Genomic DNA, 71,692 nt, shown 5'->3' with positions numbered 1-71,692 from the left:
AAAACGAGGAGAACACAAGGGGCGAAAATCAGAGGAGGATCAACAGTATGCCACTACGAGGAGCAAGAGAAGTGTGAAAAACACGAGGTGAAGAAACAGAGGAGAAGAATACGAGGAGCAAGAAAAAAAAGCAAAATACAAAAACGAGGAGAACACAAGGGGCGAAAATCAGAGGAGGATCAACCGTATGCCACTACGTGGAGTAAGAGAAGTGTGAAAAACCCGAGGCGAAGAAACAGGGGAGAAGAATACGAGGAGCAAGAAAAAAAAAGCAAAATACAAAAACGAGGAGAACACAAGGGGCGAAAATCAGAGGAGGATCAACAGTATGCCACTACGAGGAGTAACAGAAGTGTGAAAAAGCTGATGTGAAGAAATAGGGGAGAAGAATACGAGGAGCAAGAAAAAAAAAGCAAAACACAAAAACGAGGAGAACACAAGGGGAGAAAATCAGAGGAGGATCAAAAGTGTGGCACTACGTGGAGTAAGAGAAGTGTGAAAAACCCGAGGCGAAGAAACAGGGGAGAAGAATACGAGGAGCAAGAAAAAAAAAGCAAAATACAAAAACGAGGAGAACACAAGGGGCGAAAATCAGAGGAGGATCCAAAGTGTGGCACTACGTGGAGTAAGAGAAGTGTGAAAAACCCGAGGCGAAGAAACAGGGGAGAAGAATACGAGGAGCAAGAAAAAAAAGCAAAATACAAAAACGAGGAGAACACAAGGGGCGAAAATCAGAGGAGGATCAACAGTATGCCACTACGAGGAGTAAGAGAAGTGTGAAAAACCCGAGGCGAAGAAACAGGGGAGAAGAATACGAGGAGCAAGAAGAAAAAGCAAAATACAAAAACGAGGAGAACACAAGGGGCGAAAATCAGAGGAGGATCAACCGTATGCCACTACGTGGAGTAAGAGAAGTGTGAAAAACCCGAGGCGAAGAAACAGGGGAGAAGAATAAGAGGAGCAAGAAAAAAAAAGCAAAATACAAAAACGAGGAGAACACAAGGGGCGAAAATCAGAGGAGGATCAGCAGTATGCCACTACGAGGAGCAAGAGAAGTGTGAAAAACCCGAGGCGAAGAAACAGGGGAGAAGAATACGAGGAGCAAGAAAAAAAAGCAAAATACAAAAATGAGGAGAACACAAGGGGCGAAAATCAGAGGAGGATCAACAGTATGCCACTACGAGGAGTAACAGAAGTGTGAAAAACCCGAGGCGAAGAAACACGGGAGAAGAATACGAGGAGCAATAAAAAAAAAGCAAAATACAAAAACGAGGAGAACACAAGTGGCGAAAATCAGAGGAGGATCAAAAGTGTGGCACTAGGTGGAGTAAGAGAAGTGTGAAAAACCCGAGCCGAAGAAACAGGGGAGAAGAATACGAGGAGCAAGAAAAAAAAAGCAAAATACAAAAACGAGGAGAACACAAGTGGCGAAAATCAGAGGAGGATCAACAGTATGCCACTACGAGGAGCAAGAGAAGTGGGAAACACACGAGGCGAAGAAACAGGGGAGAAGAATACGAGGAGCAAGAAAAAAAAGCAAAATACAAAAACGAGGAAAACACAAGGGGCGAAAATCAGAGGAGGATCAACAGTATGCCACTAGGTGGAGTAAGAGAAGTGTGAAAAACCCGAGGCGAAGAAACAGGGGAGAAGAATACGAGGAGCAAGAAAAAAAAAGCAAAATACAAAAACGAGGAGAACACAAGTGGCGAAAATCAGAGGAGGATCAACGGTATGCCACTACGAGGAGCAAGAGAAGTGTGAAAAAACCGAGGCGAAGAAACAGGGGAGAAGAATACGAGGAGCAAGAAAAAAAAGCAAAATACAAAAACGAGGAGAACACAAGGGGCGAAAATCAGAGGAGGATCAAAAGTGTGGCACTACGTGGAGTAAGAGACGTGTGAAAAACCGAGCCAAAGAAACAGGGGAGAAGAATACGAGGAGCAAGAAAAAAAAAGCAAAATACAAAAACGAGGAGAACACAAGGGGCGAAAATCAGAGGAGGATCAAAAGTGTGGCACTCCGTGGAGTAAGAGAAGTGTGAAAAACCCGAGGCGAAGAAACAGGGGAGAAGAATACGAAGAGCAAGAAAAAAAAAGCAAAATACAAAAACGAGGAGAACACAAGGGGTGAAAATCAGAGGAGGATCCAAAGTGTGGCACTACGTGGAGTAAGAGATGAGAAAAACCCGAGGCGAAGAAACAGGGGAGAAGAATACGAGGAGCAAGAAAAAAAAAGCAAAATACAAAAACGAGGAGAACACAAGGGGCGAAAATCAGAGGAGGATCAACATTATGCCACTACGAGGAGTAAGAGAAGTGTGAAAAAGCTGATGTGAAGAAACAGGGGAGAAGAATACGAGGAGCAAGAAAAAAAAAGCAAAATACAAAATCGAGGAGAACACAAGGGGCGAAAATCAGAGGAGGATCAACAGTATGCCACTACGAGGAGCAAGAAAAGTGTGAAAAACACGAGGTGAAGAAACAGAGGAGAAGAATACGAGGAGCAAGAAAAAAAAGCAAAATACAAAAACGAGGAGAACACAAGGGGCGAAAATCAGAGGAGGATCAACAGTATGCCACTACGAGGAGTAACAGAAGTGTGAAAAAGCTCATGTGAAGAAACAGGGGAGAAGAATACGAGGAGCAAGAAAAAAAAAGCAAAATACAAAAACGAGGAAAACACAAGGGGAGAAAATCAGAGGAGGATCAAAAGTGTGGCACTACGTGGAGTAAGAGAAGTGTGAAAAACCCGAGGTGAAGAAACAGGGGAGAAGAATACGAGGAGCAAGAAAAAAAAAGCAAAATACGAAAACGAGGAGAACACAAGGGGCGAAAATCAGAGGAGGATCCAAAGTGTGGCACTACGTGGAGTAAGAGAAGTGTGAAAAACCCGAGGCGAAGAAACAGGGGAGAAGAATACGAGGAGCAAGAAAAAAAAGCAAAATACAAAAACGAGGAGAACACAAGGGGCGAAAATCAGAGGAGGATCAACAGTATGCCACTACGAGGAGTAAGAGAAGTGTGAAAAACCCGAGGCGAAGAAACAGGGGAGAAGAATACGAGGAGCAAGAAGAAAAAGCAAAATACAAAAACGAGGAGAACACAAGGGGCGAAAATCAGAGGAGGATCAACCGTATGCCACTACGTGGAGTAAGAGAAGTGTGAAAAACCCGAGGCGAAGAAACAGGGGAGAAGAATAAGAGGAGCAAGAAAAAAAAAGCAAAATACAAAAACGAGGAGAACACAAGGGGCGAAAATCAGAGGAGGATCAACAGTATGCCACTACGAGGAGCAAGAGAAGTGTGAAAAACCCGAGGCGAAGAAACAGGGGAGAAGAATACGAGGAGCATGAAAAAAAAGCAAAATACAAAAACGAGGAGAACACAAGGGGCGAAAATCAGAGGAGGATCAACTGTATGCCACTACGTGGAGTAAGAGAAGTGTGAAAAACCCGAGGCGAAGAAACAGGGGAGAAGAATACGAGGAGCAATAAAAAAAAAGCAAAATACAAAAACAAGGAGAACACAAGTGGCGAAAATCAGAGGAGGATCAAAAGTGTGGCACTAGGTGGAGTAAGAGAAGTGTGAAAAACCCGAGGCGAAGAAACAGGGGAGAAGAATACGAGGAGCAAGAAAAAAAAAGCAAAATACAAAAACGAGGAGAACACAAGGGGCGAAAATCAGAGGAGGATCAACAGTATGCCACTACGAGGAGCAAGAGAAGTGGGAAACACACGAGGCGAAGAAACAGGGGAGAAGAATACGAGGAGCAAGAAAAAAAAAAAGCAAAATACAAAAACGAGGAGAACACAAGGGGCGAAAATCAGAGGAGGATCAACAGTATGCCACTAGGTGGAGTAAGAGAAGTGTGAAAAACCCGAGGCGAAGAAACAGGGGAGAAGAATACGAGGAGCAAGAAAAAAAAAGCAAAATACAAAAACGAGGAGAACACAAGGGGCGAAAATCAGAGGAGGATCAAAAGTGTGGCACTAGGTGGAGTAAGAAAAGTGTGAAAAACCCGAGGCGAAGTAACAGGGGAGAAGAATACGAGGAGCAAGAAAAAAAAAGCAAAATACAAAAACGAGGAGAACACAAGGGGCGAAAATCAGAGGAGGATCAAAAGGGTGGGACTACGTGGAGTAAGAGAAGTGTGAAAAACCCGAGGCGAAGAAACAGGGGAGAAGAAAACGAGGAGCAAGAAAAAAAAAGCAAAATACAAAAACGAGGAGAACACAAAGGGCGAAAATCAGAGGAGGATCAACAGTATGCCACTACGAGGAGTAAGAGAAGTGTGAAAAAGCTGATGTGAAGAAACAGGGGAGAAGAATACGAGGAGCAAGAAAAAAAAAGCAAAATACAAAATCGAGGAGAACACAAGGGGCGAAAATCAGAGGAGGATCAACAGTATGCCACTACGAGGAGCAAGAGAAGTGTGAAAAACACGAGGTGAAGAAACAGAGGAGAAGAATACGAGGAGCAAGAAAAAAAAGCAAAATACAAAAACGAGGAGAACACAAGGGGCGAAAATCAGAGGAGGATCAACCGTATGCCACTACGTGGAGTAAGAGAAGTGTGAAAAATCCGAGGCGAAGAAACAGGGGAGAAGAATACGAGGAGCAAGAAAAAAAAAGCAAAATACAAAAACGAGGAGAACACAAGGGGCGAAAATCAGAGGAGGATCAAAAGTGTGGCACTACGTGGAGTAAGAGAAGTGTGAAAAACCCGAGGCGAAGAAACAGGGGAGAAGAATACGAGGAGCAAGAAAAAAAGCAAAATACAAAAACGAGGAGAACACAAGGGGCGAAAATCAGAGGAGGATCAACAGTATGCCACTACGAGGAGTAACAGAAGTGTGAAAAAGCTGATGTGAAGAAACAGGGGAGAAGAATACGAGGAGCAAGAAAAAAAAAGCAAAATACAAAAACGAGGAGAACACAAGGGGAGAAAATCAGAGGAGGATCAAAAGTGTGGCACTACGTGGAGTAAGAGAAGTGTGAAAAACCCGAGGCGAAGAAACAGGGGAGAAGAATACGAGGAGCAAGAAAAAAAAAGCAAAATACAAAAACGAGGAGAACACAAGGGGCGAAAATCAGAGGAGGATCCAAAGTGTGGCACTACGTGGAGTAAGAGAAGTGTGAAAAACCCGAGGCGAAGAAACAGGGGAGAAGAATACGAGGAGCAAGAAAACAAAAGCAAAATACAAAAACGAGGAGAACACAAGGGGCGAAAATCAGAGGAGGATCAACAGTATGCCACTACGAGGAGCAAGAGAAGTGGGAAACACACGAGGCGAAGAAACAGGGGAGAAGAATACGAGGAGCAAGAAAAAAAAAGCAAAATACAAAAACGAGGAGAACACAAGGGGCGAAAATCAGAGGAGGATCAACAGTATGCCACTACGAGGAGTAAGAGAAGTGTGAAAAAGCTGAAGTGAAGAAACAGGGGAGAAGAATACGAGGAGCAAGAAAAAAAAAGCAAAATACAAAATCGAGGAGAACACAAGGGGCGAAAATCAGAGGAGGACCAACAGTATGCCACTACGAGGAGCAAGAGAAGTGTGAAAAACACGAGGTGAAGAAACAGAGGAGAAGAATACGAGGAGCAAGAAAAAAAAGCAAAATACAAAAACGAGGAGAACACAAGGGGCGAAAATCAGAGGAGGATCAACCGTATGCCACTACGTGGAGTAAGAGAAGTGTGAAAAACCCGAGGCGAAGAAACAGGGGAGAAGAATACGAGGAGCAAGAAAAAAAAAGCAAAATACAAAAACGAGGAGAACACAAGGGGCGAAAATCAGAGGAGGATCAAAAGTGTGGCACTACGTGGAGTAAGAGAAGTGTGAAAAACCCGAGGCGAAGAAACAGGGGAGAAGAATACGAGGAGCAAGAAAAAAAGCAAAATACATAAACGAGGAGAACACAAGGGGCGAAAATCAGTGGAGGATCAAAAGGGTGGCACTACGTGGAGTAAGAGAAGGGTGAAAAACCCGAGGCGAAGAAACAGGGGAGAAAAATACGAGGAGCAAGAAAAAAAAAGCAAAATACAAAAACGAGAAGAACACAAGGGGCGAAAATCAGAGGAGAATCACCAGTATGCCACTACGAGGAGTAAGAGAAGTGTGAAAAAGCTGATGTGAAGAAACAGGGGAGAAGAATACGAGGAGCAAGAAAAAAAAAGCAAAATACAAAAACGAGGAGAACACAAGGGGCGAAAATCAGAGGAGGATCAACAGTATGCCACTACGAGGAGCAAGAGAAGTGTGAAAAACACGAGGTGAAGAAACAGAGGAGAAGAATACGAGGAGCAAGAAAAAAAAGCAAAATACAAAAACGAGGAGAACACAAGGGGCGAAAATCAGAGGAGGATCAACCGTATGCCACTACGTGGAGTAAGAGAAGTGTGAAAAACCCGAGGCGAAGAAACAGGGGAGAAGAATACGAGGAGCAAGAAAAAAAAAGCAAAATACAAAAACGAGGAGAACACAAGGGGCGAAAATCAGAGGAGGATCTGAAGTGTGGCACTAGGTGGAGTAAGAGAAGTGTGAAAAACCCGAGGCGAAGAAACAGGGGAGAAGAATACGAGGAGCAAGAAAAAAAAAGCAAAATACAAAAACGAGGAGAACACAAGGGGCGAAAATCAGAGGAGGATCAACAGTATGCCACTACGAGGAGTAACAGAAGTGTGAAAAAGCTGATGTGAAGAAACAGGGGAGAAGAATACGAGGAGCAAGAAAAAAAAAAGCAAAATACAAAAACGAGGAGAACACAAGGGGAGAAAATCAGAGGAGGATCAAAAGTGTGGCACTACGTGGAGTAAGAGAAGTGTGAAAAACCCGAGGCGAAGAAACAGGGGAGAAGAATACGAGGAGCAAGAAAAAAAAAGCAAAATACAAAAACGAGGAGAACACAAGGGGCGAAAATCAGAGGAGGATCCAAAGTGTGGCCCTACGTGGAGTAAGAGAAGTGTGAAAAACCCGAGGCGAAGAAACAGGGGAGAAGAATACGAGGAGCAAGAAAAAAAAGCAAAATACAAAAACGAGGAGAACACAAGGGGCGAAAATCAGAGGAGGATCAAAAGTGTGGCACTACGTGGAGTAAGAGAAGTGTGAAAAATCCGAGGCGAAGAAACAGGGGAGAAGAATACGAGGAGCAAGAAAAAAAAAGCAAAATACAAAAACGAGGAGAACACAAGGGGCGAAAATCAGAGGAGGATCAAAAGTGTGGCACTACGTGGAGTAAGAGAAGTGTGAAAAACCCGAGGCGAAGAAACAGGGGAGAAGAATACGAGGAGCAAGAAAAAAAAGCAAAATACAAAAACGAGGAGAACACAAGGGGCGAAAATCAGAGGAGGATCAAAAGTGTGGCACTACGTGGAGTAAGAGAAGTGTGAAAAACCCGAGGCGAAGAAACAGGGGAGAAGAATACGAGGAGCAAGAAAAAAAAAACAAAATACAAAAACGAGGAGAACACAAGGGGCGAAAATCAGAGGAGGATCAAAAGTGTGGAACTACGTGGAGTAAGAGAAGTGTGAAAAACCCGAGGCGAAGAAACAGGGGAGAAAAATACGAGGAGCAAGAAAAAAAAAGCAAAATACAAAAACGAGGAGAACACAAGGGGCGAAAATCAGAGGAGGATCAACCATATGCCACTACGTGGAGTAAGAGAAGTGTGAAAAACCCGAGGCGAAGAAACAGGGGAGAAGAATACGAGGAGCAAGAAAAAAAAAGCAAAATACAAAAACGAGGAGAACACAAGGGGCGAAAATCAGAGGAGGATCAACAGTATGCCACTACGAGGAGCAAGAGAAGTGTGAAAACCCGAGGCGAAGAAACAGGGGAGAAGAATACAAGGAGCAAGAAAAAAAAAGCAAAATACAAAAACGAGGAGAACAAAAGGGGCGAAAATCAGAGGAGGATCAACAGTATGCCACTACGAGGAGCAAGAGAAGTGTGAAAACCCGAGGCGAAGAAACAGGGGAGAAGAATACGAGGAGCAAGAAAAAAAAGCAAAATACAAAAACGAGGAGAACACAAGGGGCGAAAATCAGAGGAGGATCAACAGTATGCCACTACGTGGAGTAAGAGAAGTGTGAAAAACCCGAGGCAAAGAAACAGGGGAGAAGAATACGAGGAGCAAGAAAAAAAAAGCAAAATACAAAAACGAGGAGAACACAAGGGGCGAAAATCAGAGGAGGATCAAAAGTGTGGCACTACGTGGAGTAAGAGAAGTGTGAAAAACCCGAGGCGAAGAAACAGGGGAGAAGAATACGAGGAGCAAGAAAAAAAAAGCAAAATACAAAAACGAGGAGAACACAAGGGGCTAAAATCAGAGGAGGATGAAAAGTGTGGCACTACGTGGAGTAAGAGAAGTGTGAAAAACCCGAGGTGAAGAAACAGGGGAGAAGAATACGAGGAGCAAGAAAAAAAAAGCAAAATACAAAAACGAGGAGAACACAAGGGGCGAAAATCAGAGGAGGATCAAAAGTGTGGCACTAGGTGGAGTAAGAGAAGTGTGAAAAACCCGAGGTGAAGAAACAGTGGAGAAGAATACGAGGAGCAAGAAAAAAAAGCAAAATACAAAAACGAGGAGAACACAAGGGGCGAAAATCAGAGAAGGATCAAAATTGTGGCACTAGGTGGAGTAAGAGAAGTGTGAAAAAGCTGATGTGAAGAAAAAGGGGAGAAGAATACGAGGAGCAAGAAAAAAAAAGCAAAATACAAAAACGAGGAGAACACAAGTGGCGAAAATCAGAGGAGGATCAACGGTATGCCACTACGAGGAGCAAGAGAAGTGTGAAAAACCCGAGGCGAAGAAACAGGGGAGAAGAATACGAGGAGCAAGAAAAAAAAGCAAAATACAAAAACGAGGAGAACACAAGGGGCGAAAATCAGAGGAGGATCAAAAGTGTGGCACTACGTGGAGTAAGAGACGTGTGAAAAACCGAGCCAAAGAAACAGGGGAGAAGAATACGAGGAGCAAGAAAAAAAAAGCAAAATACAAAAACGAGGAGAACACAAGGGGCGAAAATCAGAGGAGGATCAAAAGTGCGGCACTCCGTGGAGTAAGAGAAGTGTGAAAAAACGGAGGCGAAGAAACAGGGGAGAAGAATACGAAGAGCAAGAAAAAAAAAGCAAAATACAAAAACGAGGAGAACACAAGGGGTGAAAATCAGAGGAGGATCCAAAGTGTGGCACTACGTGGAGTAAGAGATGTGAAAAACCCGAGGCGAAGAAACAGGGGAGAAGAATACGAGGAGCAAGAAAAAAAAAGCAAAATACAAAAACGAGGAGAACACAAGGGGCGAAAATCAGAGGAGGATCAACAGTATGCCACTACGAGGAGTAAGAGAAGTGTGAAAAAGCTGATGTGAAGAAACAGGGGAGAAGAATACGAGGAGCAAGAAAAAAAAAGCAAAATACAAAAACGAGGAGAACACAAGGGGCGAAAATCAGAGGAGGATCAACAGTATGCCACTACGAGGAGCAAGAGAAGTGTGAAAAACACGAGGTGAAGAAACAGAGGAGAAGAATACGAGGAGCAAGAAAAAAAAGCAAAATACAAAAACGAGGAGAACACAAGGGGCGAAAATCAGAGGAGGATCAACCGTATGCCACTACGTGGAGTAAGAGAAGTGTGAAAAACCCGAGGCGAAGAAACAGGGGAGAAGAATACGAGGAGCAAGAAAAAAAAAGCAAAATACAAAAACGAGGAGAACACAAGGGGCGAAAATCAGAGGAGGATCAACAGTATGCCACTACGAGGAGTAACAGAAGTGTGAAAAAGCTGATGTGAAGAAATAGGGGAGAAGAATACGAGGAGCAAGAAAAAAAAAGCAAAACACAAAAACGAGGAGAACACAAGGGGAGAAAATCAGAGGAGGATCAAAAGTGTGGCACTACGTGGAGTAAGAGAAGTGTGAAAAACCCGAGGCGAAGAAACAGGGGAGAAGAATACGAGGAGCAAGAAAAAAAAAGCAAAATACAAAAACGAGGAGAACACAAGGGGCGAAAATCAGAGGAGGATCCAAAGTGTGGCACTACGTGGAGTAAGAGAAGTGTGAAAAACCCGAGGCGAAGAAACAGGGGAGAAGAATACGAGGAGCAAGAAAAAAAAGCAAAATACAAAAACGAGGAGAACACAAGGGGCGAAAATCAGAGGAGGATCAACAGTATGCCACTACGAGGAGTAAGAGAAGTGTGAAAAACCCGAGGCGAAGAAACAGGGGAGAAGAATACGAGGAGCAAGAAGAAAAAGCAAAATACAAAAACGAGGAGAACACAAGGGGCGAAAATCAGAGGAGGATCAACCGTATGCCACTACGTGGAGTAAGAGAAGTGTGAAAAACCCGAGGCGAAGAAACAGGGGAGAAGAATAAGAGGAGCAAGAAAAAAAAAGCAAAATACAAAAACGAGGAGAACACAAGGGGCGAAAATCAGAGGAGGATCAGCAGTATGCCACTACGAGGAGCAAGAGAAGTGTGAAAAACCCGAGGCGAAGAAACAGGGGAGAAGAATACGAGGAGCATGAAAAAAAAGCAAAATACAAAAATGAGGAGAACACAAGGGGCGAAAATCAGAGGAGGATCAACAGTATGCCACTACGTGGAGTAAGAGAAGTGTGAAAAACCCGAGGCGAAGAAACACGGGAGAAGAATACGAGGAGCAATAAAAAAAAAGCAAAATACAAAAACGAGGAGAACACAAGTGGCGAAAATCAGAGGAGGATCAAAAGTGTGGCACTAGGTGGAGTAAGAGAAGTGTGAAAAACCCGAGGCGAAGAAACAGGGGAGAAGAATACGAGGAGCAAGAAAAAAAAAGCAAAATACAAAAACGAGGAAAACACAAGTGGCGAAAATCAGAGGAGGATCAACAGTATGCCACTACGAGGAGCAAGAGAAGTGGGAAACACACGAGGCGAAGAAACAGGGGAGAAGAATACGAGGAGCAAGAAAAAAAGGCAAAATACAAAAACGAGGAAAACACAAGGGGCGAAAATCAGAGGAGGATCAACAGTATGCCACTAGGTGGAGTAAGAGAAGTGTGAAAAACCCGAGGCGAAGAAACAGGGGAGAAGAATACGAGGAGCAAGAAAAAAAAAGCAAAATACAAAAACGAGGAGAACACAAGTGGCGAAAATCAGAGGAGGATCAACGGTATGCCACTACGAGGAGCAAGAGAAGTGTGAAAAAACCGAGGCGAAGAAACAGGGGAGAAGAATACGAGGAGCAAGAAAAAAAAGCAAAATACAAAAACGAGGAGAACACAAGGGGCGAAAATCAGAGGAGGATCAAAAGTGTGGCACTACGTGGAGTAAGAGACGTGTGAAAAACCGAGCCAAAGAAACAGGGGAGAAGAATACGAGGAGCAAGAAAAAAAAAGCAAAATACAAAAACGAGGAGAACACAAGGGGCGAAAATCAGAGGAGGATCAAAAGTGTGGCACTCCGTGGAGTAAGAGAAGTGTGAAAAACCCGAGGCGAAGAAACAGGGGAGAAGAATACGAAGAGCAAGAAAAAAAAAGCAAAATACAAAAACGAGGAGAACACAAGGGGTGAAAATCAGAGGAGGATCCAAAGTGTGGCACTACGTGGAGTAAGAGATGAGAAAAACCCGAGGCGAAGAAACAGGGGAGAAGAATACGAGGAGCAAGAAAAAAAAAGCAAAATACAAAAACGAGGAGAACACAAGGGGCGAAAATCAGAGGAGGATCAACATTATGCCACTACGAGGAGTAAGAGAAGTGTGAAAAAGCTGATGTGAAGAAACAGGGGAGAAGAATACGAGGAGCAAGAAAAAAAAAGCAAAATACAAAATCGAGGAGAACACAAGGGGCGAAAATCAGAGGAGGATCAACAGTATGCCACTACGAGGAGCAAGAGAAGTGTGAAAAACACGAGGTGAAGAAACAGAGGAGAAGAATACGAGGAGCAAGAAAAAAAAGCAAAATACAAAAACGAGGAGAACACAAGGGGCGAAAATCAGAGGAGGATCAACAGTATGCCACTACGAGGAGTAACAGAAGTGTGAAAAAGCTCATGTGAAGAAACAGGGGAGAAGAATACGAGGAGCAAGAAAAAAAAAGCAAAATACAAAAACGAGGAAAACACAAGGGGAGAAAATCAGAGGAGGATCAAAAGTGTGGCACTACGTGGAGTAAGAGAAGTGTGAAAAACCCGAGGTGAAGAAACAGGTGAGAAGAATACGAGGAGCAAGAAAAAAAAAGCAAAATACGAAAACGAGGAGAACACAAGGGGCGAAAATCAGAGGAGGATCCAAAGGGTGGCACTACGTGGAGTAAGAGAAGTGTGAAAAACCCGAGGCGAAGAAACAGGGGAGAAGAATACGAGGAGCAAGAAAAAAAAGCAAAATACAAAAACGAGGAGAACACAAGGGGCGAAAATCAGAGGAGGATCAACAGTATGCCACTACGAGGAGTAAGAGAAGTGTGAAAAACCCGAGGCGAAGAAACAGGGGAGAAGAATACGAGGAGCAAGAAGAAAAAGCAAAATACAAAAACGAGGAGAACACAAGGGGCGAAAATCAGAGGAGGATCAACCGTATGCCACTACGTGGAGTAAGAGAAGTGTGAAAAACCCGAGGCGAAGAAACAGGGGAGAAGAATAAGAGGAGCAAGAAAAAAAAAGCAAAATACAAAAACGAGGAGAACACAAGGGGCGAAAATCAGAGGAGGATCAACAGTATGCCACTACGAGGAGCAAGAGAAGTGTGAAAAACCCGAGGCGAAGAAACAGGGGAGAAGAATACGAGGAGCATGAAAAAAAAGCAAAATACAAAAACGAGGAGAACACAAGGGGCGAAAATCAGAGGAGGATCAACAGTATGCCACTACGTGGAGTAAGAGAAGTGTGAAAAACCCGAGGCGAAGAAACAGGGGAGAAGAATACGAGGAGCAATAAAAAAAAAGCAAAATACAAAAACGAGGAGAACACAAGTGGCGAAAATCAGAGGAGGATCAAAAGTGTGGCACTAGGTGGAGTAAGAGAAGTGTGAAAAACCCGAGGCGAAGAAACAGGGGAGAAGAATACGAGGAGCAAGAAAAAAAAAGCAAAATACAAAAACGAGGAGAACACAAGGGGCGAAAATCAGAGGAGGATCAACAGTATGCCACTACGAGGAGCAAGAGAAGTGGGAAACACACGAGGCGAAGAAACAGGGGAGAAGAATACGAGGAGCAAGAAAAAAAAAAAGCAAAATACAAAAACGAGGAGAACACAAGGGGCGAAAATCAGAGGAGGATCAACAGTATGCCACTAGGTGGAGTAAGAGAAGTGTGAAAAACCCGAGGCGAAGAAACAGGGGAGAAGAATACGAGGAGCAAGAAAAAAAAAGCAAAATACAAAAACGAGGAGAACACAAGGGGCGAAAATCAGAGGAGGATCAAAAGTGTGGCACTAGGTGGAGTAAGAAAAGTGTGAAAAACCCGAGGCGAAGTAACAGGGGAGAAGAATACGAGGAGCAAGAAAAAAAAAGCAAAATACAAAAACGAGGAGAACACAAGGGGCGAAAATCAGAGGAGGATCAAAAGGGTGGGACTACGTGGAGTAAGAGAAGTGTGAAAAACCCGAGGCGAAGAAACAGGGGAGAAGAATACGAGGAGCAAGAAAAAAAAAGCAAAATACAAAAACGAGGAGAACACAAAGGGCGAAAATCAGAGGAGGATCAACAGTATGCCACTACGAGGAGTAAGAGAAGTGTGAAAAAGCTGATGTGAAGAAACAGGGGAGAAGAATACGAGGAGCAAGAAAAAAAAAGCAAAATACAAAATCGAGGAGAACACAAGGGGCGAAAATCAGAGGAGGATCAACAGTATGCCACTACGAGGAGCAAGAGAAGTGTGAAAAACACGAGGTGAAGAAACAGAGGAGAAGAATACGAGGAGCAAGAAAAAAAAGCAAAATACAAAAACGAGGAGAACACAAGGGGCGAAAATCAGAGGAGGATCAACCGTATGCCACTACGTGGAGTAAGAGAAGTGTGAAAAATCCGAGGCGAAGAAACAGGGGAGAAGAATACGAGGAGCAAGAAAAAAAAAGCAAAATACAAAAACGAGGAGAACACAAGGGGCGAAAATCAGAGGAGGATCAAAAGTGTGGCACTACGTGGAGTAAGAGAAGTGTGAAAAACCCGAGGCGAAGAAACAGGGGAGAAGAATACGAGGAGCAAGAAAAAAAGCAAAATACAAAAACGAGGAGAACACAAGGGGCGAAAATCAGAGGAGGATCAACAGTATGCCACTACGAGGAGTAACAGAAGTGTGAAAAAGCTGATGTGAAGAAACAGGGGAGAAGAATACGAGGAGCAAGAAAAAAAAAGCAAAATACAAAAACGAGGAGAACACAAGGGGAGAAAATCAGAGGAGGATCAAAAGTGTGGCACTACGTGGAGTAAGAGAAGTGTGAAAAACCCGAGGCGAAGAAACAGGGGAGAAGAATACGAGGAGCAAGAAAAAAAAAGCAAAATACAAAAACGAGGAGAACACAAGGGGCGAAAATCAGAGGAGGATCCAAAGTGTGGCACTACGTGGAGTAAGAGAAGTGTGAAAAACCCGAGGCGAAGAAACAGGGGAGAAGAATACGAGGAGCAAGAAAACAAAAGCAAAATACAAAAACGAGGAGAACACAAGGGGCGAAAATCAGAGGAGGATCAACAGTATGCCACTACGAGGAGCAAGAGAAGTGGGAAACACACGAGGCGAAGAAACAGGGGAGAAGAATACGAGGAGCAAGAAAAAAAAAGCAAAATACAAAAACGAGGAGAACACAAGGGGCGAAAATCAGAGGAGGATCAACAGTATGCCACTACGAGGAGTAAGAGAAGTGTGAAAAAGCTGAAGTGAAGAAACAGGGGAGAAGAATACGAGGAGCAAGAAAAAAAAAGCAAAATACAAAAACGAGGAGAACACAAGGGGCGAAAATCAGAGGAGGACCAACAGTATGCCACTACGAGGAGCAAGAGAAGTGTGAAAAACACGAGGTGAAGAAACAGAGGAGAAGAATACGAGGAGCAAGAAAAAAAAGCAAAATACAAAAACGAGGAGAACACAAGGGGCGAAAATCAGAGGAGGATCAACCGTATGCCACTACGTGGAGTAAGAGAAGTGTGAAAAACCCGAGGCGAAGAAACAGGGGAGAAGAATACGAGGAGCAAGAAAAAAAAAGCAAAATACAAAAACGAGGAGAACACAAGGGGCGAAAATCAGAGGAGGATCAAAAGTGTGGCACTACGTGGAGTAAGAGAAGTGTGAAAAACCCGAGGCGAAGAAACAGGGGAGAAGAATACGAGGAGCAAGAAAAAAAGCAAAATACATAAACGAGGAGAACACAAGGGGCGAAAATCAGAGGAGGATCAAAAGGGTGGGACTACGTGGAGTAAGAGAAGTGTGAAAAACCCGAGGCGAAGAAACAGGGGAGAAGAATACGAGGAGCAAGAAAAAAAAAGCAAAATACAAAAACGAGGAGAACACAAGGGGCGAAAATCAGTGGAGGATCAAAAGTGTGGCACTACGTGGAGTAAGAGAAGTGTGAAAAACCCGAGGCGAAGAAACAGGGGAGAAAAATACGAGGAGCAAGAAAAAAAAAGCAAAATACAAAAACGAGGAGAACACAAGGGGCGAAAATCAGAGGAGGATCAACAGTATGCCACTACGAGGAGCAAGAGAAGTGGGAAACACACGAGGCGAAGAAACAGGGGAGAAGAATACGAGGAGCAAGAAAAAAAAAGCAAAATACAAAAACGAGGAGAACACAAGGGGCGAAAATCAGAGGAGGATCAACAGTATGCCACTAGGTGGAGTAAGAGAAGTGTGAAAAACCCGAGGCGAAGAAACAGGGGAGAAGAATACGAGGAGCAAGAAAAAAAAAGCAAAATACAAAAACGAGGAGAACACAAGGGGCGAAAATCAGAGGAGGATCAAACGTGTGGCACTAGGTGGAGTAAGAAAAGTGTGAAAAACCCGAGGCGAAGTAACAGGGGAGAAGAATACGAGGAGCAAGAAAAAAAAAGCAAAATACAAAAACGAGGAGAACACAAGGGGCGAAAATCAGAGAAGGATCAACAGTATGCCACTACGAGGAGTAAGAGAAGTGTGAAAAAGCTGATGTGAAGAAACAGGGGAGAAGAATAGGAGGACCAAGAAAAAAAAAGCAAAATACAAAAACGAGGAGAACACAAGGGGCGAAAATCAGAGGAGGATCAACAGTATGCCACTACGAGGAGCAAGAGAAGAAGGAAAAACCCGAGGTGAAGAAACAGAGGAGAAGAATACGAGGAGCAAGAAAAAAAAGCAAAATACAAAAACGAGGAGAACACAAGGGGCGAAAATCAGAGGAGGATCAACCGTATGCCACTACGTGGAGTAAGAGAAGTGTGAAAAACCCGAGGCGAAGAAACAGGGGAGAAGAATACGAGGAGCAAGAAAAAAAAAGCAAAATACAAAAACGAGGAGAACACAAGGGGCGAAAATCAGAGGAGGATCAAAAGTGTGGCACTACGTGGAGTAAGAGAAGTGTGAAAAACCCGAGGCGAAGAAACAGGGGAGAAGAATACGAGGAGCAAGAAAAAAAGCAAAATACATAAACGAGGAGAACACAAGGGGCGAAAATCAGAGGAGGATCAAAAGGGTGGGACTACGTGGAGTAAGAGAAGTGTGAAAAACCCGAGGCGAAGAAACAGGGGAGAAGAATACGAGGAGCAAGGAAAAAAAAGCAAAATACAAAAACGAGGAGAACACAAGGGGCGAAAATCAGTGGAGGATCAAAAGTGTGGCACTACGTGGAGTAAGAGAAGGGTGAAAAACCCGAGGCGAAGAAACAGGGGAGAAAAATACGAGGAGCAAGAAAAAAAAAGCAAAATACAAAAACGAGAAGAACACAAGGGGCGAAAATCAGAGGAGAATCACCAGTATGCCACTACGAGGAGTAAGAGAAGTGTGAAAAAGCTGATGTGAAGAAACAGGGGAGAAGAATACGAGGAGCAAGAAAAAAAAAGCAAAATACAAAAACGAGGAGAACACAAGGGGCGAAAATCAGAGGAGGATCAACAGTATGCCACTACGAGGAGCAAGAGAAGTGTGAAAAACACGAGGTGAAGAAACAGAGGAGAAGAATACGAGGAGCAAGTAAAAAAAGCAAAATACAAAAACGAGGAGAACACAAGGGGCGAAAATCAGAGGAGGATCAACCGTATGCCACTACGTGGAGTAAGAGAAGTGTGAAAAACCCGAGGCGAAGAAACAGGGGAGAAGAATAAGAGGAGCAAGAAAAAAAAAGCAAAATACAAAAACGAGGAGAACACAAGGGGCGAAAATCAGAGGAGGATCTGAATTGTGGCACTAGGTGGAGTAAGAGAAGTGTGAAAAACCCGAGGCGAAGAAACAGGGGAGAAGAATACGAGGAGCAAGAAAAAAAAAGCAAAATACAAAAACGAGGAGAACACAAGGGGCGAAAATCAGAGGAGGATCAACAGTATGCCACTACGAGGAGTAACAGAAGTGTGAAAAAGCTGATGTGAAGAAACAGGGGAGAAGAATACGAGGAGCAAGAAAAAAAAAGCAAAATACAAAAACGAGGAAAACACAAGGGGAGAAAATCAGAGGAGGATCAAAAGTGTGGCACTACGTGGAGTAAGAGAAGTGTGAAAAACCCGAGGCGAAGAAACAGGGGAGAAGAATACGAGGAGCAAGAAAAAAAAAGCAAAATACAAAAACGAGGAGAACACAAGGGGCGAAAATCAGAGGAGGATCCAAAGTGTGGCACTACGTGGAATAAGAGAAGTGTGAAAAACCCGAGGCGAAGAAACAGGGGAGAAGAATACGAGGAGCAAGAAAAAAAAGCAAAATACAAAAACGAGGAGAACACAAGGGGCGAAAATCAGAGGAGGATCAACAGTATGCCACTACGAGGAGTAAGAGAAGTGTGAAAAACCCGAGGCGAAGAAACAGGGGAGAAGAATACGAGGAGCAAGAAGAAAAAGCAAAATACAAAAACGAGGAGAACACAAGGGGCGAAAATCAGAGGAGGATCAACCGTATGCCACTACGTGGACTAAGAGAAGTGTGAAAAACCCGAGGCGAAGAAACAGGGGAGAAGAATAAGAGGAGCAAGAAAAAAAAAGCAAAATACAAAAACGAGGAGAACACAAGGGGCGAAAATCAGAGGAGGATCATCAGTATGCCACTACGAGGAGCAAGAGAAGTGTGAAAAACCCGAGGCGAAGAAACAGGGGAGAAGAATACGAGGAGCATGAAAAAAAAGCAAAATACAAAAACGAGGAGAACACAAGGGGCGAAAATCAGAGGAGGATCAACAGTATGCCACTACGTGGAGTAAGAGAAGTGTGAAAAACCCGAGGCGAAGAAACAGGGGAGAAGAATACGAGGAGCAATAAAAAAAAAGCAAAATACAAAAACGAGGAGAACACAAGTGGCGAAAATCAGAGGAGGATCAAAAGTGTGGCACTAGGTGGAGTAAGAGAAGTGTGAAAAACCCGAGGCGAAGAAACAGGGGAGAAGAATACGAGGAGCAAGAAAAAAAAAGCAAAATACAAAAACGAGGAGAACACAAGTGGCGAAAATCAGAGGAGGATCAACAGTATGCCACTAGGTGGAGTAAGAGAAGTGTGAAAAACCCGAGGTGAAGAAACAGGGGAGAAGAATACGAGGAGCAAGGAAAAACAAGCAAAATACAAAAACGAGGAGAACACAAGGGGCGAAAATCAGAGTAGGATCAAAAGTATGCCACTACGAGGAGTAAGAGAAGTGTGAAAAAGCTGATGTGAAGAAACAGGGGAGAAGAATACGAGGAGCAAGAAAAAAAAAGCAAAATACAAAAACGAGGAGAACACAAGTGGCGGAAATCAGAGGAGGATCAACAGTATGCCACTACGAGGAGCAAGAGAAGTGTGAAAAACCCGAGGCGAAGAAACAGGGGAGAAGAATACGAGGAGCAAGAAAAAAAAGCAAAATACAAAAACGAGGAGAACACAAGGGGCGAAAATCAGAGGAGGATCAAAAGTGTGGCACTACGTGGAGTAAGAGAAGTGTGAAAAACCGAGCCAAAGAAACAGGGGAGAAGAATACGAGGAGCAAGAAAAAAAAAGCAAAATACAAAAACGAGGAGAACACAAGGGGCGAAAATCAGAGGTGGATCAAAAGTGTGGCACTACGTGGAGTAAGAGAAGTGTGAAAAACGCGAGGCGAAGAAACAGGGGAGAAGAATACGAAGAGCAAGAAAAAAAAAGCAAAATACAAAAACGAGGAGAACACAAGGGGTGAAAATAAGAGGAGGATCCAAAGTGTGGCACTACGTGGAGTAAGAGATGTGAAAAACCCGAGGCGAAGAAACAGGGGAGAAGAATACGAGGAGCAAGAAAAAAAAAGCAAAATACAAAAACGAAGAGAACACAAGGGGCGAAAATCAGAGGAGGATCAACAGTATGCCACTACGAGGAGTAAGAGAAGTGTGAAAAAGCTGATGTGAAGAAACAGGGGAGAAGAATACGAGGAGCAAGAAAAAAAAAGCAAAATACAAAAACGAGGAGAACACAAGGGGCGAAAATCAGAGGAGGATCAACAGTATGCCACTACGAGGAGCAAGAGAAGTGTGAAAAACACGAGGTGAAGAAACAGAGGAGAAGAATACGAGGAGAAAGAAAAAAAAGCAAAATACAAAAACGAGGAGAACACAAGGGGCGAAAATCAGAGGAGGATCAACCGTATGCCACTACGTGGAGTAAGAGAAGTGTGAAAAACCCGAGGCGAAGAAACAGGGGAGAAGAATACGAGGAGCAAGAAAAAAAAAGCAAAATACAAAAACGAGGAGAACACAAGGGGCGAAAATCAGAGGAGGATCAAAAGTGTGGCACTACGTGGAGTAAGAGAAGTGTGAAAAACCCGAGGCGAAGAAACAGGGGAGAAGAATACGAGGAGCAAGAAAAAAAAGCAAAATACAAAAACGAGGAGAACACAAGGGGCGAAAATCAGAGGAGGATCAAAAGGGTGGCACTACGTGGAGTAAGAGAAGTGTGAAAAACCCGAGGCGAAGAAACAGGGGAGAAGAATACAAGGAGCAAGAAAAAAAAAGCAAAATACAAAAACGAGGAGAACACAAGGGGCGAAAATCAGAGGAGGATCAAAAGTGTGGAACTACGTGGAGTAAGAGAAGTGTGAAAAACCCGAGGCGAAGAAACAGGGGAGAAAAATACGAGGAGCAAGAAAAAAAAAGCAAAATACAAAAATGAGGAGAACACAAGGGGCGAAAATCAGAGGAGGATCACCAGTATGCCACTACGAGGAGTAAGAGAAGTGTGAAAAAGCTGATGTGAAGAAACAGGGGAAAAGAATACGAGGAGCAAGAAAAAAAAAGCAAAATACAAAAACGAGGAGAACACAAGGGGCGAAAATCAGAGGAGGATCAACAGTATGCCACTAGGTGGAGTAAGAGAAGTGTGAAAAAGCTGATGTGAAGAAACAGGGGAGAAGAATACGAGGACCAAAAAAAAAAAAGCAAAATACAAAAACGAGGAGAACACAAGGGGCGAAAATCAGAGGAGGATCAACAGTATGCCACTACGAGGAGCAAGAGAAGTGTGAAAACCCGAGGCGAAGAAACAGGGGAGAAGAATACGAGGAGCAAGAAAAAAAAGCAAATTACAAAAACGAGGAGAACACAAGGGGCGAAAATCAGAGGAGGATCAACAGTATGCCACTACGTGGAGTAAGAGAAGTGTGAAAAACCCGAGGCAAAGAAACAGGGGAGAAGAATACGAGGAGCAAGAAAAAAAAAGCAAAATACAAAAACGAGGAGAACAAAAGGGGCGAAAATCAGAGGAGGATCAAAAGTGTGGCACTAGGTGGAGTAAGAGAAGTGTGAAAAACCCGAGGCGAAGAAACAGGGGAGAAGAATACGAGGAGCAAGAAAAAAAAAGCAAAATACAAAAACGAGGAGAACACAAGGGGCGAAAATCAGAGGAGGATGAAAAGTGTGGCACTACGTGGAGTAAGAGAAGTGTGAAAAACCCGAGGCGAAGAAACAGGGGAGAAGAATACGAGGAGCAAGAAAAAAAAAGCAAAATACAAAAACGAGGAGAACACAAGGGGCGAAAATCAGAGGAGGATCAAAAGTGTGGCACTAGGTGGAGTAAGAGAAGTGTGAAAAACCCGAGGCGAAGAAACAGTGGAGAAGAATACGCGGAGCAAGAAAAAAAAGCAAAATACAAAAACGAGGAGAACACAAGGGGCGAAAATCAGAGAAGGATCAAAATTGTGGCACTACGTGGAGTAAGAGAAGTGTGAAAAACCCGAAGGGAAGAAACAGGGGAGAAGAATACGAGGAGCAAGAAAAAAAAAGCAAAATACAAAAACGAGGAGAACACAAGGGGCGAAAATCAGAGGAGGATCAAAAGTGTGGCACTAGGTGGAGTAAGAGAAGTGTGAAAAACCCGAGGCGAAGAAACAGGGGAGAAGAATACGAGGAGCAAGAAAAAAAAGCAAAATACAAAAACGAGGAGAACACAAGGGGCGAAAATCAGAGGAGGATCAACAGTATGCCACTACGTGGAGTAAGAGAAGTGTGAAAAACCCGAGGCGAAGAAACAGGGGAGAAGAATACGAGGAGCAAGAAAAAAAAACAAAATACAAAAACGAGGAGAACACAAGGGGCGAAAATCCGAGGAGGATCAAAAGGGTGGCACTACGTGGAGTAAGAGAAGTGTGAAAAACTCAACGCGAAGAAACAGGGGAGAAGAATACGAGGAGCAAGAAAAAAAAAGCAAAATACAAAAACGAGGAGAACACAAGGGGCGAAAATCAGAGGAGGATCAAAAGTGTGGAACTACGTGGAGTAAGAGAAGTGTGAAAAACCCGAGGCGAAGAAACAGGGGAGAAAAATACGAGGAGCAAGAAAAAAAAAGCAAAATACAAAAACGAGGAGAATACAAGGGGCGAAAATCAGAGGAGGATCACCAGTATGCCACTACGAGGAGTAAGAGAAGTGTGAAAAAGCTGATGTGAAGAAACAGGGGAGAAGAATACGAGGAGCAAGAAAAAAAAGCAAAATACAAAAACGAGGAGAACACAAGGGGCGAAAATCAGAGGAGGATCAACAGTATGCCACTACGAGGAGCAAGAGAAGTGTGAAAAACACGAGGTGAAGAAACAGAGGAGAAGAATACGAGGAGCAAGAAAAAAAAGCAAAATACAAAAACGAGGAGAACACAAGGGGCGAAAATCAGAGGAGGATCAACCGTATGCCACTACGTGGAGTAAGAGAAGTGTGAAAAACCCGAGGCGAAGAAACAGGGGAGAAGAATACGAGGAGCAAGAAAAAAAAAGCAAAATACAAAAACGAGGAGAACACAAGGGGCGAAAATCAGAGGAGGATCTGAAGTGTGGCACTAGGTGGAGTAAGAGAAGTGTGAAAAACCCGAGGCGAAGAAACAGGGGAGAAGAATACGAGGAGCAAGAAAAAAAAAGCAAAATACAAAAACGAGGAGAACACAAGGGGCGAAAATCAGAGGAGGATCAACAGTATGCCACTACGAGGAGTAACAGAAGTGTGAAAAAGCTGATGTGAAGAAACAGGGGAGAAGAATACGAGGAGCAAGAAAAAAAAAGCAAAATACAAAAACGAGGAGAACACAAGGGGAGAAAATCAGAGGAGGATCAAAAGTGTGGCACTACGTGGAGTTAGAGAAGTGTGAAAAACCCGAGGCGAAGAAACAGGGGAGAAGAATACGAGGAGCAAGAAAAAAAAAGCAAAATACAAAAACGAGGAGAACACAAGGGGCGAAAATCAGAGGAGGATCCAAAGTGTGGCCCTACGTGGAGTAAGAGAAGTGTGAAAAACCCGAGGCGAAGAAACAGGGGAGAAGAATACGAGGAGCAAGAAAAAAAAGCAAAATACAAAAACGAGGAGAACACAAGGGGCGAAAATCAGAGGAGGATCAAAAGTGTGGCACTACGTGGAGTAAGAGAAGTGTGAAAAATCCGAGGCGAAGAAACAGGGGAGAAGAATACGAGGAGCAAGAAAAAAAAAGCAAAATACAAAAACGAGGAGAACACAAGGGGCGAAAATCAGAGGAGGATCAAAAGGGTGGCAATACGTGGAGTAAGAGAAGTGTGAAAAACCCGAGGCGAAGAAACAGGGGAGAAGAATACGAGGAGCAAGAAAAAAAAGCAAAATACAAAAACGAGGAGAACACAAGGGGCGAAAATCAGAGGAGGATCAAAAGGGTGGCACTACGTGGAGTAAGAGAAGTGTGAAAAACCCGAGGCGAAGAAACAGGGGAGAAGAATACGAGGAGCAAGAAAAAAAAAGCAAAATACAAAAACGAGGAGAACACAAGGGGCGAAAATCAGAGGAGGATCAAAAGTGTGGAACTACGTGGAGTAAGAGAAGTGTGAAAAACCCGAGGCGAAGAAACAGGGGAGAAAAATACGAGGAGCAAGAAAAAAAAAGCAAAATACAAAAACGAGGAGAACACAAGGGGCGAAAATCAGAGGAGGATCAACCGTATGCCACTACGTGGAGTAAGAGAAGTGTGAAAAACCCGAGGGGAAGAAACAGGGGAGAAGAATACGAGGAGCAAGAAAAAAAAAGCAAAATACAAAAACGAGGAGAACACAAGGGGCGAAAATCAGAGGAGGATCAACAGTATGCCACTACGAGGAGCAAGAGAAGTGTGAAAACCCGAGGCGAAGAAACAGGGGAGAAGAATACAAGGAGCAAGAAAAAAAAATCAAAAAACAAAAACGAGGAGAACAAAAGGGGCGAAAATCAGAGGAGGATCAACAGTATGTCACTACGAGGAGCAAGAGAAGTGTGAAAACCCGAGGCGAAGAAACAGGGGAGAAGAATACGAGGAGCAAGAAAAAAAAGCAAAATACAAAAACGAGGAGAACACAAGGGGCGAAAATCAGAGGAGGATCAACAGTATGCCACTACGTGGAGTAAGAGAAGTGTGAAAAACCCGAGGCAAAGAAACAGGGGAGAAGAATACGAGGAGCAAGAAAAAAAAAGCAAAATACAAAAACGAGGAGAACACAAGGGGCGAAAATCAGAGGAGGATCAACAGTATGCCACTAGGTGGAGTAAGAGAAGTGTGAAAAACCCGAGGTGAAGAAACAGGGGAGAAGAATACGAGGAGCAAGAAAAAACAAGCAAAATACAAAAACGAGGAGAACACAAGGGGCGAAAATCAGAGTAGGATCAAAAGTATGCCACTACGAGGAGTAAGAGAAGTGTGAAAAAGCTGATGTGAAGAAACAGGGGAGAAGAATACGAGGAGCAAGGAAAAAAAAGCAAAATACAAAAACGAGGAGAACAAGAGTGGCGGAAATCAGAGGAGGATCAACAGTATGCCACTACGAGGAGCAAGAGAAGTGTGAAAAACCCGAGGCGAAGAAACAGGGGAGAAGAATACGAGGAGCAAGAAAAAAAAGCAAAATACAAAAACGAGGAGAACACAAGGGGCGAAAATCAGAGGAGGATCAAAAGTGTGGCACTACGTGGAGTAAGAGAAGTGTGAAAAACGCGAGGCGAAGAAACAGGGGAGAAGAATACGAGGAGCAAGAAAAAAAAAAGCAAAATACAAAAACGAGGAGAACACAAGGGGCGAAAATCAGAGGAGGATAAAAAGTGTGGAACTACGTGGAGTAAGAGAAGTGTGAAAAACCCGAGGCGAAGAAACAGGGGAGAAAAATACGAGGAGCAAGAAAAAAAAAGCAAAATACAAAAATGAGGAGAACACAAGGGGCGAAAATCAGAGGAGGATCACCAGTATGCCACTACGAGGAGTAAGAGAAGTGTGAAAAAGCTGATGTGAAGAAACAGGGGAAAAGAATAGGAGGAGCAAGAAAAAAAAAGCAAAATACAAAAACGAGGAGAACACAAGGGGCGAAAATCAGAGGAGGATCAACAGTATGCCACTACGAGGAGCAAGAGAAGTGTGAAAAACCCGAGGCGAAGAAACAGGGGAGAAGAATACGAGGAGCAAGAAAATAAAGCAAAATACAAAAACGAGGAGAACACAAGGGGCGAAAATCAGAGGAGGATCAAAAGTGTGGCACTACGTGGAGTAAGAGAAGTGTGAAAAACCGAGCCAAAGAAACAGGGGAGAAGAATACGAGGAGCAAGAAAAAAAAAGCAAAATACAAAAACGAGGAGAACACAAGGGGCGAAAATCAGAGGAGGATCAAAAGTGTGGCACTACGTGGAGTAAGAGAAGTGTGAAAAACGCGACGCGAAGAAACAGGGGAGAAGAATACGAAGAGCAAGAAAAAAAAAGCAAAATACAAAAACGAGGAGAACACAAGGGGTGAAAATCAGAGGAGGATCCAAAGTGTGGCACTACGTGGAGTAAGAGATGTGAAAAACCCGAGGCGAAGAAACAGGGGAGAAGAATACGAGGAGCAAGAAAAAAAAAGCAAAATACAAAAACGAGGAGAACACAAGGGGCGAAAATCAGAGGAGGATCAACAGTATGCCACTACGAGGAGTAAGAGAAGTGTGAAAAAGCTGATGTGAAGAAACAGGGGAGAAGAATACGAGGAGCAAGAAAAAAAAAGCAAAATACAAAAACGAGGAGAACACAAGGGGCGAAAATCAGAGGAGGATCAACAGTATGCCACTACGAGGAGCAAGAGAAGTGTGAAAAACACGAGGTGAAGAAACAGAGGAGAAGAATACGAGGAGAAAGAAAAAAAAGCAAAATACAAAAACGAGGAGAACACAAGGGGCGAAAATCAGAGGAGGATCAACCGTATGCCACTACGTGCAGTAAGAGAAGTGTGAAAAACCCGAGGCGAAGAAACAGGGGAGAAGAATACGAGGAGCAAGAAAAAAAAAGCAAAAAACAAAAACGAGGAGAACACAAGGGGCGAAAATCAGAGGAGGATCAAAAGTGTGGCACTACGTGGAGTAAGAGAAGTGTGAAAAACCCGAGGCGAAGAAACAGGGGAGAAGAATACGAGGAGCAAGAAAAAAAAGCAAAATACAAAAACGAGGAGAACACAAGGGGCGAAAATCAGAGGAGGATCAAAAGGGTGGCACTACGTGGAGTAAGAGAAGTGTGAAAAACCCGAGGCGAAGAAACAGGGGAGAAGAATACGAGGAGCAAGAAAAAAAAAAGCAAAATACAAAAACGAGGAGAACACAAGGGGCGAAAATCAGAGGAGGATAAAAAGTGTGGAACTACGTGGAGTAAGAGAAGTGTGAAAAACCCGAGGCGAAGAAACAGGGGAGAAAAATACGAGGAGCAAGAAAAAAAAAGCAAAATACAAAAATGAGGAGAACACAAGGGGCGAAAATCAGAGGAGGATCACCAGTATGCCACTACGAGGAGTAAGAGAAGTGTGAAAAAGCTGATGTGAAGAAACAGGGGAAAAGAATAGGAGGAGCAAGAAAAAAAAAGCAAAATACAAAAACGAGGAGAACACAAGGGGCGAAAATCAGAGGAGGATCAACAGTATGCCTCTAGGTGGAGTAAGAGAAGTGTGAAAAAGCTGATGTGAAGAAACAGGGGAGAAGAATACGAGGACCAAGAAAAAAAAAGCAAAATACAAAAACGAGGAGAACACAAGGGGCGAAAATCAGAGGAGGATCAACAGTATGCCACTACGAGGAGCAAGAGAAGTGTGAAAACCCGAGGCGAAGAAACAGGGGAGAAGAATACGAGGAGCAAGAAAAAAAAGCAAAATACAAAAACGAGGAGAACACAAGGGGCGAAAATCAGAGGAGGATCAACAGTATGCCACTACGTGGAGTAAGAGAAGTGTGAAAAACCCGAGGCAAAGAAACAGGGGAGAAGAATACGAGGAGCAAGAAAAAAAAAGCAAAATACAAAAACGAGGAGAACACAAGGGGCGAAAATCAGAGGAGGATCAAAAGTGTGGCACTACGTGGAGTAAGAGAAGTGTGAAAAACCCGAGGCGAAGAAACAGGGGAGAAGAATACGAGGAGCAAGAAAAAAAAAGCAAAATACAAAAACGAGGAGAACACAAGGGGCGAAAATCAGAGGAGGATGAAAAGTGTGGCACTACGTGGAGTAAGAGAAGTGTGAAAAACCCGAGGCGAAGAAACAGGGGAGAAGAATACGAGGAGCAAGAAAAAAAAAGCAAAATACAAAATCGAGGAGAACACAAGGGGCGAAAATCAGAGGAGGATCAAAAGTGTGGCACTAGGTGGAGTAAGAGAAGTGTGAAAAACCCGAGGCGAAGAAACAGTGGAGAAGAATACGAGGAGCAAGAAAAAAAAGCAAAATACAAAAACGAGGAGAACACAAGGGGCGAAAATCAGAGGAGGATCCAAAGTGTGGCGCTACGTGGAGTAAGAGAAGTGTGAAAAACCCGAGGCGAAGAAACAGGGGAGAAGAATGCGAGGAGCAAGAAAAAAAAGCAAAATACAAAAACGAGGAGAACACAAGGGGCGAAAATCAGAGAAGGATCAAAAGTGTGGCCCTACGTGGAGTAAGAGAAGTGTGAAAAACCCGAGGCGAAGAAACAGGGGAGAAGAATACGAGGAGCAAGAAAAAAAAGCAAAATACAAAAATGAGGAGAACACAAGGGGCGAAAATCAGAGGAGGATCACCAGTATTCCACTACGAGGAGTAAGAGAAGTGTGAAAAAGCTGATGTGAAGAAACAGGGGAAAAGAATACGAGGAGCAAGAAAAAAAAAGCAAAATACAAAAACGAGGAGAACACAAGGGGCGAAAATCAGAGGAGGATCAACAGTATGCCACTAGGTGGAGTAAGAGAAGTGTGAAAAAGCTGATGTGAAGAAACAGGGGAGAAGAATACGAGGACCAAGAAAAAAAAAGCAAAATACAAAAACGAGGAGAACACAAGGGGCGAAAATCAGAGGAGGATCAACAGTATGCCACTACGAGGAGCAAGAGAAGTGTGAAAACCCGAGGCGAAGAAACAGGGGAGAAGAATACGAGGAGCAAGAAAAAAAAGCAAAATACAAAAACGAGGAGAACACAAGGGGCGAAAATCAGAGGAGGATCAACAGTATGCCACTACGTGGAGTAAGAGAAGTGTGAAAAACCCGAGGCAAAGAAACAGGGGAGAAGAATACGAGGAGCAAGAAAAAAAAAGCAAAATACAAAAACGAGGAGAACACAAGGGGCGAAAATCAGAGGAGGATCAAAAGTGTGGCACTACGTGGAGTAAGAGAAGTGTGAAAAACCCGAGGCGAAGAAACAGGGGAGAAGAATACGAGGAGCAAGAAAAAAAAAGCAAAATACAAAAACGAGGAGAACACAAGGGGCGAAAATCAGAGGAGGATGAAAAGTGTGGCACTACGTGGAGTAAGAGAAGTGTGAAAAACCCGAGGCGAAGAAACAGGGGAGAAGAATACGAGGAGCAAGAAAAAAAAAGCAAAATACAAAATCGAGGAGAACACAAGGGGCGAAAATCAGAGGAGGATCAAAAGTGTGGCACTAGGTGGAGTAAGAGAAGTGTGAAAAACCCGAGGCGAAGAAACAGGGGAGAAGAATACGAGGAGCAAGAAAAAAAAGCAAAATACAAAAACGAGGAGAACACAAGGGGCGAAAATCAGAGAAGGATCAAAATTGTGGCACTACGTGGAGTAAGAGAAGTGTGAAAAACTCGAAGGGAAGAAACAGGGGAGAAGAATACGAGGAGCAAGAAAAAAAAAGCAAAATACAAAAACGAGGAGAACACAAGGGGCGAAAATCAGAGGAGGATCAAAAGTGTGGCCCTAGGTGGAGTAAGAGAAGTGTGAAAAACCCGAGGCGAAGAAACAGGGGAGAAGAATACGAGGAGCAAGAAAAAAAAGCAAAATACAAAAACGAGGAGAACACAAGGGGCGAAAATCAGAGGAGGATCAACAGTATGCCACTACGTGGAGTAAGAGAAGTGTGAAAAACCCGAGGCGAAGAAACAGGGGAGAAGAATACGAGGAGCAAGAAAAAAAAGCAAAATACAAAAACGAGGAGAACACAAGGGGCGAAAATCCGAGGAGGATCAAAAGGGTGGCACTACGTGGAGTAAGAGAAGTGTGAAAAACTCAACGCGAAGAAACAGGGGAGAAGAATACGAGGAGCAAGAAAAAAAAAGCAAAATACAAAAACGAGGAGAACACAAGGGGCGAAAATCAGAGGAGGATCAAAAGTGTGGAACTACGTGGAGTAAGAGAAGTGTGAAAAACCCGAGGCGAAGAAACAGGGGAGAAAAATACGAGGAGCAAGAAAAAAAAAGCAAAATACAAAAACGAGGAGAATACAAGGGGCGAAAATCAGAGGAGGATCACCAGTATGCCACTACGAGGAGTAAGAGAAGTGTGAAAAAGCTGATGTGAAGAAACAGGGGAGAAGAATACGAGGAGCAAGAAAAAAAAGCAAAATACAAAAACGAGGAGAACACAAGGGGCGAAAATCAGAGGAGGATCAACAGTATGCCACTACGAGGAGCAAGAGAAGTGTGAAAAACACGAGGTGAAGAAACAGAGGAGAAGAATACGAGGAGCAAGAAAAAAAAGCAAAATACAAAAACGAGGAGAACACAAGGGGCGAAAATCAGAGGAGGATCAACCGTATGCCACTACGTGGAGTAAGAGAAGTGTGAAAAACCCGAGGCGAAGAAACAGGGGAGAAGAATACGAGGAGCAAGAAAAAAAAAGCAAAATACAAAAACGAGGAGAACACAAGGGGCGAAAATCAGAGGAGGATCTGAAGTGTGGCACTAGGTGGAGTAAGAGAAGTGTGAAAAACCCGAGGCGAAGAAACAGGGGAGAAGAATACGAGGAGCAAGAAAAAAAAAGCAAAATACAAAAACGAGGAGAACACAAGGGGCGAAAATCAGAGGAGGATCAACAGTATGCCACTACGAGGAGTAACAGAAGTGTGAAAAAGCTGATGTGAAGAAACAGGGGAGAAGAATACGAGGAGCAAGAAAAAAAAAGCAAAATACAAAAACGAGGAGAACACAAGGGGAGAAAATCAGAGGAGGATCCAAAGTGTGGCACTACGTGGAGTAAGAGAAGTGTGAAAAACCCGAGGCGAAGAAACAGGGGAGAAGAATACGAGGAGCAAGAAAAAAAAAGCAAAATACAAAAACGAGGAGAACACAAGGGGCGAAAATCAGAGGAGGATCCAAAGTGTGGCCCTACGTGGAGTAAGAGAAGTGTGAAAAACCCGAGGCGAAGAAACAGGGGAGAAGAATACGAGGAGCAAGAAAAAAAAGCAAAATACAAAAACGAGGAGAACACAAGGGGCGAAAATCAGAGGAGGATCAAAAGTGTGGCACTACGTGGAGTAAGAGAAGTGTGAAAAATCCGAGGCGAAGAAACAGGGGAGAAGAATACGAGGAGCAAGAAAAAAAAAGCAAAATACAAAAACGAGGAGAACACAAGGGGCGAAAATCAGAGGAGGATCAAAAGTGTGGCAATACGTGGAGTAAGAGAAGTGTGAAAAACCCGAGACGAAGAAACAGGGGAGAAGAATACGAGGAGCAAGAAAAAAAAGCAAAATACAAAAACGAGGAGAACACAAGGGGCGAAAATCAGAGGAGGATCAAAAGGGTGGCACTACGTGGAGTAAGAGAAGTGTGAAAAACCCGAGGCGAAGAAACAGGGGAGAAGAATACGAGGAGCAAGAAAAAAAAAGCAAAATACAAAAACGAGGAGAACACAAGGGGCGAAAATCAGAGGAGGATCAAAAGTGTGGAACTACGTGGAGTAAGAGAAGTGTGAAAAACCCGAGGCGAAGAAACAGGGGAGAAAAATACGAGGAGCAAGAAAAAAAAAGCAAAATACAAAAACGAGGAGAACACAAGGGGCGAAAATCAGAGGAGGATCAACCGTATGCCACTACGTGGAGTAAGAGAAGTGTGAAAAACCCGAGGGGAAGAAACAGGGGAGAAGAATACGAGGAGCAATAAAAAAAAAGCAAAATACAAAAACGAGGAGAACACAAGGGGCGAAAATCAGAGGAGGATCAACAGTATGCCACTACGAGGAGCAAGAGAAGTGTGAAAACCCGAGGCGAAGAAACAGGGGAGAAGAATACAAGGAGCAAGAAAAAAAAAGCAAAATACAAAAACGAGGAGAACAAAAGGGGCGAAAATCAGAGGAGGATCAACAGTATGTCACTACGAGGAGCAAGAGAAGTGTGAAAACCCGAGGCGAAGAAACAGGGGAGAAGAATACGAGGAGCAAGAAAAAAAAGCAAAATACAAAAACGAGGAGAACACAAGGGGCGAAAATCAGAGGAGGATCAACAGTATGCCACTACGTGGAGTAAGAGAAGTGTGAAAAACCCGAGGCAAAGAAACAGGGGAGAAGAATACGAGGAGCAAGAAAAAAAAAGCAAAATATAAAAACGAGGAGAACACAAGGGGCGAAAATCAGAGGAGGATCAAAAGTGTGGCACTACGTGGAGTAAGAGAAGTGTGAAAAACCCGAGGCGAAGAAACAGGGGAGAAGAATACGAGGAGCAAGAAAAAAAAAGCAAAATACAAAAACGAGGAGAACACAAGGGGCTAAAATCAGAGGAGGATGAAAAGTGTGGCACTACGTGGAGTAAGAGAAGTGTGAAAAACCCGAGGTGAAGAAACAGGGGAGAAGAATACGAGGAGCAAGAAAAAAAAAGCAAAATACAAAAACGAGGAGAACACAAGGGGCGAAAATCAGAGGAGGATCAAAAGTGTGGCACTAGGTGGAGTAAGAGAAGTGTGAAAAACCCGAGGCGAAGAAACAGTGGAGAAGAATACGAGGAGCAAGAAAAAAAAGCAAAATACAAAAACGAGGAGAACACAAGGGGCGAAAATCAGAGGAGGATCAACAGTATGCCACTACGAGGAGCAAGAGAAGTGTGAAAAACACGAGGTGAAGAAACAGAGGAGAAGAATACGAGGAGCAAGAAAAAAAAGCAAAATACAAAAACGAGGAGAACACAAGGGGCGAAAATCAGAGGAGGATCAACCGTATGCCACTACGTGGAGTAAGAGAAGTGTGAAAAACCCGAGGCGAAGAAACAGGGGAGAAGAATACGAGGAGCAAGAAAAAAAAAGCAAAATACAAAAACGAGGAGAACACAAGGGGCGAAAATCAGAGGAGGATCTGAAGTGTGGCACTAGGTGGAGTAAGAGAAGTGTGAAAAACCCGAGGCGAAGAAACAGGGGAGAAGAATACGAGGAGCAAGAAAAAAAAAGCAAAATACAAAAACGAGGAGAACACAAGGGGCGAAAATCAGAGGAGGATCAACAGTATGCCACTACGAGGAGTAACAGAAGTGTGAAAAAGCTGATGTGAAGAAACAGGGGAGAAGAATACGAGGAGCAAGAAAAAAAAAGCAAAATACAAAAACGAGGAGAACACAAGGGGAGAAAATCAGAGGAGGATCCAAAGTGTGGCACTACGTGGAGTAAGAGAAGTGTGAAAAACCCGAGGCGAAGAAACAGGGGAGAAGAATACGAGGAGCAAGAAAAAAAAAGCAAAATACAAAAACGAGGAGAACACAAGGGGCGAAAATCAGAGGAGGATCCAAAGTGTGGCCCTACGTGGAGTAAGAGAAGTGTGAAAAACCCGAGGCGAAGAAACAGGGGAGAAGAATACGAGGAGCAAGAAAAAAAAGCAAAATACAAAAACGAGGAGAACACAAGGGGCGAAAATCAGAGGAGGATCAAAAGTGTGGCACTACGTGGAGTAAGAGAAGTGTGAAAAATCCGAGGCGAAGAAACAGGGGAGAAGAATACGAGGAGCAAGAAAAAAAAAGCAAAATACAAAAACGAGGAGAACACAAGGGGCGAAAATCAGAGGAGGATCAAAAGTGTGGCAATACGTGGAGTAAGAGAAGTGTGAAAAACCCGAGACGAAGAAACAGGGGAGAAGAATACGAGGAGCAAGAAAAAAAAGCAAAATACAAAAACGAGGAGAACACAAGGGGCGAAAATCAGAGGAGGATCAAAAGTGTGGCACTACGTGGAGTAAGAGAAGTGTGAAAAACCCGAGGCGAAGAAACAGGGGAGAAGAATACGAGGAGCAAGAAAAAAAAAGCAAAATACAAAAACGAGGAGAACACAAGGGGCGAAAATCAGAGGAGGATCAAAAGTGTGGAACTACGTGGAGTAAGAGAAGTGTGAAAAACCCGAGGCGAAGAAACAGGGGAGAAAAATACGAGGAGCAAGAAAAAAAAAGCAAAATACAAAAACGAGGAGAACACAAGGGGCGAAAATCAGAGGAGGATCAACCGTATGCCACTACGTGGAGTAAGAGAAGTGTGAAAAACCCGAGGGGAAGAAACAGGGGAAAAAAAAACGAGGAGCAATAAAAAAAAAGCAAAATACAAAAACGAGGAGAACACAAGGGGCGAAAATCAGAGGAGGATCAACAGTATGCCACTACGAGGAGCAAGAGAAGTGTGAAAACCCGAGGCGAAGAAACAGGGGAGAAGAATACAAGGAGCAAGAAAAAAAAAGCAAAATACAAAAACGAGGAGAACAAAAGGGGCGAAAATCAGAGGAGGATCAACAGTATGTCACTACGAGGAGCAAGAGAAGTGTGAAAACCCGAGGCGAAGAAACAGGGGAGAAGAATACGAGGAGCAAGAAAAAAAAGCAAAATACAAAAACGAGGAGAACACAAGGGGCGAAAATCAGAGGAGGATCAACAGTATGCCACTACGTGGAGTAAGAGAAGTGTGAAAAACCCGAGGCAAAGAAACAGGGGAGAAGAATACGAGGAGCAAGAAAAAAAAAGCAAAATATAAAAACGAGGAGAACACAAGGGGCGAAAATCAGAGGAGGATCAAAAGTGTGGCACTACGTGGAGTAAGAGAAGTGTGAAAAACCCGAGGCGAAGAAACAGGGGAGAAGAATACGAGGAGCAAGAAAAAAAAAGCAAAATACAAAAACGAGGAGAACACAAGGGGCTAAAATCAGAGGAGGATGAAAAGTGTGGCACTACGTGGAGTAAGAGAAGTGTGAAAAACCCGAGGTGAAGAAACAGGGGAGAAGAATACGAGGAGCAAGAAAAAAAAAGCAAAATACAAAAACGAGGAGAACACAAGGGGCGAAAATCAGAGGAGGATCAAAAGTGTGGCACTAGGTGGAGTAAGAGAAGTGTGAAAAACCCGAGGCGAAGAAACAGTGGAGAAGAATACGAGGAGCAAGAAAAAAAAGCAAAATACAAAAACGAGGAGAACACAAGGGGCGAAAATCAGAGAAGGATCAAAATTGTGGCACTAGGTGGAGTAAGAGAAGTGTGAAAAAGCTGATGTGAAGAAACAGGGGAGAAGAATACGAGGAGCAAGAAAAAAAAAGCAAAATACAAAAACGAGGAGAACACAAGTGGCGAAAATCAGAGGAGGATCAACGGTATGCCACTACGAGGAGCAAGAGAAGTGTGAAAAACCCGAGGCGAAGAAACAGGGGAGAAGAATACGAGGAGCAAGAAAAAAAAGCAAAATACAAAAACGAGGAGAACACAAGGGGCGAAAATCAGAGGAGGATCAAAAGTGTGGCACTACGTGGAGTAAGAGACGTGTGAAAACCCGAGCCAAAGAAACAGGGGAGAAGAATACGAGGAGCAAGAAAAAAAAAGCAAAATACAAAAACGAGGAGAACACAAGGGGCGAAAATCAGAGGAGGATCAAAAGTGCGGCACTCCGTGGAGTAAGAGAAGTGTGAAAAACCCGAGGCGAAGAAACAGGGGAGAAGAATACGAAGAGCAAGAAAAAAAAAGCAAAATACAAAAACGAGGAGAACACAAGGGGTGAAAATCAGAGGAGGATCCAAAGTGTGGCACTACGTGGAGTAAGAGATGTGAAAAACCCGAGGCGAAGAAACAGGGGAGAAGAATACGAGGAGCAAGAAAAAAAAAGCAAAATACAAAAACGAGGAGAACACAAGGGGCGAAAATCAGAGTAGGATCAACAGTATGCCACTACGAGGAGTAAGAGAAGTGTGAAAAAGCTGATGTGAAGAAACAGGGGAGAAGAATACGAGGAGCAAGAAAAAAAAAGCAAAATACAAAAACGAGGAGAACACAAGGGGCGAAAATCAGAGGAGGATCAAAAGTGTGGCAGTACGTGGAGTAAGAGAAGTGTGAAAAACCCGAGGCGAAGAAACAGGGGAGAAGAATACGAAGAGCAAGAAAAAAAAAGCAAAATACAAAAACGAGAAGAACACAAGGGGCGAAAATCAGAGGAGGATCCAAAGTGTGGCACTACGTGGAGTAAGAGAAGTGTGAAAAACCCGAGGCGAAGAAACAGGGGAGAAGAATAAGAGGAGCAAGAAAAAAAAGCAAAATACAAAAACGAGGAGAACACAAGGGGCGAAAATCAGAGGAGGATCAACAGTATACCACTACGAGGAGTAAGAGAAGTGTGAAAAACCCGAGGCGAAGAAACAGGGGAGAAGAATACGAGGAGCAAGAAGAAAAAGCAAAATACAAAAACGAGGAGAACACAAGGGGCGAAAATCAGAGGAGGATCAACCGTATGCCACTACGTGGAGTAAGAGAAGTGTGAAAAACCCGAGGCGAAGAAACAGGGGAGAAGAATAAGAGGAGCAAGAAAAAAAAAGCAAAATACAAAAACGAGGAGAACACAAGGGGCGAAAATCAGAGGAGGATCAACAGTATGCCACTACGAGGAGCAAGAGAAGTGTGAAAAACCCGAGGCGAAGAAACAGGGGAGAAGAATACGAGGAGCATGAAAAAAAAGCAAAATACAAAAATGAGGAGAACACAAGGGGCGAAAATCAGAGGAGGATCAACAGTATGCCACTACGTGGAGTAAGAGAAGTGTGAAAAACCCGAGGCGAAGAAACAGGGGAGAAGAATACGAGGAGCAAGAAAAAAAAAGCAAAATACAAAAACGAGGAGAACACAAGTGGCGAAAATCAGAGGAGGATCAAAATTGTGGCACTAGGTGGAGTAAGAGAAGTGTGAAAAACCCGAGGCGAAGAAACAGGGGAGAAGAATACGAGGAGCAAGAAAAAAAAAGCAAAATACAAAAACGAGGAGAACACAAGTGGCGAAAATCAGAGGAGGATCAACAGTATGCCACTACGAGGAGCAAGAGAAGTGGGAAACACACGAGGCGAAGAAACAGGGGAGAAGAATACGAGGAGCAAGAAAAAAAAAGCAAAATACAAAAACGAGGAGAACACAAGGGGCGAAAATCAGAGGAGGATCAACAGTATGCCACAAGGTGGAGTAAGAGAAGTGTGAAAAACCCGAGGCGAAGAAACAGGGGAGAAGAATACGAGGAGCAAGAAAAAAAAAGCAAAATACAAAAACGAGGAGACCACAAGGGGCGAAAATCAGAGGAGGATCAAAAGTGTGGAACTACGTGGAGTAAGAGAAGTGTGAAAAACCCGAGGCGAAGAAACAGGGGAGAAAAATACGAGGAGCAAGAAAAAAAAAGCAAAATACAAAAACGAGGAGAACACAAGGGGCGAAAATCAGAGGAGGATCAACCGTATGCCACTACGTGGAGTAAGAGAAGTGTGAAAAACCCGAGGGGAAGAAACAGGGGAGAAGAATACGAGGAGCAATAAAAAAAAAGCAAAATACAAAAACGAGGAGAACACAAGGGGCGAAAATCAGAGGAGGATCAACAGTATGCCACTACGAGGAGCAAGAGAAGTGTGAAAACCCGAGGCGAAGAAACAGGGGAGAAGAATACAAGGAGCAAGAAAAAAAAAGCAAAATACAAAAACGAGGAGAACAAAAGGGGCGAAAATCAGAGGAGGATCAACAGTATGTCACTACGAGGAGCAAGAGAAGTGTGAAAACCCGAGGCGAAGAAACAGGGGAGAAGAATACGAGGAGCAAGAAAAAAAAGCAAAATACAAAAACGAGGAGAACACAAGGGGCGAAAATCAGAGGAGGATCAACAGTATGCCACTACGTGGAGTAAGAGAAGTGTGAAAAACCCGAGGCAAAGAAACAGGGGAGAAGAATACGAGGAGCAAGAAAAAAAAAGCAAAATACAAAAACGAGGAGAACACAAGGGGCGAAAATCAGAGGAGGATCAAAAGTGTGGCACTACGTGGAGTAAGAGAAGTGTGAAAAACCCGAGGCGAAGAAACAGGGGAGAAGAATACGAGGAGCAAGAAAAAAAAAGCAAAATACAAAAACGAGGAGAACACAAGGGGCTAAAATCAGAGGAGGATGAAAAGTGTGGCACTACGTGGAGTAAGAGAAGTGTGAAAAACCCGAGGTGAAGAAACAGGGGAGAAGAATACGAGGAGCAAGAAAAAAAAAGCAAAATACAAAAACGAGGAGAACACAAGGGGCGAAAATCAGAGGAGGATCAAAAGTGTGGCACTAGGTGGAGTAAGAGAAGTGTGAAAAACCCGAGGCGAAGAAACAGTGGAGAAGAATACGAGGAGCAAGAAAAAAAAGCAAAATACAAAAACGAGGAGAACACAAGGGGCGAAAATCAGAGAAGGATCAAAATTGTGGCACTAGGTGGAGTAAGAGAAGTGTGAAAAAGCTGATGTGAAGAAACAGGGGAGAAGAATACGAGGAGCAAGAAAAAAAAAGCAAAATACAAAAACGAGGAGAACACAAGTGGCGAAAATCAGAGGAGGATCAACGGTATGCCACTACGAGGAGCAAGAGAAGTGTGAAAAACCCGAGGCGAAGAAACAGGGGAGAAGAATACAAGGAGCAAGAAAAAAAAGCAAAATACAAAAACGAGGAGAACACAAGGGGCGAAAATCAGAGGAGGATCAAAAGTGTGGCACTACGTGGAGTAAGAGACGTGTGAAAACCCGAGCCAAAGAAACAGGGGAGAAGAATACGAGGAGCAAGAAAAAAAAAGCAAAATACAAAAACGAGGAGAACACAAGGGGCGAAAATCAGAGGAGGATCAAAAGTGCGGCACTCCGTGGAGTAAGAGAAGTGTGAAAAACCCGAGGCGAAGAAACAGGGGAGAAGAATACGAAGAGCAAGAAAAAAAAAGCAAAATACAAAAACGAGGAGAACACAAGGGGTGAAAATCAGAGGAGGATCCAAAGTGTGGCACTACGTGGAGTAAGAGATGTGAAAAACCCGAGGCGAAGAAACAGGGGAGAAGAATACGAGGAGCAAGAAAAAAAAAGCAAAATACAAAAACGAGGAGAACACAAGGGGCGAAAATCAGAGGAGGATCAACAGTATGCCACTACGAGGAGTAAGAGAAGTGTGAAAAAGCTGATGTGAAGAAACAGGGGAGAAGAATACGAGGAGCAAGAAAAAAAAAGCAAAATACAAAAACGAGGAGAACACAAGGGGCGAAAATCAGAGGAGGATCAAAAGTGTGGCCCTACGTGGAGTAAGAGAAGTGTGAAAAACCCGAGGCGAAGAAACAGGGGAGAAGAATACGAAGAGCAAGAAAAAAAAAGCAAAATACAAAAACGAGGAGAACACAAGGGGCGAAAATCAGAGGAGGATCCAAAGTGTGGCACTACGTGGAGTAAGAGAAGTGTGAAAAACCCGAGGCGAAGAAACAGGGGAGAAGAATAAGAGGAGCAAGAAAAAAAAGCAAAATACAAAAACGAGGAGAACACAAGGGGCGAAAATCAGAGGAGGATCAACAGTATGCCACTACGAGGAGTAAGAGAAGTGTGAAAAACCCGAGGCGAAGAAACAGGGGAGAAGAATACGAGGAGCAAGAAGAAAAAGCAAAATACAAAAACGAGGAGAACACAAGGGGCGAAAATCAGAGGAGGATCAACAGTATGCCACTACGAGGAGTAAGAGAAGTGTGAAAAACCCGAGGCGAAGAAACAGGGGAGAAGAATAAGAGGAGCAAGAAAAAAAAAGCAAAATACAAAAACGAGGAGAACACAAGGGGCGAAAATCAGAGGAGGATCAACAGTATGCCACTACGAGGAGCAAGAGAAGTGTGAAAAACCCGAGGCGAAGAAACAGGGGAGAAGAATACGAGGAGCATGAAAAAAAAGCAAAATACAAAAATGAGGAGAACACAAGGGGCGAAAATCAGAGGAGGATCAACAGTATGCCACTACGTGGAGTAAGAGAAGTGTGAAAAACCCGAGGCGAAGAAACAGGGGAGAAGAATACGAGGAGCAAGAAAAAAAAAGCAAAAAACAAAAACGAGGAGAACACAAGTGGCGAAAATCAGAGGAGGATCAAAAGTGTGGCACTAGGTGGAGTAAGAGAAGTGTGAAAAACCCGAGGCGAAGAAACAGGGGAGAAGAATACGAGGAGCAAGAAAAAAAAAGCAAAATACAAAAACGAGGAGAACACAAGTGGCGAAAATCAGAGGAGGATCAACAGTATGCCACTACGAGGAGCAAGAGAAGTGGGAAACACACGAGGCGAAGAAACAGGGGAGAAGAATACGAGGAGCAAGAAAAAAAAAGCAAAATACAAAAACGAGGAGAACACAAGGGGCGAAAATCAGAGGAGGATCAACAGTATGCCACAAGGTGGAGTAAGAGAAGTGTGAAAAACCCGAGGCGAAGAAACAGGGGTGAAGAATACGAGGAGCAAGAAAAAAAAAGCAAAATACAAAAACGAGGAGAACACAAGGGGCGAAAATCAGAGGAGGATCAAAAGTGTGGCACTAGGTGGAGTAAGAAAAGTGTGAAAAACCCGAGGCGAAGTAACAGGGGAGAAGAATACGAGGAGCAAGAAAAAAAAAGCAAAATACAAAAACGAGGAGAACACAAGGGGCGAAAATCAGAGAAGGATCAACAGTATGCCACTACGAGGAGTAAGAGAAGTGTGAAAAAGCTGATGTGAAGAAACAGGGGAGAAGAATAGGAGGACCAAGAAAAAAAAAGCAAAATACAAAAACGAGGAGAACACAAGGGGCGAAAATCAGAGAAGGATCAACAGTATGCCACTACGAGGAGTAAGAGAAGTGTGAAAAAGCTGATGTGAAGAAACAGGGGAGAAGAATAGGAGGACCAAGAAAAAAAAAGCAAAATACAAAAACGAGGAGAACACAAGGGGCGAAAATCAGAGGAGGATCAACAGTATGCCACTACGAGGAGCAAGAGAAGAAGGAAAAACCCGAGGTGAAGAAACAGGGGAGAAGAATACGAGGAGCAAGAAAAAAAAAGCAAAATACAAAAACGAGGAGAACACAAGTGGCGAAAATCAGAGGAGGATCAACGGTATGCCACTACGAGGAGCAAGAGAAGTGTGAAAAACCCGAGGTGAAGAAACAGGGGAGAAGAATACGAGGAGCAAGAAAAAAAAGCAAAATACAAAAACGAGGAGAACACAAGGGGCGAAAATCAGAGGAGGATCAAAAGTGTGGCACTACGTGGAGTAAGAGACGTGTGAAAAACCGAGCCAAAGAAACAGGGGAGAAGAATACGAGGAGCAAGAAAAAAAAAGCAAAATACAAAAACGAGGAGAACACAAGGGGCGAAAATCAGAGGAGGATCAAAAGTGTGGCACTCCGTGGAGTAAGAGAAGTGTGAAAAACCCGAGGCGAAGAAACAGGGGAGAAGAATACGAAGAGCAAGAAAAAAAAAGCAAAATACAAAAACGAGGAGAACACAAGGGGTGAAAATCAGAGGAGGATCCAAAGTGTGGCACTACGTGGAGTAAGAGATGAGAAAAACCCGAGGCGAAGAAACAGGGGAGAAGAATACGAGGAGCAAGAAAAAAAAAGCAAAATACAAAAACGAGGAGAACACAAGGGGCGAAAATCAGAGGAGGATCAACAGTATGCCACTACGTGGAGTAAGAGAAGTGTGAAAAAGCTTATGTGAAGAAACAGGGGAGAAGAATACGAGGAGCAAGAAAAAAAAAGCAAAATACAAAATCGAGGAGAACACAAGGGGCGAAAATCAGAGGAGGATCAACAGTATGCCACTACGAGGAGCAAGAGAAGTGTGAAAAACACGAGGTGAAGAAACAGAGGAGAAGAATACGAGGAGCAAGAAAAAAAAGCAAAATACAAAAACGAGGAGAACACAAGGGGCGAAAATCAGAGGAGGATCAACCGTATGCCACTACGTGGAGTAAGAGAAGTGTGAAAAACCCGAGGCGAAGAAACAGGGGAGAAGAATACGAGGAGCAAGAAAAAAAAAGCAAAATACAAAAACGAGGAGAACACAAGGGGCGAAAATCAGAGGAGGATCAAAAGTGTGGCACTACGTGGAGTAAGAGAAGTGTGAAAAACCCGAGGCGAAGAAACAGGGGAGAAGAATACGAGGAGCAAGAAAAAAAGCAAAATACAAAAACGAGGAGAACACAAGGGGCGAAAATCAGAGGAGGATCAAAAGGGTGGGACTACGTGGAGTAAGAGAAGTGTGAAAAACCCGAGGCGAAGAAACAGGGGAGAAGAATACGAGGAGCAAGAAAAAAAAAGCAAAATACAAAAACGAGGAGAACACAAGGGGCGAAAATCACTGGAGGATCAAAAGTGTGGCACTACGTGGAGTAAGAGAAGTGTGAAAAACCCGAGGCGAAGAAACAGGGGAGAAGAATACGAGGAGCAAGAAAAAAAAAGCAAAATACAAAAACGAGGAGAACACAAGGGGCGAAAATCAGAGGAGGATCACCAGTATGCCACTACGAGGAGTAAGAGAAGTGTGAAAAAGCTGATGTGAAGAAACAGGGGAGAAGAATACGAGGAGCAAGAAAAAAAAAGCAAAATACAAAAACGAGGAGAACACAAGGGGCGAAAATCAGAGGAGGATCAACAGTATGCCACTACGAGGAGCAAGAGAAGTGTGAAAAACACGAGGTGAAGAAACAGAGGAGAAGAATACGAGGAGCAAGTAAAAAAAGCAAAATACAAAAACGAGGAGAACACAAGAGGCGAAAATCAGAGGAGGATCAACCGTATGCCACTACGTGGAGTAAGAGAAGTGTGAAAAACCCGAGGCGAAGAAACAGGGGAGAAGAATAAGAGGAGCAAGAAAAAAAAAGCAAAATACAAAAACGAGGAGAACACAAGGGGCGAAAATCAGAGGAGGATCTGAATTGTGGCACTAGGTGGAGTAAGAGAAGTGTGAAAAACCCGAGGCGAAGAAACAGGGGAGAAGAATACGAGGAGCAAGAAAAAAAAAGCAAAATACAAAAACGAGGAGAACACAAGGGGCGAAAATCAGAGGAGGATCAACAGTATGCCACTACGAGGAGTAACAGAAGTGTGAAAAAGCTGATGTGAAGAAACAGGGGAGAAGAATACGAGGAGCAAGAAAAAAAAAGCAAAATACAAAAACGAGGAAAACACAAGGGGAGAAAATCAGAGGAGGATCAAAAGTGTGGCACTACGTGGAGTAAGAGAAGTGTGAAAAACCCGAGGCGAAGAAACAGGGGAGAAGAATACGAGGAGCAAGAAAAAAAAAGCAAAATACAAAAACGAGGAGAACACAAGGGGCGAAAATCAGAGGAGGATCCAAAGTGTGGCACTACGTGGAGTAAGAGAAGTGTGAAAAACCCGAGGCGAAGAAACAGGGGAGAAGAATACGAGGAGCAAGAAAAAAAAGCAAAATACAAAAACGAGGAGAACACAAGGGGCGAAAATCAGAGGAGGATCAACAGTATGCCACTACGAGGAGTAAGAGAAGTGTGAAAAACCCGAGGCGAAGAAACAGGGGAGAAGAATACGAGGAGCAAGAAGAAAAAGCAAAATACAAAAACGAGGAGAACACAAGGGGCGAAAATCAGAGGAGGATCAACCGTATGCCACTACGTGGAGTAAGAGAAGTGTGAAAAACCCGAGGCGAAGAAACAGGGGAGAAGAATACGAGGAGCAAGAAAAAAAAAGCAAAATACAAAAACGAGGAGAACACAAGGGGCGAAAATCAGAGGAGGATCAACAGTATGCCACTACGAGGAGCAAGAGAAGTGTGAAAAACCCGAGGCGAAGAAACAGGGGAGAAGAATACGAGGAGCAAGAAAAAAAAGCAAAATACAAAAACGAGGAGAACACAAGGGGCGAAAATCAGAGGAGGATCAACAGTATGCCACTACGTGGAGTAAGCGAAGTGTGAAAAACCCGAGGCGAAGAAACAGGGGAGAAGAATACGAGGAGCAATAAAAAAAAAGCAAAATACAAAAACGAGGAGAACACAAGTGGCGAAAATCAGAGGAGGATCAAAAGTGTGGCACTAGGTGGAGTAAGAGAAGTGTGAAAAACCCGAGGCGAAGAAACAGGGGAGAAGAATACGAGGAACAAGAAAAAAAAAGCAAAATACAAAAACGAGGAGAACACAAGGGGCGAAAATCAGAGGAGGATCAACAGTATGCCACTACGAGGAGCAAGAGAAGTGGGAAACACACGAGGCGAAGAAACAGGGGAGAAGAATACGAGGAGCAAGAAAAAAAAAGCAAAATACAAAAACGAGGAGAACACAAGGGGCGAAAATCAGAGGAGGATCAAAAGTGTGGAACTACGTGGAGTAAGAGAAGTGTGAAAAACCCGAGGCGAAGAAACAGGGGAGAAGAATACGAGGAGCAAGAAAAAAAAAGCAAAATACAAAAACGAGGAGAACACAAGGGGCGAAAATCAGAGGAGGATCAAAAGTGTGGCACTAGGTGGAGTAAGAAAAGTGTGAAAAACCCGAGGCGAAGTAACAGGGGAGAAGAATACGAGGAGCAAGAAAAAAAAAGCAAAATACAAAAACGAGGAGAACACAAGGGGCGAAAATCAGAGGAGGATCAAAAGGGTGGGACTACGTGGAGTAAGAGAAGTGTGAAAAACCCGAGGCGAAGAAACAGGGGAGAAGAATACAAGGAGCAAGAAAAAAAAAGCAAAATACAAAAACGAGGAGAACACAAGGGGCGAAAATCAGAGGAGGATCAACAGTATGCCACTACGAGGAGTAAGAGAAGTGTGAAAAAGCTGATGTGAAGAAACAGGGGAGAAGAATACGAGGAGTAAGAAAAAAAAAGCTAAATACAAAATCGAGGAGAACACAAGGGGCGAAAATCAGAGGAGGATCAACAGTATGCCACTACGAGGAGCAAGAGAAGTGTGAAAAACACGAGGTGAAGAAACAGAGGAGAAGAATACGAGGAGCAAGAAAAAAAAGCAAAATACAAAAACGAGGAGAACACAAGGGGCGAAAATCAGAGGAGGATCAACCGTATGCCACTACGTGGAGTAAGAGAAGTGTGAAAAACCCGAGGCGAAGAAACAGGGGAGAAGAATACGAGGAGCAAGAAAAAAAAAGCAAAATACAAAAACGAGGAGAACACAAGGGGCGAAAATCAGAGGAGGATCAAAAGTGTGGCACTACGTGGAGTAAGAGAAGTGTGAAAAACCCGAGGCGAAGAAACAGGGGAGAAGAATACGAGGAGCAAGAAAAAAAGCAAAATACAAAAACGAGGAGAACACAAGGGGCGAAAATCAGAGGAGGATCAACAGTATGCCACTACGAGGAGTAACAGAAGTGTGAAAAAGCTGATGTGAAGAAACAGGGGAGAAGAATACGAGGAGCAAGAAAAAAAAAGCAAAATACAAAAACGAGGAGAACACAAGGGGAGAAAATCAGAGGAGGATCAAAAGTGTGGCACTACGTGGAGTAAGAGAAGTGTGAAAAACCCGAGGCGAAGAAACAGGGGAGAAGAATACGAGGAGCAAGAAAAAAAAAGCAAAATACAAAAACGAGGAGAACACAAGGGGCGAAAATCAGAGGAGGATCCAAAGTGTGGCACTACGTGGAGTAAGAGAAGTGTGAAAAACCCGACGCGAAGAAACAGGGGAGAAGAATACGAGGAGCAAGAAAAAAAAGCAAAATACAAAAACGAGGAGAACACAAGGGACGAAAATCAGAGGAGGATCAACAGTATGCCACTACGAGGAGTAAGAGAAGTGTGAAAAACCCGAGGCGAAGAAACAGGGGAGAAGAATACGAGGAGCAAGAAAAAAAAGCAAAATACAAAAACGAGGAGAACACAAGTGGCGACAATCAGAGGAGGATCAACCGTATGCCACTACGTGGAGTAAGAGAAGTGTGAAAAACCCGAGGCGAAGAAACAGGGGAGAAGAATAAGAGGAGCAAGAAAAAAAAAGCAAAATACAAAAACGAGGAGAACACAAGGGGCGAAAATCAGAGGAGGATCAACAGTATGCCACTACGAGGAGCAAGTGAAGTGTGAAAAACCCGAGGCGAAGAAACAGGGGAGAAGAATACGAGGAGCATGAAAAAAAAGCAAAATACAAAAACGAGGAGAACACAAGGGGCGAAAATCAGAGGAGGATCAACCGTATGCCACTACGTGGAGTAAGAGAAGTGTGAAAAACCCGAGGCGAAGAAACAGGGGAGAAGAATACGAGGAGCAATAAAAAAAAAGCAAAATACAAAAACGAGGAGAACACAAGTGGCGAAAATCAGAGGAGGATCAAAAGTGTGGCACTAGGTGGAGTAAGAGAAGTGTGAAAAACCCGAGGCGAAGAAACAGGGGAGAAGAATACGAGGAGCAAGAAAAAAAAAGCAAAATACAAAAACGAGGAGAACACAAGGGGCGAAAATCAGAGGAGGATCAACAATATGCCACTAGGTGGAGTAAGAGAAGTGTGAAAAAGCTGATGTGAAGAAACAGGGGAGAAGAATACGAGGAACAAGAAAAAAAAAGCAAAATACAAAAACGAGGAGAACACAAGGGGCGAAAATCAGAGGAGGATCAACAGTATGCCACTACGAGGAGCAAGAGAAGTGTGAAAAACACGAGGTGAAGAAACAGAGGAGAAGAATACGAGGAGCAAGAAAAAAAAGCAAAATACAAAAACGAGGAGAACACAAGGGGCGAAAATCAGAGGAGGATCAACCGTATGCCACTACGTGGAGTAAGAGAAGTGTGAAAAACCCGAGGCGAAGAAACAGGGGAGAAGAATACGAGGAGCAAGAAAAAAAAAGCAAAATACAAAAACGAGGAGAACACAAGGGGCGAAAATCAGAGGAGGATCTGAAGTGTGGCACTAGGTGGAGTAAGAGAAGTGTGAAAAACCCGAGGCGAAGAAACAGGGGAGAAGAATACGAGGAGCAAGAAAAAAAAAGCAAAATACAAAAACGAGGAGAACACAAGGGGCGAAAATCAGAGGAGGATCAACAGTATGCCACTACGAGGAGTAACAGAAGTGTGAAAAAGCTGATGTGAAGAAACAGGGGAGAAGAATACGAGGAGTAAGAAAAAAAAAGCAAAATACAAAAACGAGGAGAACACAAGGGGCGAAAATCAGAGGAGGATCAACAGTATGCCACTAGGTGGAGTAAGAGAAGTGTGAAAAAGCTGATGTGAAGAAACAGGGGAGAAGAATACGAGGAGCAAGAAAAAAAAAGCAAAATACAAAAACGAGGAGAACACAAGGGGCGAAAATCAGAGGAGGATCAACAGTATGCCACTACGAGGAGCAAGAGAAGTGTGAAAACCCGAGGCGAAGAAACAGGGGAGAAGAATACGAGGAGCAAGAAAAAAAAGCAAAATACAAAAACGAGGAGAACACAAGGGGCGAAAATCAGAGGAGGATCAACAGTATGCCACTACGTGGAGTAAGAGAAGTGTGAAAAACCCGAGGCAAAGAAACAGGGGAGAAGAATACGAGGAGCAAGAAAAAAAAAGCAAAATACAAAAACGAGGAGAACAAAAGGGGCGAAAATCAGAGGAGGATCAAAAGTGTGGCACTACGAGGAGTAAGAGAAGTGTGAAAAAGCTGATGTGAAGAAACAGGGGAGAAGAATACGAAGAGCAAGAAAAAAAAAGCAAAATACAAAAACGAGGAGAACACAAGGGGCGAAAATCAGAGGAGGATCAAAAGTGTGGCAGTACGTGGAGTAAGAGAAGTGTGAAAAACCCGAGGCGAAGAAACAGGGGAGAAGAATACGAAGAGCAAGAAAAAAAAAGCAAAATACAAAAACGAGAAGAACACAAGGGGCGAAAATCAGAGGAGGATCCAAAGTGTGGCACTACGTGGAGTAAGAGAAGTGTGAAAAACCCGAGGCGAAGAAACAGGGGAGAAGAATACGAGGAGCAAGAAAAAAAAGCAAAATACAAAAACGAGGAGAACACAAGGGGCGAAAATCAGAGGAGGATCAACAGTATACCACTACGAGGAGTAAGAGAAGTGTGAAAAACCCGAGGCGAAGAAACAGGGGAGAAGAATACGAGGAGCAAGAAGAAAAAGCAAAATACAAAAACGAGGAGAACACAAGGGGCGAAAATCAGAGGAGGATCAACCGTATGCCACTACGTGGAGTAAGAGAAGTGTGAAAAACCCGAGGCGAAGAAACAGGGGAGAAGAATAAGAGGAGCAAGAAAAAAAAAGCAAAATACAAAAACGAGGAGAACACAAGGGGCGAAAATCAGAGGAGGATCAACAGTATGCCACTACGAGGAGCAAGAGAAGTGTGAAAAACCCGAGGCGAAGAAACAGGGGAGAAGAATACGAGGAGCATGAAAAAAAAGCAAAATACAAAAATGAGGAGAACACAAGGGGCGAAAATCAGAGGAGGATCAACAGTATGCCACTACGAGGAGTAAGAGAAGTGTGAAAAACCCGAGGCGAAGAAACAGGGGAGAAGAATACGAGGAGCAAGAAAAAAAAAGCAAAATACAAAAACGAGGAGAACACAAGTGGCGAAAATCAGAGGAGGATCAAAATTGTGGCACTAGGTGGAGTAAGAGAAGTGTGAAAAACCCGAGGCGAAGAAACAGGGGAGAAGAATACGAGGAGCAAGAAAAAAAAAGCAAAATACAAAAACGAGGAGAACACAAGTGGCGAAAATCAGAGGAGGATCAACAGTATGCCACTACGAGGAGCAAGAGAAGTGGGAAACACACGAGGCGAAGAAACAGGGGAGAAGAATACGAGGAGCAAGAAAAAAAAAGCAAAATACAAAAACGAGGAGAACACAAGGGGCGAAAATCAGAGGAGGATCAACAGTATGCAACAAGGTGGAGTAAGAGAAGTGTGAAAACCCCGAGGCGAAGAAACAGGGGAGAAGAATACGAGGAGCAAGAAAAAAAAAGCAAAATACAAAAACGAGGAGAACACAAGGGGCGAAAATCAGAGGAGGATCAAAAGTGTGGAACTACGTGGAGTAAGAGAAGTGTGAAAAACCCGAGGCGAAGAAACAGGGGAGAAAAATACGAGGAGCAAGAAAAAAAAAGCAAAATACAAAAACGAGGAGAACACAAGGGGCGAAAATCAGAGGAGGATCAACCGTATGCCACTACGTGGAGTAAGAGAAGTGTGAAAAACCCGAGGGGAAGAAACAGGGGAGAAGAATACGAGGAGCAATAAAAAAAAAGCAAAATACAAAAACGAGGAGAACACAAGGGGCGAAAATCAGAGGAGGATCAACAGTATGCCACTACGAGGAGCAAGAGAAGTGTGAAAACCCGAGGCGAAGAAACAGGGGAGAAGAATACAAGGAGCAAGAAAAAAAAAGCAAAATACAAAAACGAGGAGAACAAAAGGGGCGAAAATCAGAGGAGGATCAACAGTATGTCACTACGAGGAGCAAGAGAAGTGTGAAAACCCGAGGCGAAGAAACAGGGGAGAAGAATACGAGGAGCAAGAAAAAAAAGCAAAATACAAAAACGAGGAGAACACAAGGGGCGAAAATCAGAGGAGGATCAACAGTATGCCACTACGTGGAGTAAGAGAAGTGTGAAAAACCCGAGGCAAAGAAACAGGGGAGAAGAAAACGAGGAGCAAGAAAAAAAAAGCAAAATACAAAAACGAGGAGAACACAAGGGGCGAAAATCAGAGGAGGATCAAAAGTGTGGCACTACGTGGAGTAAGAGAAGTGTGAAAAACCCGAGGCGAAGAAACAGGGGAGAAGAATACGAGGAGCAAGAAAAAAAAAGCAAAATACAAAAACGAGGAGAACACAAGGGGCTAAAATCAGAGGAGGATGAAAAGTGTGGCACTACGTGGAGTAAGAGAAGTGTGAAAAACCCGAGGTGAAGAAACAGGGGAGAAGAATACGAGGAGCAAGAAAAAAAAAGCAAAATACAAAAACGAGGAGAACACAAGGGGCGAAAATCAGAGGAGGATCAAAAGTGTGGCACTAGGTGGAGTAAGAGAAGTGTGAAAAACCCGAGGCGAAGAAACAGTGGAGAAGAATACGAGGAGCAAGAAAAAAAAGCAAAATACAAAAACGAGGAGAACACAAGGGGCGAAAATCAGAGAAGGATCAAAATTGTGGCACTAGGTGGAGTAAGAGAAGTGTGAAAAAGCTGATGTGAAGAAACAGGGGAGAAGAATACGAGGAGCAAGAAAAAAAAAGCAAAATACAAAAACGAGGAGAACACAAGTGGCGAAAATCAGAGGAGGATCAACGGTATGCCACTACGAGGAGCAAGAGAAGTGTGAAAAACCCGAGGCGAAGAAACAGGGGAGAAGAATACAAGGAGCAAGAAAAAAAAGCAAAATACAAAAACGAGGAGAACACAAGGGGCGAAAATCAGAGGAGGATCAAAAGTGTGGCACTACGTGGAGTAAGAGACGTGTGAAAACCCGAGCCAAAGAAACAGGGGAGAAGAATACGAGGAGCAAGAAAAAAAAAGCAAAATACAAAAACGAGGAGAACACAAGGGGCGAAAATCAGAGGAGGATCAAAAGTGCGGCACTCCGAGGAGTAAGAGAAGTGTGAAAAACCCGAGGCGAAGAAACAGGGGAGAAGAATACGAAGAGCAAGAAAAAAAAAGCAAAATACAAAAACGAGGAGAACACAAGGGGTGAAAATCAGAGGAGGATCCAAAGTGTGGCACTACGTGGAGTAAGAGATGTGAAAAACCCGAGGCGAAGAAACAGGGGAGAAGAATACGAGGAGCAAGAAAAAAAAAGCAAAATACAAAAACGAGGAGAACACAAGGGGCGAAAATCAGAGGAGGATCAACAGTATGCCACTACGAGGAGTAAGAGAAGTGTGAAAAAGCTGATGTGAAGAAACAGGGGAGAAGAATACGAGGAGCAAGAAAAAAAAAGCAAAATACAAAAACGAGGAGAACACAAGGGGCGAAAATCAGAGGAGGATCAAAAGTGTGGCCCTACGTGGAGTAAGAGAAGTGTGAAAAACCCGAGGCGAAGAAACAGGGGAGAAGAATACGAAGAGCAAGAAAAAAAAAGCAAAATACAAAAACGAGGAGAACACAAGGGGCGAAAATCAGAGGAGGATCCAAAGTGTGGCACTACGTGGAGTAAGAGAAGTGTGAAAAACCCGAGGCGAAGAAACAGGGGAGAAGAATAAGAGGAGCAAGAAAAAAAAGCAAAATACAAAAACGAGGAGAACACAAGGGGCGAAAATCAGAGGAGGATCAACAGTATGCCACTACGAGGAGTAAGAGAAGTGTGAAAAACCCGAGGCGAAGAAACAGGGGAGAAGAATACGAGGAGCAAGAAGAAAAAGCAAAATACAAAAACGAGGAGAACACAAGGGGCGAAAATCAGAGGAGGATCAACAGTATGCCACTACGTGGAGTAAGAGAAGTGTGAAAAACCCGAGGCGAAGAAACAGGGGAGAAGAATAAGAGGAGCAAGAAAAAAAAAGCAAAATACAAAAACGAGGAGAACACAAGGGGCGAAAATCAGAGGAGGATCAACAGTATGCCACTACGAGGAGCAAGAGAAGTGTGAAAAACCCGAGGCGAAGAAACAGGGGAGAAGAATACGAGGAGCATGAAAAAAAAGCAAAATACAAAAATGAGGAGAACACAAGGGGCGAAAATCAGAGGAGGATCAACAGTATGCCACTACGTGGAGTAAGAGAAGTGTGAAAAACCCGAGGCGAAGAAACAGGGGAGAAGAATACGAGGAGCAAGAAAAAAAAAGCAAAATACAAAAACGAGGAGAACACAAGTGGCGAAAATCAGAGGAGGATCAAAAGTGTGGCACTAGGTGGAGTAAGAGAAGTGTGAAAAACCCGAGGCGAAGAAACAGGGGAGAAGAATACGAGGAGCAAGAAAAAAAAAGCAAAATACAAAAACGAGGAGAACACAAGTGGCGAAAATCAGAGGAGGATCAACAGTATGCCACTACGAGGAGCAAGAGAAGTGGGAAACACACGAGGCGAAGAAACAGGGGAGAAGAATACGAGGAGCAAGAAAAAAAAAGCAAAATACAAAAACGAGGAGAACACAAGGGGCGAAAATCAGAGGAGGATCAACAGTATGCCACAAGGTGGAGTAAGAGAAGTGTGAAAAACCCGAGGCGAAGAAACAGGGGTGAAGAATACGAGGAGCAAGAAAAAAAAAGCAAAATACAAAAACGAGGAGAACACAAGGGGCGAAAATCAGAGGAGGATCAAAAGTGTGGCACTAGGTGGAGTAAGAAAAGTGTGAAAAACCCGAGGCGAAGTAACAGGGGAGAAGAATACGAGGAGCAAGAAAAAAAAAGCAAAATACAAAAACGAGGAGAACACAAGGGGCGAAAATCAGAGAAGGATCAACAGTATGCCACTACGAGGAGTAAGAGAAGTGTGAAAAAGCTGATGTGAAGAAACAGGGGAGAAGAATAGGAGGACCAAGAAAAAAAAAGCAAAATACAAAAACGAGGAGAACACAAGGGGCGAAAATCAGAGAAGGATCAACAGTATGCCACTACGAGGAGTAAGAGAAGTGTGAAAAAGCTGATGTGAAGAAACAGGGGAGAAGAATAGGAGGACCAAGAAAAAAAAAGCAAAATACAAAAACGAGGAGAACACAAGGGGCGAAAATCAGAGGAGGATCAACAGTATGCCACTACGAGGAGCAAGAGAAGAAGGAAAAACCCGAGGTGAAGAAACAGAGGAGAAGAATACGAGGAGCAAGAAAAAAAAAGCAAAATACAAAAACGAGGAGAACACAAGTGGCGAAAATCAGAGGAGGATCAACGGTATGCCACTACGAGGAGCAAGAGAAGTGTGAAAAACCCGAGGTGAAGAAACAGGGGAGAAGAATACGAGGAGCAAGAAAAAAAAGCAAAATACAAAAACGAGGAGAACACAAGGGGCGAAAATCAGAGGAGGATCAAAAGTGTGGCACTACGTGGAGTAAGAGACGTGTGAAAAACCGAGCCAAAGAAACAGGGGAGAAGAATACGAGGAGCAAGAAAAAAAAAGCAAAATACAAAAACGAGGAGAACACAAGGGGCGAAAATCAGAGGAGGATCAAAAGTGTGGCACTCCGTGGAGTAAGAGAAGTGTGAAAAACCCGAGGCGAAGAAACAGGGGAGAAGAATACGAAGAGCAAGAAAAAAAAAGCAAAATACAAAAACGAGGAGAACACAAGGGGTGAAAATCAGAGGAGGATCCAAAGTGTGGCACTACGTGGAGTAAGAGATGAGAAAAACCCGAGGCGAAGAAACAGGGGAGAAGAATACGAGGAGCAAGAAAAAAAAAGCAAAATACAAAAACGAGGAGAACACAAGGGGCGAAAATCAGAGGAGGATCAACAGTATGCCACTACGAGGAGTAAGAGAAGTGTGAAAAAGCTTATGTGAAGAAACAGGGGAGAAGAATACGAGGAGCAAGAAAAAAAAAGCAAAATACAAAATCGAGGAGAACACAAGGGGCGAAAATCAGAGGAGGATCAACAGTATGCCACTACGAGGAGCAAGAGAAGTGTGAAAAACACGAGGTGAAGAAACAGAGGAGAAGAATACGAGGAGCAAGAAAAAAAAGCAAAATACAAAAACGAGGAGAACACAAGGGGCGAAAATCAGAGGAGGATCAACCGTATGCCACTACGTGGAGTAAGAGAAGTGTGAAAAACCCGAGGCGAAGAAACAGGGGAGAAGAATACGAGGAGCAAGAAAAAAAAAGCAAAATACAAAAACGAGGAGAACACAAGGGGCGAAAATCAGAGGAGGATCAAAAGTGTGGCACTACGTGGAGTAAGAGAAGTGTGAAAAACCCGAGGCGAAGAAACAGGGGAGAAGAATACGAGGAGCAAGAAAAAAAGCAAAATACAAAAACGAGGAGAACACAAGGGGCGAAAATCAGAGGAGGATCAAAAGGGTGGGACTACGTGGAGTAAGAGAAGTGTGAAAAATCCGAGGCGAAGAAACAGGGGAGAAGAATACGAGGAGCAAGAAAAAAAAAGCAAAATACAAAAACGAGGAGAACACAAGGGGCGAAAATCAGTGGAGGATCAAAAGTGTGGCACTACGTGGAGTAAGAGAAGTGTGAAAAACCCGAGGCGAAGAAACAGGGGAGAAGAATACGAGGAGCAAGAAAAAAAAAACAAAATACAAAAACGAGGAGAACACAAGGGGCGAAAATCAGAGGAGGATCACCAGTATGCCACTACGAGGAGTAAGAGAAGTGTGAAAAAGCTGATGTGAAGAAACAGGGGAGAAGAATACGAGGAGCAAGAAAAAAAAAGCAAAATACAAAAACGAGGAGAACACAAGGGGCGAAAATCAGAGGAGGATCAACAGTATGCCACTACGAGGAGCAAGAGAAGTGTGAAAAACACGAGGTGAAGAAACAGAGGAGAAGAATACGAGGAGCAAGTAAAAAAAGCAAAATACAAAAACGAGGAGAACACAAGAGGCGAAAATCAGAGGAGGATCAACCGTATGCCACTACGTGGAGTAAGAGAAGTGTGAAAAACCCGAGGCGAAGAAACAGGGGAGAAGAATAAGAGGAGCAAGAAAAAAAAAGCAAAATACAAAAACGAGGAGAACACAAGGGGCGAAAATCAGAGGAGGATCTGAATTGTGGCACTAGGTGGAGTAAGAGAAGTGTGAAAAACCCGAGGCGAAGAAACAGGGGAGAAGAATACGAGGAGCAAGAAAAAAAAAGCAAAATACAAAAACGAGGAGAACACAAGGGGCGAAAATCAGAGGAGGATCAACAGTATGCCACTACGAGGAGTAACAGAAGTGTGAAAAAGCTGATGTGAAGAAACAGGGGAGAAGAATACGAGGAGCAAGAAAAAAAAAGCAAAATACAAAAACGAGGAAAACACAAGGGGAGAAAATCAGAGGAGGATCAAAAGTGTGGCACTACGTGGAGTAAGAGAAGTGTGAAAAACCCGAGGCGAAGAAACAGGGGAGAAGAATACGAGGAGCAAGAAAAAAAAAGCAAAATACAAAAACGAGGAGAACACAAGGGGCGAAAATCAGAGGAGGATCCAAAGTGTGGCACTACGTGGAGTAAGAGAAGTGTGAAAAACCCGAGGCGAAGAAACAGGGGAGAAGAATACGAGGAGCAAGAAAAAAAAGCAAAATACAAAAACGAGGAGAACACAAGGGGCGAAAATCAGAGGAGGATCAACAGTATGCCACTACGAGGAGTAAGAGAAGTGTGAAAAACCCGAGGCGAAGAAACAGGGGAGAAGAATACGAGGAGCAAGAAGAAAAAGCAAAATACAAAAACGAGGAGAACACAAGGGGCGAAAATCAGAGGAGGATCAACCGTATGCCACTACGTGGAGTAAGAGAAGTGTGAAAAACCCGAGGCGAAGAAACAGGGGAGAAGAATACGAGGAGCAAGAAAAAAAAAGCAAAATACAAAAACGAGGAGAACACAAGGGGCGAAAATCAGAGGAGGATCAACAGTATGCCACTACGAGGAGCAAGAGAAGTGTGAAAAACCCGAGGCGAAGAAACAGGGGAGAAGAATACGAGGAGCATGAAAAAAAAGCAAAATACAAAAACGAGGAGAACACAAGGGGCGAAAATCAGAGGAGGATCAACAGTATGCCACTACGTGGAGTAAGCGAAGTGTGAAAAACCCGAGGCGAAGAAACAGGGGAGAAGAATACGAGGAGAAAGAAAAAAAAAGCAAAATACAAAAACGAGGAGAACACAAGGGGCGAAAATCAGAGGAGGATCAAAAGTGTGGCACTAGGTGGAGTAAGAGAAGTGTGAAAAACCCGAGGCGAAGAAACAGGGGAGAAGAATACGAGGAACAAGAAAAAAAAAGCAAAATACAAAAACGAGGAGAACACAAGGGGCGAAAATCAGAGGAGGATCAACAGTATGCCACTACGAGGAGCAAGAGAAGTGGGAAACACACGAGGCGAAGAAACAGGGGAGAAGAATACGAGGAGCAAGAAAAAAAAAGCAAAATACAAAAACGAGGAGAACACAAGGGGCGAAAATCAGAGGAGGATCAAAAGTGTGGAACTACGTGGAGTAAGAGAAGTGTGAAAAACCCGAGGCGAAGAAACAGGGGAGAAGAATACGAGGAGCAAGAAAAAAAAAGCAAAATACAAAAACGAGGAGAACACAAGGGGCGAAAATCAGAGGAGGATCAAAAGTGTGGCACTAGGTGGAGTAAGAAAAGTGTGAAAAACCCGAGGCGAAGTAACAGGGGAGAAGAATACGAGGAGCAAGAAAAAAAAAGCAAAATACAAAAACGAGGAGAACACAAGGGGCGAAAATCAGAGGAGGATCAAAAGGGTGGGACTACGTGGAGTAAGAGAAGTGTGAAAAACCCGAGGCGAAGAAACAGGGGAGAAGAATACAAGGAGCAAGAAAAAAAAAGCAAAATACAAAAACGAGGAGAACACAAGGGGCGAAAATCAGAGGAGGATCAACAGTATGCCACTACGAGGAGTAAGAGAAGTGTGAAAAAGCTGATGTGAAGAAACAGGGGAGAAGAATACGAGGAGTAAGAAAAAAAAAGCTAAATACAAAATCGAGGAGAACACAAGGGGCGAAAATCAGAGGAGGATCAACAGTATGCCACTACGAGGAGCAAGAGAAGTGTGAAAAACACGAGGAGAAGAAACAGAGGAGAAGAATACGAGGAGCAAGAAAAAAAAGCAAAATACAAAAACGAGGAGAACACAAGGGGCGAAAATCAGAGGAGGATCAACCGTATGCCACTACGTGGAGTAAGAGAAGTGTGAAAAACCCGAGGCGAAGAAACAGGGGAGAAGAATACGAGGAGCAAGAAAAAAAAAGCAAAATACAAAAACGAGGAGAACACAAGGGGCGAAAATCAGAGGAGGATCAAAAGTGTGGCACTACGTGGAGTAAGAGAAGTGTGAAAAACCCGAGGCGAAGAAACAGGGGAGAAGAATACGAGGAGCAAGAAAAAAAGCAAAATACAAAAACGAGGAGAACACAAGGGGCGAAAATCAGAGGAGGATCAACAGTATGCCACTACGAGGAGTAACAGAAGTGTGAAAAAGCTGATGTGAAGAAACAGGGGAGAAGAATACGAGGAGCAAGAAAAAAAAAGCAAAATACAAAAACGAGGAGAACACAAGGGGAGAAAATCAGAGGAGGATCAAAAGTGTGGCACTACGTGGAGTAAGAGAAGTGTGAAAAACCCGAGGCGAAGAAACAGGGGAGAAGAATACGAGGAGCAAGAAAAAAAAAGCAAAATACAAAAACGAGGAGAACACAAGGGGCGAAAATCAGAGGAGGATCCAAAGTGTGGCACTACGTGGAGTAAGAGAAGTGTGAAAAACCCGACGCGAAGAAACAGGGGAGAAGAATACGAGGAGCAAGAAAAAAAAGCAAAATACAAAAACGAGGAGAACACAAGGGACGAAAATCAGAGGAGGATCAACAGTATGCCACTACGAGGAGTAACAGAAGTGTGAAAAACCCGAGGCGAAGAAACAGGGGAGAAGAATACGAGGAGCAAGAAGAAAAAGCAAAATACAAAAACGAGGAGAACACAAGTGGCGACAATCAGAGGAGGATCAACCGTATGCCACTACGTGGAGTAAGAGAAGTGTGAAAAACCCGAGGCGAAGAAACAGGGGAGAAGAATAAGAGGAGCAAGAAAAAAAAAGCAAAATACAAAAACGAGGAGAACACAAGGGGCGAAAATCAGAGGAGGATCAACAGTATGCCACTACGAGGAGCAAGTGAAGTGTGAAAAACCCGAGGCGAAGAAACAGGGGAGAAGAATACGAGGAGCATGAAAAAAAAGCAAAATACAAAAACGAGGAGAACACAAGGGGCGAAAATCAGAGGAGGATCAACCGTATGCCACTACGTGGAGTAAGAGAAGTGTGAAAAACCCGAGGCGAAGAAACAGGGGAGAAGAATACGAGGAGCAAGAAAAAAAAAGCAAAATACAAAAACGAGGAGAACACAAGTGGCGAAAATCAGAGGAGGATCAAAAGTGTGGCACTAGGTGGAGTAAGAGAAGTGTGAAAAACCCGAGGCGAAGAAACAGGGGAGAAGAATACGAGGAGCAAGAAAAAAAAAGCAAAATACAAAAACGAGGAGAACACAAGGGGCGAAAATCAGAGGAGGATCAACAATATGCCACTAGGTGGAGTAAGAGAAGTGTGAAAAAGCTGATGTGAAGAAACAGGGGAGAAGAATACGAGGAACAAGAAAAAAAAAGCAAAATACAAAAACGAGGAGAACACAAGGGGCGAAAATCAGAGGAGGATCAACAGTATGCCACTACGAGGAGCAAGAGAAGTGTGAAAAACACGAGGTGAAGAAACAGAGGAGAAGAATACGAGGAGCAAGAAAAAAAAGCAAAATACAAAAACGAGGAGAACACAAGGGGCGAAAATCAGAGGAGGATCAACCGTATGCCACTACGTGGAGTAAGAGAAGTGTGAAAAACCCGAGGCGAAGAAACAGGGGAGAAGAATACGAGGAGCAAGAAAAAAAAAGCAAAATACAAAAACGAGGAGAACACAAGGGGCGAAAATCAGAGGAGGATCTGAAGTGTGGCACTAGGTGGAGTAAGAGAAGTGTGAAAAACCCGAGGCGAAGAAACAGGGGAGAAGAATACGAGGAGCAAGAAAAAAAAAGCAAAATACAAAAACGAGGAGAACACAAGGGGCGAAAATCAGAGGAGGATCAACAGTATGCCACTACGAGGAGTAACAGAAGTGTGAAAAAGCTGATGTGAAGAAACAGGGGAGAAGAATACGAGGAGTAAGAAAAAAAAAGCAAAATACAAAAACGAGGAGAACACAAGGGGCGAAAATCAGAGGAGGATCAACAGTATGCCACTAGGTGGAGTAAGAGAAGTGTGAAAAAGCTGATGTGAAGAAACAGGGGAGAAGAATACGAGGAGCAAGAAAAAAAAAGCAAAATACAAAAACGAGGAGAACACAAGGGGCGAAAATCAGAGGAGGATCAACAGTATGCCACTACGAGGAGCAAGAGAAGTGTGAAAACCCGAGGCGAAGAAACAGGGGAGAAGAATACGAGGAGCAAGAAAAAAAAGCAAAATACAAAAACGAGGAGAACACAAGGGGCGAAAATCAGAGGAGGATCAACAGTATGCCACTACGTGGAGTAAGAGAAGTGTGAAAAACCCGAGGCGAAGAAACAGGGGAGAAGAATACGAGGAGCAAGAAAAAAAAAGCAAAATACAAAAACGAGGAGAACAAAAGGGGCGAAAATCAGAGGAGGATCAAAAGTGTGGCACTACGTGGAGTAAGAGAAGTGTGAAAAACCCGAGGCGAAGAAACAGGGGAGAAGAATACGAAGAGCAAGAAAAAAAAAGCAAAATACAAAAACGAGGAGAACACAAGGGGCGAAAATCAGAGGAGGATGAAAAGTGTGGCACTACGTGGAGTAAGAGAAGTGTGAAAAACCCGAGGCGAAGAAACAGGGGAGAAGAATACGAGGAGCAAGAAAAAAAAAGCAAAATACAAAATCGAGGAGAACACAAGGGGCGAAAATCAGAGGAGGATCAAAAGTGTGGCACTAGGTGGAGTAAGAGAAGTGTGAAAAACCCGAGGCGAAGAAACAGTGGAGAAGAATACGAGGAGCAAGAAAAAAAAGCAAAATACAAAAACGAGGAGAACACAAGGGGCGAAAATCAGAGAAGGATCAAAATTGTGGCACTACGTGGAGTAAGAGAAGTGTGAAAAACTCGAAGGGAAGAAACAGGGGAGAAGAATACGAGGAGCAAGAAAAAAAAAGCAAAATACAAAAACGAGGAGAACACAAGGGGCGAAAATCAGAGGAGGATCAAAAGTGTGGCACTAGGTGGAGTAAGAGAAGTGTGAAAAACCCGAGGCGAAGAAACAGGGGAGAAGAATACGAGGAGCAAGAAAAAAAAGCAAAATACAAAAACGAGGAGAACACAAGGGGCGAAAATCAGAGGAGGATCAACAGTATGCCACTACGTGGAGTAAGAGAAGTGTGAAAAACCCGAGGCGAAGAAACAGGGGAGAAGAATACGAGGAGCAAGAAAAAAAAGCAAAATACAAAAACGAGGAGAACACAAGGGGCGAAAATCCGAGGAGGATCAAAAGGGTGGCACTACGTGGAGTAAGAGAAGTGTGAAAAACTCGACGCGAAGAAACAGGGGAGAAGAATACGAGGAGCAAGAAAAAAAAAGCAAAATACAAAAACGAGGAGAACACAAGGGGCGAAAATCAGAGGAGGATCAAAAGTGTGGAACTACGTGGAGTAAGAGAAGTGTGAAAAACCCGAGGCGAAGAAACAGGGGAGAAAAATACGAGGAGCAAGAAAAAAAAAGCAAAATATAAAAACGAGGAGAATACAAGGGGCGAAAATCAGAGGAGGATCACCAGTATGCCACTACGAGGAGTAAGAGAAGTGTGAAAAAGCTGATGTGAAGAAACAGGGGAGAAGAATACGAGGAGCAAGAAAAAAAAGCAAAATACAAAAACGAGGAGAACACAAGGGGCGAAAATCAGAGGAGGATCAACAGTATGCCACTACGAGGAGCAAGAGAAGTGTGAAAAACACGAGGTGAAGAAACAGAGGAGAAGAATACGAGGAGCAAGAAAAAAAAGCAAAATACAAAAACGAGGAGAACACAAGGGGCGAAAATCAGAGGAGGATCAACCGTATGCCACTACGTGGAGTAAGAGAAGTGTGAAAAACCCGAGGCGAAGAAACAGGGGAGAAGAATACGAGGAGCAAGAAAAAAAAAGCAAAATACAAAAACGAGGAGAACACAAGGGGCGAAAATCAGAGGAGGATCTGAAGTGTGGCACTAGGTGGAGTAAGAGAAGTGTGAAAAACCCGAGGCGAAGAAACAGGGGAGAAGAATACGAGGAGCAAGAAAAAAAAAGCAAAATACAAAAACGAGGAGAACACAAGGGGCGAAAATCAGAGGAGGATCAACAGTATGCCACTACGAGGAGTAACAGAAGTGTGAAAAAGCTGATGTGAAGAAACAGGGGAGAAGAATACGAGGAGCAAGAAAAAAAAAGCAAAATACAAAAACGAGGAGAACACAAGGGGAGAAAATCAGAGGAGGATCAAAAGTGTGGCACTACGTGGAGTAAGAGAAGTGTGAAAAACCCGAGGCGAAGAAACAGGGGAGAAGAATACGAGGAGCAAGAAAAAAAAAGCAAAATACAAAAACGAGGAGAACACAAGGGGCGAAAATCAGAGGAGGATCCAAAGTGTGGCCCTACGTGGAGTAAGAGAAGTGTGAAAAACCTGAGGTGAAGAAACAGGGGAGAAGAATACGAGGAGCAAGAAAAAAAAGCAAAATACAAAAACGAGGAGAACACAAGGGGCGAAAATCAGAGGAGGATCAAAAGTGTGGCACTACGTGGAGTAAGAGAAGTGTGAAAAATCCGAGGCGAAGAAACAGGGGAGAAGAATACGAGGAGCAAGAAAAAAAAAGCAAAATACAAAAACGAGGAGAACACAAGGGGCGAAAATCAGAGGAGGATCAAAAGTGTGGCAATACGTGGAGTAAGAGAAGTGTGAAAAACCCGAGGCGAAGGAACAGGGGAGAAGAATACGAGGAGCAAGAAAAAAAAGCAAAATACAAAAACGAGGAGAACACAAGGGGCGAAAATCAGAGGAGGATCAAAAGGGTGGCACTACGTGGAGTAAGAGAAGTGTGAAAAACCCGAGGCGAAGAAACAGGGGAGAAGAATACGAGGAGCAAGAAAAAAAAAGCAAAATACAAAAACGAGGAGAACACAAGGGGCGAAAATCAGAGGAGGATCAAAAGTGTGGAACTACGTGGAGTAAGAGAAGTGTGAAAAACCCGAGGCGAAGAAACAGGGGAGAAAAATACGAGGAGCAAGAAAAAAAAAGCAAAATACAAAAACGAGGAGAACACAAGGGGCGAAAATCAGAGGAGGATCAACCGTATGCCACTACGTGGAGTAAGAGAAGTGTGAAAAACCCGAGGCGAAGAAACAGGGGAGAAGAATACGAGGAGCAATAAAAAAAAAGCAAAATACAAAAACGAGGAGAACACAAGGGGCGAAAATCAGAGGAGGATCAACAGTATGCCACTACGAGGAGCAAGAGAAGTGTGAAAACCCGAGGCGAAGAAACAGGGGAGAAGAATACAAGGAGCAAGAAAAAAAAAGCAAAATACAAAAACGAGGAGAACAAAAGGGGCGAAAATCAGAGGAGGATCAACAGTATGTCACTACGAGGAGCAAGAGAAGTGTGAAAACCCGAGGCGAAGAAACAGGGGAGAAGAATACGAGGAGCAAGAAAAAAAAGCAAAATACAAAAACGAGGAGAACACAAGGGGCGAAAATCAGAGGAGGATCAACAGTATGCCACTACGTGGAGTAAGAGAAGTGTGAAAAACCCGAGGCAAAGAAACAGGGGAGAAGAATACGAGGAGCAAGAAAAAAAAAGCAAAATACAAAAACGAGGAGAACACAAGGGGCGAAAATCAGAGGAGGATCAAAAGTGTGGCACTACGTGGAGTAAGAGAAGTGTGAAAAACCCGAGGCGAAGAAACAGGGGAGAAGAATACGAGGAGCAAGAAAAAAAAAGCAAAATACAAAAACGAGGAGAACACAAGGGGCTAAAATCAGAGGAGGATGAAAAGTGTGGCACTACGTGGAGTAAGAGAAGTGTGAAAAACCCGAGGTGAAGAAACAGGGGAGAAGAATACGAGGAGCAAGAAAAAAAAAGCAAAATACAAAAACGAGGAGAACACAAGGGGCGAAAATCAGAGGAGGATCAAAAGTGTGGCACTAGGTGGAGTAAGAGAAGTGTGAAAAACCCGAGGCGAAGAAACAGTGGAGAAGAATACGAGGAGCAAGAAAAAAAAGCAAAATACAAAAACGAGGAGAACACAAGGGGCGAAAATCAGAGAAGGATCAAAATTGTGGCACTACGAGGAGTAAGAGAAGTGTGAAAAAGCTGATGTGAAGAAACAGGGGAGAAGAATACGAGGAGCAAGAAAAAAAAAGCAAAATACAAAAACGAGGAGAACACAAGTGGCGAAAATCAGAGGAGGATCAACGGTATGCCACTACGAGGAGCAAGAGAAGTGTGAAAAACCCGAGGCGAAGAAACAGGGGAGAAGAATACGAGGAGCAAGAAAAAAAAGCAAAATACAAAAACGAGGAGAACACAAGGGGCGAAAATCAGAGGAGGATCAAAAGTGTGGCACTACGTGGAGTAAGAGACGTGTGAAAACCCGAGCCAAAGAAACAGGGGAGAAGAATACGAGGAGCAAGAAAAAAAAAGCAAAATACAAAAACGAGGAGAACACAAGGGGCGAAAATCAGAGGAGGATCAAAAGTGCGGCACTCCGTGGAGTAAGAGAAGTGTGAAAAACCCGAGGCGAAGAAACAGGGGAGAAGAATACGAAGAGCAAGAAAAAAAAAGCAAAATACAAAAACGAGGAGAACACAAGGGGTGAAAATCAGAGGAGGATCCAAAGTGTGGCACTACGTGGAGTAAGAGATGTGAAAAACCCGAGGCGAAGAAACAGGGGAGAAGAATACGAGGAGCAAGAAAAAAAAAGCAAAATACAAAAACGAGGAGAACACAAGGGGCGAAAATCAGAGGAGGATCAACAGTATGCCACTACGAGGAGTAAGAGAAGTGTGAAAAAGCTGATGTGAAGAAACAGGGGAGAAGAATACGAGGAGCAAGAAAAAAAAAGCAAAATACAAAAACGAGGAGAACACAAGGGGCGAAAATCAGAGGAGGATCAAAAGTGTGGCACTACGTGGAGTAAGAGAAGTGTGAAAAACCCGAGGCGAAGAAACAGGGGAGAAGAATAAGAAGAGCAAGAAAAAAAAAGCAAAATACAAAAACGAGGAGAACACAAGGGGCGAAAATCAGAGGAGGATCCAAAGTGTGGCACTACGTGGAGTAAGAGAAGTGTGAAAAACCCGAGGCGAAGAAACAGGGGAGAAGAATAAGAGGAGCAAGAAAAAAAAAGCAAAATACAAAAACGAGGAGAACACAAGGGGCGAAAATCAGAGGAGGATCAACAGTATGCCACTACGAGGAGCAAGAGAAGTGTGAAAAACCCGAGGCGAAGAAACAGGGGAGAAGAATACGAGGAGCATGAAAAAAAAGCAAAATACAAAAATGAGGAGAACACTAGGGGCGAAAATCAGAGGAGGATCAACAGTATGCCACTACGTGGAGTAAGAGAAGTGTGAAAAACCCGAGGCGAAGAAACAGGGGAGAAGAATACGAGGAGCAAGAAAAAAAAAGCAAAATACAAAAACGAGGAGAACACAAGTGGCGAAAATCAGAGGAGGATCAAAAGTGTGGCACTAGGTGGAGTAAGAGAAGTGTGAAAAACCCGAGGCGAAGAAACAGGGGAGAAGAATACGAGGAGCAATAAAAAAAAAGCAAAATACAAAAACGAGGAGAACACAAGTGGCGAAAATCAGAGGAGGATCAACAGTATGCCACTACGAGGAGCAAGAGAAGTGGGAAACACACGAGGCGAAGAAACAGGGGAGAAGAATACGAGGAGCAAGAAAAAAAAAGCAAAATACAAAAACGAGGAGAACACAAGGGGCGAAAATCAGAGGAGGATCAACAGTATGCCACAAGGTGGAGTAAGAGAAGTGTGAAAAACCCGAGGCGAAGAAACAGGGGTGAAGAATACGAGGAGCAAGAAAAAAAAAGCAAAATACAAAAACGAGGAGAACACAAGGGGCGAAAATCAGAGGAGGATCAAAAGTGTGGCACTAGGTGGAGTAAGAAAAGTGTGAAAAACCCGAGGCGAAGTAACAGGGGAGAAGAATACGAGGAGCAAGAAAAAAAAAGCAAAATACAAAAACGAGGAGAACACAAGGGGCGAAAATCAGAGAAGGATCAACAGTATGCCACTACGAGGACTAAGAGAAGTGTGAAAAAGCTGATGTGAAGAAACAGGGGAGAAGAATAGGAGGACCAAGAAAAAAAAAGCAAAATACAAAAACGAGGAGAACACAAGGGGCGAAAATCAGAGGAGGATCAACAGTATGCCACTACGAGGAGCAAGAGAAGAAGGAAAAACCCGAGGTGAAGAAACAGAGGAGAAGAATACGAGGAGCAAGAAAAAAAAAGCAAAATACAAAAACGAGGAGAACACAAGTGGCGAAAATCAGAGGAGGATCAACGGTATGCCACTACGAGGAGCAAGAGAAGTGTGAAAAACCCGAGGCGAAGAAACAGGGGAGAAGAATACGAGGAGCAAGAAAAAAAAGCAAAATACAAAAACGAGGAGAACACAAGGGGCGAAAATCAGAGGAGGATCAAAAGTGTGGCACTACGTGGAGTAAGAGACGTGTGAAAAACCGAGCCAGAGAAACAGGGGAGAAGAATACGAGGAGCAAGAAAAAAAAAGCAAAATACAAAAACGAGGAGAACACAAGGGGCGAAAATCAGAGGAGGATCAAAAGTGTGGCACTCCGTGCAGTAAGAGAAGTGTGAAAAACCCGAGGCGAAGAAACAGGGGAGAAGAATACGAAGAGCAAGAAAAAAAAAGCAAAATACAAAAACGAGGAGAACACAAGGGGTGAAAATCAGAGGAGGATCCAAAGTGTGGCACTACGTGGAGTAAGAGATGAGAAAAACCCGAGGCGAAGAAACAGGGGAGAAGAATACGAGGAGCAAGAAAAAAAAAGCAAAATACAAAAACGAGGAGAACACAAGGGGCGAAAATCAGAGGAGGATCAACAGTATGCCACTACGAGGAGTAAGAGAAGTGTGAAAAAGCTTATGTGAAGAAACAGGGGAGAAGAATACGAGGAGCAAGAAAAAAAAAGCAAAATACAAAATCGAGGAGAACACAAGGGGCGAAAATCAGAGGAGGATCAACAGTATGCCACTACGAGGAGCAAGAGAAGTGTGAAAAACACGAGGTGAAGAAACAGAGGAGAAGAATACGAGGAGCAAGAAAAAAAAGCAAAATACAAAAACGAGGAGAACACAAGGGGCGAAAATCAGAGGAGGATCAACCGTATGCCACTACGTGGAGTAAGAGAAGTGTGAAAAACCCGAGGCGAAGAAACAGGGGAGAAGAATACGAGGAGCAAGAAAAAAAAAGCAAAATACAAAAACGAGGAGAACACAAGGGGCGAAAATCAGAGGAGGATCAAAAGTGTGGCACTACGTGGAGTAAGAGAAGTGTGAAAAACCCGAGGCGAAGAAACAGGGGAGAAGAATACGAGGAGCAAGAAAAAAAGCAAAATACATAAACGAGGAGAACACAAGGGGCGAAAATCAGAGGAGGATCAAAAGGGTGGGACTACGTGGAGTAAGAGAAGTGTGAAAAACCCGAGGCGAAGAAACAGGGGAGAAGAATACGAGGAGCAAGAAAAAAAAAGCAAAATACAAAAACGAGGAGAACACAAGGGGCGAAAATCAGTGGAGGATCAAAAGTGTGGCACTACGTGGAGTAAGAGAAGTGTGAAAAACCCGAGGCGAAGAAACAGGGGAGAAGAATACGAGGAGCAAGAAAAAAAAAGCAAAATACAAAAACGAGGAGAACACAAGGGGCGAAAATCAGAGGAGGATCACCAGTATGCCACTACGAGGAGTAAGAGAAGTGTGAAAAAGCTGATGTGAAGAAACAGGGGAGAAGAATACGAGGAGCAAGAAAAAAAAAGCAAAATACAAAAACGAGGAGAACACAAGGGGCGAAAATCAGAGGAGGATCAACAGTATGCCACTACGAGGAGCAAGAGAAGTGTGAAAAACACGAGGTGAAGAAACAGAGGAGAAGAATACGAGGAGCAAGTAAAAAAAGCAAAATACAAAAACGAGGAGAACACAAGAGGCGAAAATCAGAGGAGGATCAACCGTATGCCACTACGTGGAGTAAGAGAAGTGTGAAAAACCCGAGGCGAAGAAACAGGGGAGAAGAATAAGAGGAGCAAGAAAAAAAAAGCAAAATACAAAAACGAGGAGAACACAAGGGGCGAAAATCAGAGGAGGATCTGAATTGTGGCACTAGGTGGAGTAAGAGAAGTGTGAAAAACCCGAGGCGAAGAAACAGGGGAGAAGAATACGAGGAGCAAGAAAAAAAAAGCAAAATACAAAAACGAGGAGAACACAAGGGGCGAAAATCAGAGGAGGATCAACAGTATGCCACTACGAGGAGTAACAGAAGTGTGAAAAAGCTGATGTGAAGAAACAGGGGAGAAGAATACGAGGAGCAAGAAAAAAAAAGCAAAATACAAAAACGAGGAAAACACAAGGGGAGAAAATCAGAGGAGGATCAAAAGTGTGGCACTACGTGGAGTAAGAGAAGTGTGAAAAACCCGAGGCGAAGAAACAGGGGAGAAGAATACGAGGAGCAAGAAAAAAAAAGCAAAATACAAAAACGAGGAGAACACAAGGGGCGAAAATCAGAGGAGGATCCAAAGTGTGGCACTACGTGGAGTAAGAGAAGTGTGAAAAACCCGAGGCGAAGAAACAGGGGAGAAGAATACGAGAAGCAAGAAAAAAAAGCAAAATACAAAAACGAGGAGAACACAAGGGGCGAAAATCAGAGGAGGATCAACAGTATGCCACTACGAGGAGCAAGAGAAGTGTGAAAAACCCGAGGCGAAGAAACAGGGGAGAAGAATACGAGGAGCAAGAAGAAAAAGCAAAATACAAAAACGAGGAGAACACAAGGGGCGAAAATCAGAGGAGGATCAACCGTATGCCACTACGTGGAGTAAGAGAAGTGTGAAAAACCCGAGGCGAAGAAACAGGGGAGAAGAATACGAGGAGCAAGAAAAAAAAAGCAAAATACAAAAACGAGGAGAACACAAGGGGCGAAAATCAGAGGAGGATCAACAGTATGCCACTACGAGGAGCAAGAGAAGTGTGAAAAACCCGAGGCGAAGAAACAGGGGAGAAGAATACGAGGAGCATGAAAAAAAAGCAAAATACAAAAACGAGGAGAACACAAGGGGCGAAAATCAGAGGAGGATCAACAGTATGCCACTACGTGGAGTAAGAGAAGTGTGAAAAACCCGAGGCGAAGAAACAGGGGAGAAGAATACGAGGAGCAATAAAAAAAAAGCAAAATACAAAAACGAGGAGAACACAAGTGGCGAAAATCAGAGGAGGATCAAAAGTGTGGCACTAGGTGGAGTAAGAGAAGTGTGAAAAACCCGAGGCGAAGAAACAGGGGAGAAGAATACGAGGAACAAGAAAAAAAAAGCAAAATACAAAAACGAGGAGAACACAAGGGGCGAAAATCAGAGGAGGATCAACAGTATGCCACTACGAGGAGCAAGAGAAGTGGGAAACACACGAGGCGAAGAAACAGGGGAGAAGAATACGAGGAGCAAGAAAAAAAAAGCAAAATACAAAAACGAGGAGAACACAAGGGGCGAAAATCAGAGGAGGATCAACAGTATGCCACTACGAGGAGCAAGAGAAGTGTGAAAAACCCGAGGCGAAGAAACAGGGGAGAAGAATACGAGGAGCAAGAAAAAAAAAGCAAAATACAAAAACGAGGAGAACACAAGGGGCGAAAATCAGAGGAGGATCAAAAGTGTGGCACTAGGTGGAGTAAGAAAAGTGTGAAAAACCCGAGGCGAAGTAACAGGGGAGAAGAATACGAGGAGCAAGAAAAAAAAAGCAAAATACAAAAACGAGGAGAACACAAGGGGCGAAAATCAGAGGAGGATCAAAAGGGTGGGACTACGTGGAGTAAGAGAAGTGTGAAAAACCCGAGGCGAAGAAACAGGGGAGAAGAATACAAGGAGCAAGAAAAAAAAAGCAAAATACAAAAACGAGGAGAACACAAGGGGCGAAAATCAGAGGAGGATCAACAGTATGCCACTACGAGGAGTAAGAGAAGTGTGAAAAAGCTGATGTGAAGAAACAGGGGAGAAGAATACGAGGAGCAAGAAAAAAAAAGCAAAATACAAAATCGAGGAGAACACAAGGGGCGAAAATCAGAGGAGGATCAACAGTATGCCACTACGAGGAGCAAGAGAAGTGTGAAAAACACGAGGTGAAGAAACAGAGGAGAAGAATACGAGGAGCAAGAAAAAAAAGCAAAATACAAAAACGAGGAGAACACAAGGGGCGAAAATCAGAGGAGGATCAACCGTATGCCACTACGTGGAGTAAGAGAAGTGTGAAAAACCCGAGGCGAAGAAACAGGGGAGAAGAATACGAGGAGCAAGAAAAAAAAAGCAAAATACAAAAACGAGGAGAACACAAGGGGCGAAAATCAGAGGAGGATCAAAAGTGTGGCACTACGTGGAGTAAGAGAAGTGTGAAAAACCCGAGGCGAAGAAACAGGGGAGAAGAATACGAGGAGCAAGAAAAAAAGCAAAATACAAAAACGAGGAGAACACAAGGGGCGAAAATCAGAGGAGGATCAACAGTATGCCACTACGAGGAGTAAGAGAAGTGTGAAAAAGCTGATGTGAAGAAACAGGGGAGAAGAATACGAGGAGCAAGAAAAAAAAAGCAAAATACAAAAACGAGGAGAACACAAGGGGAGAAAATCAGAGGAGGATCAAAAGTGTGGCACTACGTGGAGTAAGAGAAGTGTGAAAAACCCGAGGCGAAGAAACAGGGGAGAAGAATACGAGGAGCAAGAAAAAAAAAGCAAAATACAAAAACGAGGAGAACACAAGGGGCGAAAATCAGAGGAGGATCCAAAGTGTGGCACTACGTGGAGTAAGAGAAGTGTGAAAAACCCGACGCGAAGAAACAGGGGAGAAGAATACGAGGAGCAAGAAAAAAAAGCAAAATACAAAAACGAGGAGAACACAAGGGACGAAAATCAGAGGAGGATCAACAGTATGCCACTCCGAGGAGTAAGAGAAGTGTGAAAAACCCGAGGCGAAGAAACAGGGGAGAAGAATACGAGGAGCAAGAAGAAAAAGCAAAATACAAAAACGAGGAGAACACAAGTGGCGACAATCAGAGGAGGATCAACCGTATGCCACTACGTGGAGTAAGAGAAGTGTGAAAAACCCGAGGCGAAGAAACAGGGGAGAAGAATAAGAGGAGCAAGAAAAAAAAAGCAAAATACAAAAACGAGGAGAACACAAGGGGCGAAAATCAGAGGAGGATCAACAGTATGCCACTACGAGGAGCAAGTGAAGTGTGAAAAACCCGAGGCGAAGAAACAGGGGAGAAGAATACGAGGAGCATGAAAAAAAAGCAAAATACAAAAACGAGGAGAACACAAGGGGCGAAAATCAGAGGAGGATCAACCGTATGCCACTACGTGGAGTAAGAGAAGTGTGAAAAACCCGAGGCGAAGAAACAGGGGAGAAGAATACGAGGAGCAATAAAAAAAAAGCAAAATACAAAAACGAGGAGAACACAAGTGGCGAAAATCAGAGGAGGATCAAAAGTGTGGCACTAGGTGGAGTAAGAGAAGTGTGAAAAACCCGAGGCGAAGAAACAGGGGAGAAGAATACGAGGAGCAAGAAAAAAAAAGCAAAATACAAAAACGAGGAGAACACAAGGGGCGAAAATCAGAGGAGGATCAACAGTATGCCACTAGGTGGAGTAAGAGAAGTGTGAAAAAGCTGATGTGAAGAAACAGGGGAGAAGAATACGAGGAGCAAGAAAAAAAAAGCAAAATACAAAAACGAGGAGAACACAAGGGGCGAAAATCAGAGGAGGATCAACAGTATGCCAATACGAGGAGTAAGAGAAGTGTGAAAAAGCTGAAGTGAAGAAACAGGGGAGAAGAATACGAGGAGCAAGAAAAAAAAAGCAAAATACAAAATCGAGGAGAACACAAGGGGCGAAAATCAGAGGAGGACCAACAGTATGCCACTACGAGGAGCAAGAGAAGTGTGAAAAACCCGAGGCGAAGAAACAGGGGAGAAGAATACGAGGAGCATGAAAAAAAAGCAAAATACAAAAACGAGGAGAACACAAGGGGCGAAAATCAGAGGAGGATCAACCGTATGCCACTACGAGGAGCAAGAGAAGTGTGAAAAACCCGAGGCGAAGAAACAGGGGAGAAGAATACGAGGAGCAAGAAAAAAAAAGCAAAATACAAAAACGAGAACACAAGGGGCGAAAATCAGAGGAGGATCAAAAGTGTGGCACTACGTGGAGTAAGAGAAGTGTGAAAAACCCGAGGCGAAGAAACAGGGGAGAAGAATACGAGGAGCAAGAAAAAAAGCAAAATACATAAACGAGGAGAACACAAGGGGCGAAAATCAGAGGAGGATCAAAAGGGTGGGACTACGTGGACTAAGAGAAGTGTAAAAAACCCGAGGCGAAGAAACAGGGGAGAAGAATACGAGGAGCAAGAAAAAAAAAGCAAAATACAAAAACGAGGAGAACACAAGGGGCGAAAATCAGTGGAGGATCAAAAGTGTGGCACTACGTGGAGTAAGAGAAGTGTGAAAAACCCGAGGCGAAGAAACAGGGGAGAAAAATACGAGGAGCAAGAAAAAAAAAGCAAAATACAAAAACGAGGAGAACACAAGGGGCGAAAATCAGAGGAGGATCACCAGTATGCCACTACGAGGAGTAAGAGAAGTGTGAAAAAGCTGATGTGAAGAAACAGGGGAGAAGAATACGAGGAGCAAGAAAAAAAAAGCAAAATACAAAAACGAGGAGAACACAAGGGGCGAAAATCAGAGGAGGATCAACAGTATGCCACTACGAGGAGCAAGAGAAGTGTGAAAAACACGAGGTGAAGAAACAGAGGAGAAGAATACGAGGAGCAAGAAAAAAAAGCAAAATACAAAAACGAGGAGAACACAAGGGGCGAAAATCAGAGGAGGATCAACCGTATGCCACTACGTGGAGTAAGAGAAGTGTGAAAAACCCGAGGCGAAGAAACAGGGGAGAAGAATAAGAGGAGCAAGAAAAAAAAAGCAAAATACAAAAACGAGGAGAACACAAGGGGCGAAAATCAGAGGAGGATCTGAATTGTGGCACTAGGTGGAGTAAGAGAAGTGTGAAAAACCCGAGGCGAAGAAACAGGGGAGAAGAATACGAGGAGCAAGAAAAAAAAAGCAAAATACAAAAACGAGGAGAACACAAGGGGCGAAAATCAGAGGAGGATCAACAGTATGCCACTACGAGGAGTAACAGAAGTGTGAAAAAGCTGATGTGAAGAAACAGGGGAGAAGAATACGAGGAGCAAGAAAAAAAAAGCAAAATACAAAAACGAGGAAAACACAAGGGGAGAAAATCAGAGGAGGATCAAAAGTGTGGCACTACGTGGAGTAAGAGAAGTGTGAAAAACCCGAGACGAAGAAACAGGGGAGAAGAATACGAGGAGCAAGAAAAAAAAAGCAAAATACAAAAACGAGGAGAACACAAGGGGCGAAAATCAGAGGAGGATCCAAAGTGTGGCACTACGTGGAGTAAGAGAAGTGTGAAAAACCCGAGGCGAAGAAACAGGGGAGAAGAATACGAGGAGCAAGAAAAAAAAGCAAAATACAAAAACGAGGAGAACACAAGGGGCGAAAATCAGAGGAGGATCAACAGTATGCCACTACGAGGAGTAAGAGAAGTGTGAAAAACCCGAGGCGAAGAAACAGGGGAGAAGAATACGAGGAGCAAGAAGAAAAAGCAAAATACAAAAACGAGGAGAACACAAGGGGCGAAAATCAGAGGAGGATCAACCGTATGCCACTACGTGGAGTAAGAGAAGTGTGAAAAACCCGAGGCGAAGAAACAGGGGAGAAGAATAAGAGGAGCAAGAAAAAAAAAGCAAA

The sequence above is a fragment of the Cervus elaphus genome, chromosome 22, assembly GCF_910594005.1.
Source record: "Cervus elaphus chromosome 22, mCerEla1.1, whole genome shotgun sequence".
Taxonomy (NCBI): Eukaryota; Metazoa; Chordata; class Mammalia; order Artiodactyla; family Cervidae; genus Cervus; species Cervus elaphus.
Note: the sequence above shows the minus strand (reverse complement) of the source record.